At 40.2% G+C, this 60,948-nt stretch overlaps 2 protein-coding genes across 2 annotated transcripts; one reads left to right on the forward strand and one right to left on the reverse strand.

Moving 5' to 3' along the window:
- Positions 1–26,750: 26,750 nt before the first annotated feature.
- On the forward strand, positions 26,751–47,065 carry PGK1 (phosphoglycerate kinase 1). The gene is made up of 11 exons (XM_045995625.1): positions 26,751–26,929; positions 32,578–32,628; positions 36,108–36,263; positions 36,370–36,514; positions 39,934–40,037; positions 40,608–40,727; positions 43,935–44,049; positions 44,286–44,465; positions 45,656–45,833; positions 46,108–46,206; positions 46,582–47,065. The coding sequence occupies exons 1-11, from the start codon at positions 26,865–26,867 to the stop codon at positions 46,620–46,622; spliced, it is 1,254 nt and encodes a 417-aa protein (XP_045851581.1). The 5' UTR covers positions 26,751–26,864; the 3' UTR covers positions 46,623–47,065.
- A 2,849-nt stretch (positions 47,066–49,914) lies between these two features.
- TAF9B (TATA-box binding protein associated factor 9b) lies at positions 49,915–60,151 on the reverse strand. The gene is made up of 7 exons (XM_045996278.1): positions 58,816–60,151; positions 58,100–58,181; positions 57,660–57,796; positions 57,446–57,580; positions 56,177–56,252; positions 52,926–53,036; positions 49,915–52,071 (listed from the first exon to the last, which is right to left on the reverse strand). The coding sequence occupies exons 1-7, from the start codon at positions 58,864–58,866 to the stop codon at positions 51,911–51,913; spliced, it is 753 nt and encodes a 250-aa protein (XP_045852234.1). The 5' UTR covers positions 58,867–60,151; the 3' UTR covers positions 49,915–51,910.
- Between the last annotated feature and the right edge of the window lie 797 nt (positions 60,152–60,948).

Here is a 60,948-nt window from a genome sequence, read left to right on the forward strand (position 1 = left end):
GGGCCAGAACTAAGATGAGGCAAGTGATGTGTCCATGGTACAGAATATAAGGAGGCACCCACTCTGTTTCTGACCCTGCACTTGCACAGCTCTGAGCACCAACTTGGCCCTATCCTACTCTAACCCTAGGAATCAGATACCATGTGCCTTTTTAACATAACATAATGCATTAGAGAGTCATCATGCTGTTGCACTTAACAATGGTCGTTTATCCCCTTATATTGCTGTGTATTATTCTATTGTACCCCATTTTTAAAAATGTCTGTCAATTGACAGACATTTAGGTTATTTCCACTTTTTGGCTATTATGAGTAAAACTGCTAGGAACATTCATGTGAACGTCTTTGTGTGGATATATGTTCTCATTTATCTTGAGTATATACTTAGGAATGGGATTGTTGGGTCATATGGTGAGTGTATGCTTTAACTTTATGAGAAATGGCTGAAGTGGTTTCCAGAGAGGCTTTACCATTTGGTATTCTTACTAGCAATATATGAGAGTTTCAATACTCTGTATCCTCACCAACTCTTGGTATTGTCAGTTTTTGAAATACCCATGTAATAGGTGTGTTCATCACTTGGATTTAAGAATGGCTAACATTTTGTTATGTTAATCACCCATTTGAAGTATTTTAAATGATCATGTCATTCCATCCTTAAAAACTTTACTATGGATTTCTAAAATATAAGAATATTTCCTTACATAACCACAATATCATTATTACACCTAACAAAGAATTAACAAAAATTCCATAATATCATCTAAAACCCAGTCATATTCAAATTTCCCCAATTGTCACTAAATTTCTCTAAAGCATTCAGCATGAAAACATGAGCTAGGATATAAAATGTTACAGTCTGGATGTAGAAAGGGTAAGTATTGTTTCTTGAACGTGTGTGTGTGTGTGTGTGTGTGTGTGTGTGTGTGTGTACTAGATCACAAAATAACTATTTTTACTGTGGGATATGGTCCAAAAAGTTGAAAAGCTTTGATGTCAAAGGCAGACGTTTCAATAAAGTCAGAAACAAAGGCAGATGTTCGATAGCATTGCTTCTTGTATTTTTCTGAAGGTCTCGGTCAATGAGACAAAGAAAGAAAAACGTATAAATATTGTAAAGGAAGAGACAAACTGTCATTGTTGGCAGATAATATAATTTTCTTCTAAAAATGTGAGACTATATATAGCCAAAAAGTTTTGTCTCATTGTTTTTTAAAGCCATCACAAAAATTTAATTCACATATATTCAATCATCCACATCCATATCCAAATCTTCTTCCATGTGTAATTTCCAGTTATTCACAGATTGGTGAGTGGTCAGAGTTGTGTGGTTCTGATCAATCCCACAGGAAAATGAGAGACAGTATCTGTTAAGTTTAGGTACAATGCACTAGCATTGTTTATTTCTTGTTGTGTATTTTGTTTGTTTGTTTTCCTGGCATACTTCCCCTTCCTTTTATTTTTTTTTAAACTTTCAATTGAAGTATACATACAGAACACTGCAAACATCATAAATCTTATGAAAATTCATGAACTGAATACACTCAAGTAATAAGCAGCCTATCAGCTAACAGAGTATTGATTGTTAGCATTCCCAAAGCTCCCCGGTGTCCTTTTTGGTCACTACTTACCAGCGCCCCCAGATAATTAAAATAAATTTAACAATGGACTTAAAGTGATACCTATTATTATGCTAAGTGAGACAATCAGAGAAAGACAATTATCATATGGTTTTACTCATATGTGGAATATAATGAATAGCGCAGAGGATCAAAGGGACAGGGGAGGAAAACTGAATGGGAAGAAATCAGAGAGGGAGACAAACCACAAGAGACCCTGGACTCTGGGAAAGAAACTGAGGGTTGTGGAAAGGCAGGTGGGTGGATTCATGGGATAACTGGATGATGGGCATTGAGGAGGACACATGATGTAATGAGCACTGGGTGTTATACACAGCTAACAAACCACTGAACACTACATCAAAAACTAATGATGGGGGCACCTGGGTGGCTCAGTGGGTTAAGCCTCTGCCTTCGGCTCAGGTCATGATCCCAGCGTCCTGGGATCAAGCCCCACATCAGGCTCTCTGCTCAGCAGGAAGCCTGCTTCCTCCCTCTCTCTCTGCCTGCTTCTCTGCCTACTTGTGGTCTCTATCTGTCAAAAAAATAAATAAAAATAAATAAAAAAAATCACTCTGACCATTTTCACAATAAAGAAAACTTGCATTTGTATTATTTCTCCACTGAACTGGGAATCAAGGGAAATAGTTAAAAAAAAACAAAAAAACTAATGATGTACTATATGTTGGCTGATTAAATTTAAATAAAAAATTAAAGTGTTACCTATAAGTTGAATTAATGTAAACAAAATCATACTCTAACCACACCTGCTACAAAACAAATAATCTCTTGTAATGCAAGTAATCACTTGTTATTTGTTATCATCTGAACTTTTGATATATATTTGGTTTTGTTAAAGCAGAGCACATTGTAAAATGTATTCCACAGACAAACTGGTATTACTTTTGAATTATTTGATAGCTTAAATGATCTATGACACTTCACCATCAATGGTGAAAGTAACTAAATTATCTATGTATATACAATGTATTGTACTTTATGTTTAATGATAACATGGCTAATAGTTACAGAAATGTGGTTGAGTTCATAGTATGATCAATCATTATTCTAGTACTATGTATATGTGAACATTATTCTTTAGTTTGTAACCATAAGAGTAGAATCTGCTGGAATTTGTGGGTTTGTCTCTTTATCTTATGACTAGGCAAATGTTTTTGCTCAAACTTGCCTTACTTCAAACTTTTCTTAAAACATTTCTCTTGCCCTCTCTTCTTTCACTTGCCTTAATTCCAGTCTTTGATCATGAGCTATTTGGGTACCCTACTGTCATTGGACATTAGGCATGTCCTAGGGTTGACCTCATGTGCAACTGTCAAAAAATGTTAATTATTTGCAGTGAAAAATGCAACTGCCACGGTGAATACATACCAGAAAGCTGCGGTTCTCAAAATATATTGTACATTAGATTCACCTGAGGTGCTTAATAAAATTTTATAGTCCCTCTTTCATTTGTATTATATTTTTGCATCATATGGAATTTCATCTGCTATATGATTTAGTAACTCTCAGTGTGGCTCAGACATCTGTGTGGTAAGCCACATGGAACTAGACTGGGTTTTTGTCATGGTCCCTCCATTTCTCTGTTTACCCTGACATTTCCCAGACTCTTATGTTTCATCCTCTCTCCCCAAACCCTGTTATTGAAGGCGCATCCAAACCTGCCCTCTTCTGATGGTGTTCATTGCACTATTCCTTTGAGCTTTCTTTTCAGAATGAAAATCTAATAATTTCTTGTTCCCATTTCTCAGGACCCTAGATGACTGGTTAATTCATAAGAAGACATTACTGGGGGCGCCTGGGTGGCTCAGTGGGTTAAAGCCTCTGCCTTCGGCTCAGGTCATGATCCCAGAGTCCTGGGATTGAGCCCCACGTTGGTCTTTCTGCTCAGCAGGGAGCCTGCTTCCCTTCCTCTCTCTCTGCCTGCCTCTCTGCCTACTTGTGATCTCTGTCTGTCAAATAAAAAATAAAATCTTAAAAAAAAATAGAAGACATTACTGGATGGTGGGCAGCACTCTCGGGTCCCCTCCCTCCTCTGGAGCTTTGTACTTTCACTTTGCTATTGCTAAATAAAACTTGCTTTGCTGCAAAAAACAAACAAACAAACAAACCATAAACAAAAACAAATAAAGACATTACTGGGTGGTAATCAACTAATATAACTCTCCAACTCCCTATTTAGCGAAAGATTTCCATACCCAAGCCTTAACAAATTAATTGCCTTAAACAGTAATGTTTATGTATATGCAGTTTCAATGCATGTGGGAAATCAGAGCAAGGGCACCGCTTAGCTCACCCTGAAGCCTTTTGAAATTCTCTTTATATAGCTGTCTTTATATATGACTCAGTGGCTAAATGATTCCATAAAAATTCCTTGTGTTCTGTGATCTCACTGTTGATGATCCTCTCTGTCATTTTCCTATGTGGCCTAAAGTGACTATTCATGAAACTATATGTGATGATCAGAAGAAAACCAAGAAGAGGTCTCACTGTCATAGAGAAGGCTGAATGCATGAACTTCTCTGTGATTTCTATTGTGGTTTCATGGTATCTGGATTCTCCAGCCATTTTCCTGCCCCCAGTCATGCCAGTTTTCTTGATTTCCTTCTCCACGTATTCACTGGTGGCACGCTGGTATTCAGTGAGTATGCAGGTAATAGAATTTAGTGATAACTTTGGTCTTTGAGTCAATAAAATCTTGGGCTTTCCTGGTAAGAGTTTATGGGTGATCTTGCTCCTCCCACCCCCATTTTTTTTTCTTTTAAAGTTGTACTTACTTGTTTGGATTAGCTTATACATTCACATGGTTCAAAAATAAAAAAAAATAACAAGGTTTACATTTAGAATTCCCACACCCACTTCTGTCCCCATCTACCCTATCCTTTCTATCTTCATAAACACTTATTAATTTCTTATGTATCTTCTCAGTGTTTCTTTATGCAGATACACACAAAAATAAATACAGAGGTTCCTCATTTTATTGTGCTTCACTTTATTGCATTTTGCAAATATTTTATTTATTTTTGGTTTTTTTTGAATTGATGGTTTTTGGCAACCCTGTGTAAAGGAAGTCTATTGGTACCATTTTCGCAAGAGTATTTGCTCACTTTATGTCTCTGTGTCATAGTTTGATATAATTGCAATATTTCAAACTTTTTTATTATTAACTTATTTGTTATGGTGATCTGTGACCAGTGAAATTTGATGTTACTCTGGTAATTGTTTTAGGGTGCCACAAATCACACCCATACAAGATAACAAACGTAATCAATGTGTGTGTGTGTGTGTGTTTTGACTGCTCTCTCTACTGGCTGTTCCTCCATTTCTGTCCTTCTCCTCGAGCCTCCTTATTCTGTGAGACATAACAACACTGAAATTGGGCCAACTAATAACTGCACAACGGCCTCCAAGTGTTCAAGTGAAAGTAATATTCATACATTTCTCTCTTTAAATCAAAAGCTAGAAATGATTAAGCTTAGTGAGGAAGGCATGTTAACAGGTGAGATAGGTCAAAATCTAGGCCAACAGTTATCAGAGTTGTGAATGCAAAGGAAATGTTTATGAAGGAAATTAAAAGTGCTACTCCAGTGAATACATGAATGATAAAAAAGCAAAGCAGCATTATTGCTGATATGGAGAAAGTTGTAGAAGTCTGAATACAAGACCAAACCAGCCACAGCATTCCCTTAAACGAAAGTTTAATCCAGAGCAAGGCCCCAATTCTCTTTAATTCTATGAAGACTGAGAGAGGTGAGGAAGCTGCAGAAGAAAAGTTCAAAGCTAGCAGACATTGGTTCATGAAGTTTAAGTAAAAATGCCATCTCCATAAAATAAAAATGCAAGGTGAAGCAGCAAGTGCTGATGTAGAAGCTGCAGCAAGTTCTTCAGAGGATCTAGGTTAATGCAGGCAGCTACGCTAAATAACACATTTTCTTTTTTTTTTTTTTTAAATTTTATTTATTTATTTGACAGACAGAGATCGCAAGTTGGCAGAGAGGCAGGCAGAGAGAGAGGAGGAAGCAGGCTCCCTGCGGAGCAGAGAGCCCGATGTGGGGCTTGATCCCAGGACCCTGGGATCATGACCTGAGCCGAAGGCAGAGGCTTTAACCCACTGAGCCACCCAGGTGCCCCTAAATAACACATTTTCAATGAAGGTAAAGCATCCTTCTATTAGAAGGTGCCATCTAGAACTTTCATAGCTAGAGAGAAGTCAATGTGTGGCTTCAAAACTTCAAAAGTCAGGGGCGCCTGGGTGGCTCAGTGGGTTAAGGCCGCTGCCTTTGGCTCGGGTTGTGATCCCAGGTTCCTGGGATCGAGCCCCACGTTGGGCTCTCTGCTTGGTGGGGAGCCTGCTTCTCTTCCTCTCTCTCTCTGCCTGCCTCTGCCTACTTGTGATCTCTGTCTGTCAAATAAATAAATAAAATCTTAAAAAAAAAACTTCAAAAGTCAGACTGACTCTCTTGTTAGGGGATAATGCAGCTGATGACTTTAAATTGAAGCCAATACTCATTCGCTATCTCAAAAATTATAGGGCCCATAAGAATTATGCTAAATATACTCTGCTTGTACTCTATAAAGGTAACATCAAAAGCTGAAGTGACAGCACATCTGTTTACAACATGGTTTCCCAAGTATTTTAAGCCCACTGTTGAGACCTACTGCTCAGAAATAAAAGATTCCTTTCAGAATATGACTGCTAATTGACAGTGCACCCAAGAACTCTGATTAACACAAGATTAATATTGTTTTCATGTCTGCTAATATATCATCCCATGAATCAAGGAGTAATTTTACATTTTGTCTTCTTTTTTAAAAAAAATTTATTTTTTTATTTGAGAGAGAGAAAAGAGAGAGAGAGAGCATGAGTGGGGGTAGGGAGAAGGGCAGAGGGAGGAGAGGGAGAAGCAGGATCCCTGAAGATCAGGGAGCTGGCACTGGGTTGGGTTCCAGGACCCTGGGATCATGATCTGAGCAGAAGACAGATGTTTAACTGACTGAGTCACCCAGGTACCCTGACTTTTAAGTCTTCTTATTTAAGAAATACATTTCATAAGGCTATAGTTGCCATACATAGTGATTCCTCTGATGAATCTGGGCAAAGTAAACTAAAAGTCACTGGAAAGGATTCACCGTTCTAAATGTCATTAAGAGCAATTATGATTCATGGGAAAAGGTCAAAACATCAACATTAACATGAGCTTGGAAGAAGTTGATTTCAACTCTCATGGATTACTTTGAGGGGTTCAAGACTTCAGCTGCCATAACTGGATGTGGTTAAAATAACAAGAGGACAAGAATCAGAAGTGGATCCTAAAGATAGGACTGAATTGTTGCAATGTCATGATACAGCTTGAATGGGGGGCACCTGGGTGTCAAAGTAGGTTAAGAGTCCCACTCTTGGTTTCAACTCAGGTCATGATCTTAGGGTTGTAAGATTGAGCCCTGATAGGGCTCTGCATTCAGCGAAGAGTCTGCTTAAGTTTCTTTCTTCCTCTCCTTCTGTCCACCCCACCCTCCTGCTCTCTCTCTTTCTCTAAAATAAATAAATAAATCTTTATAAAAAACCTTGAATATATGAGGAGTTGCTTTTTATGGATGGGCAAAGAAAGTACTTTCTTGATATGAAATCTACTCCTGGTGGAGATGCTGTGAAGACTGTTGAAACAACAAAAAGATTCAGAATATTATATAAACTTATTTGATAAAGTATTGACAGGATGTGAGAGGATTGAAGGAAGTTCTGCTGTGGGTAAAATGCTATCAGTCAGCCTTGCCCTCTGCAGAGCAATTATTTGTGAAAGGAAGAGTCAACTGATGCACAAAACTACATTGCTATCTTATTTTAAGAAATTGCCACAGCTACCAAAACCTTCAGCAACTACCACCCTGATCAGTCAGCTACCATCAACACTGAAGCAAGACCCTCCACCAGCCAAAGGAATACAACTTGCTGAAAGCTCAGATGCTGGTTAATATTTTTTAGCAGTAAAGTATTTTAAAATTATGTACATTGCTTTTCTTTTCTTTTCTATTTTTTAAAAAATTTATTTTGTTTTTTCAGTATTCCAAGGTTCATTGTTTTTTTTTTTTTAATATTTTATTTATTTGACAGAGAGAAATCACAACTAGGCAGAGAGGCAGGCAGAGAGAGAGGAGGAAGCAGGCTCCCCGCGGAGCAGAGAGCCCGATGCGGGGCTCGATCCCAGGACCCTAGGATCATGACCTGAGCCGAAGGCAGAGGCTTTAACCCACTGAGCCACCCAGGCGCCCCCCAAGGTTCATTGTTTATGCACCACACCCAGTGCTCCATGCAGTACGTGGCCTCCACAATACCCACCACCAGGCTCACCCAATCCCACATGCCCCCTCCCCTCCAAAACCCTCAGTTTGTTTTTCAGAGTCCACAGTTTCTCATTGCTTTTTAAGGCATAATGCTGTTGCACACTTACTAGACTCAGTATAGTGTAAACATAACTTTTATATGCACTTGGAAAATAAAAAATTCATCTGACTCACTTTATTACAATATTTGCTTTATTGCAGTGTTCTGAAACTAAACCTGTAATCTCTCCAAAGTATGCTTGTATTTGTTCTAATTTCTTCCCTTTCTTACAGTAAAGGTAACATATTACTATATGCAATTCTGCATCTTGCTTTCTTAACCTAAATGCATCCTGGAAACTATATCAGTGCTTACAGAACTCTCTCATTCTTTCTTACAACTTATGTAGTATAATATTCACTTATATCAATGTGTCATAGTTTATCTAGTCCCCTATTGATAGACACTTGGGATTTTTTTTCTCGTCTTTTGTTCCACTTAGACTTTAACCTATCATCTGGTGTATGAAGGCATTGAACTTTGTCTTTTGTTAATATAGCTACCTAGTTGTCTCAACATCATTCATTAAAAATAATGTTTTTAATTGAGGAAATAATCTAGAGGAGAGGAAAAAATTTCTACTAAATTCTTAACACTAATCTCTTTATATTCACTGGTTTTTTTTTTATGCCTCCAATAAAGTACCTCTCCTTGACTAATGTTTTTTATGACACAATTTGTCCAATAAGTTATCTCTATTTTCAATTATTTTCACTATTCTGACAAGATTACTGCGAAATCTTTGGATGTCCCAATTTCATTCCATTCTGAAGCAGAATATCAATGTACCTAATTAAAATTTAAATCCCTATCAAAAGATTTTGCCTGGAAGTTGAGATATCTCTAAGGCTAATTATACAATTTCAAAATTAAAATGTACACCACAAAGGTTTCTCAGTCTCCAATCTTTCTTGACTATTTTTTTTACAAGCATATGTGTTACATCTTGGTGTCATAGGTTGGTATATTAATTTTTATTGCTGTGTAACAAATTTAAGAGCTTCAAGCAATACACATTTATTATATCACAGCACATCTTGGCTGTGTAATCTGCTCACAGTCTCACTAAGCTACAATCTAGGTGTTGGCCAGGGTTACAGTCTCATCAGAGTTTCAACTATGGGAAGATTCACTTTTCTTAGCGTGTTGGCAGGCTTCATCTCCATGAAGAGTTCATCTTCATGTCCATATATATATATGGACAGATGGTTTATGAGGATTCTTTGTATTATTTATGCAACTTTTCTCTAAATTTGAAAGTATTTTCAGGAGAAAGTTAAAAACATTTCAGTATGTATGATTAATTCTCTTCAGAAAATAACTGATACAATTATCATACCTAAAGTTTTTTTAAATTCAAATACTTTGAGACCATCAAATATCCAGTGTTCAAATTTTCTGTGTTGTCCCATAAATGTGTGTGTGTGTGTGTGTGTGTGTGTGTGTGTCTGTGTGTGTTTGCAATTGGTTTGTTTGAACTATAATTCTAATAGGAACAATACTTGTTTGATATGTCTGTTTCTGTTAACCTATGGATTATTTCATCTTCTACATTTTCTTCAGACTATTTTGCTGATTGTATCCCAGATCATAATTCAATACATAGATATCCTGGGATGCCTGGGTGGCTCAGTAGGTTAAGCATCTCTCTTCAACTCAGGTCATGATCTCAGGGTCTTGGGATGGAGTCCCCATCAGGCTTCCTGCTCAGCACGGAGCCTACTTCTCCCTCTGCCCCTGGCTTCTGCTTTCTCTCTGACAAAGAAACAAACAAAAAACAAAAAAAAAAATACAAAACAAAAAACCCCCAATACATAGATATCCTAATAACTATATCATCCAATAATATAACTAAATGCCCTTTAATATAATATCCATTGTTGAATACTCAAAATAGAAGCTAGATGTTTAAAAGTCATTTTTTCTAGTACAAGAGGTAGGAGTTTGGACCTGTGGGACCTTCAAATTGCTACCAACTGCCTAATTTTTATAAGTACATGAGAATATAAGCATAGACAAGACATGGGTAGAAGTCTAGGCAGTGGCCACGGTGGCTGAAATCTGTCTTTAATATTCCTCAGAATTGCTATGTTTATCTCTTCATGGGCTAAAGAATGTGTTGTAGGATATCATCAGGTCTAGACCTCAGCAAAATTAGGACACAGGCAAAGTATATGTAGTTGTTTTATTTTATTTTTTAAAAAGATTTTATTTATTTATTTGACAGAGACACAGCGAGAGAGAGAGCAGAAGCATGGGGAGTGGGAGAAGCAGGCATCCTGCTGAGCAGGGAGCCTGATGCGAGGCTTGATCCCAGGACTCTGGGATCATGACCTGAGCCGAAGACAGATGCTTAATGACTGAGTCAACCAGGCGCCCCTATGTAATTGTTTTAATATATGTTGATTCCTCTATATTTCTCCCTTCAAGAGGTGAAACCCAATTCTTCAGTCCCCAAATGTGGGCTGGACTAGTGGTTACTTCTAATGAATAGAATATGGCTGAAATGATGGTGTGTGACTTCTGAAACTAGGTCATAAAAGGCATGATGGCTTCTTCCTCTTTCTCTCTTTTAGAATTAATTCTGGGGGAAGTTATTTGCCTTGTCAAAAGGATACTCAAACAGCACTATGAAGAGGCCATGTGGTGAGAAACAAGGTGCCCATGTTGGCAGGGGTTTCCTGCCAACAACCATGTGAGTGCATCATCTTGAAAGCAGATCCTCCAGTTCCAGTCAAGCCTTCAGATAACTACAATGTCATGAGTGACCCAGAATGAGAACCACCCAGCTTTGTTCTTGAATTCAAGACCCACAGAAACTGAGATATTTTTTGTTGTTGTTTTTAGGTGCTGAATTTTGGGACAAATAACATTAGATAAGTAATATACTTTATAATCTTTAAAAATATTTATTTATTTATTTATTTGAGAGAGAGAGAGAGAGACAGACAGACAGACAGACAGACAGACAGACACAGAAAGAGAGCAAGGGCAGGGGCAGAGGCAGAGAATCCAAGCAGACTCCCCATTGAGCATGGATCCTGATGCAGGGCTTGATTTTATGATCCATGAGATCATGACCTGAGCCAAAATCAAAAGTTGGATGCTTAATCTACTAAGCCCCCAAGTGCTGCTGTATTTTTTTTTAAGTAGGTTCCATGCCCAGCATGGAGCCTAACAAGGGGCTTGAACTCATGACCCTGAAATTGAGACATGAGATGAGACATCAGTAGTTGGCTGCTTAACCAACTAAGTCACCCAGGATCCCCTATACTTTGCAACTTTTACTTGTGTATGAAAGATGTAGTAATAATTTGAGGCTTTTTTTTTTCCGAAAGTATTATTTTATTGAGGAATTACTGAGTGATGTACATAGTGACTGAAGGTGTATTTTCATGATTCTACCTAAACAGGACTTAGGAAAAGCCGTCTATTACATAACTCAACAGCAACATATATGTCACTGCAATCACTGCAAACTTGTATTTTTTTTTTGTTGTTGTTGTTGCTAGATTGTTTTTTTTTTGAGGCTTTTGATAATGTTGTCTTCCTCCAGAAAGTGTTTATATTTGTTTCTTCCTGGTGGACTACTAAGATAGAGGTATTAGAAATTCCAATTCACTTTATTCAGTCATGGATTGAGGTAATAAGAATCTGGGCTTCATGTGAGAGCTGATCTATTTCCTATTCACGCTTATTCTTAAGGTGTTGCCTTTCAAGGTCACAATCCAAAGCCTGATGTTTTGTGAAAGCCCCCTTTCCTTGGTAGGCCCTGAATTCTAATTTTTCCTCTTTATTCCCCTGAATCTAACCAACATTATGCTAGGTCCCTCTTCTGCCTCTTCTGGAATTGGTAGATGTTCTTATGGGGAAAATAGCCCCAAATATAGACTTAACTTGTCTGGGCCTTATTTTTCTCTTGAATTTTGGCTTCATAATCTTCATTACACTTCATTAACCTTGATAGTTTTCTAATACCTTGAATGGATGCTTTTAGAATTTGTCCAGATTTTCTGTTTCTTGATGGGAGGATTAGTTCCAATTACCGAGTCCAAGATAATCCCAGTAGTGGGGGTGAACCCCCCCAAGAATGAACTTTTAAAAATGTAAACTTGATCATACCACTCTTGCTTAAATCCCTTCAACAATGTAGAAGGATATTTTCAGCTGCAAACAACAGTATACTCAGTGAAATGTGGCTTAAAGCATAGCATTTGTTAATCTCAATGATAAGAAATTGAGTAATAGTAATGCAAGCAGGCTGGGTCTGAGGATGCAGAGTGGGTACCACAGGACCAGCTAGAGGGTCCTTGGATTTGCTCAGGATAGAAATTAGATGGGAGCCAGAAGGAAGTGAGAGCAGAGTTTATTGAAGACAGAGAGAGCAGATACAGACGAAGCATTTGGGAGACTTAGAAAGGAAAGAAGCATCATTCTTTCTTTGGGGTCTGGGGGTTTTTACTGGGAATGATGGTCTGGTGTACATGTCCTTTCAGGCATCCAGGAACTGGTTGAACAAGGATTAGTGCTCAGGTGTCCTCTGTAAGTCACTTATAACCTGGAGCAAGGGGTCTTGGTGTCAAGGTGTTTAGAGTAGGTAGTCTTGGGGAATGTTCATGAAGACCTTGCTTGTTCACTCCTTAGGTGTTACCTATTGTGCTGAAAGATTCCAAAGAAGTCATTAACTCTTTGTCCTTTACAAGGAGGACATACATCAAGGCATGTGTAAGGCAGAGGTGGTTTCTAACAAGAATAAAAGCAGGAAAAGGAGCAAAGAAAAGAAATAAGTGTTTTTTTTTTTTTTTTTTTTTTTAATGGGATCCCTTCAGTCTCCCTGTCTCATTAGGGCAGAGCCATGGTTGGTTAATTCAGTAGGTCACTGATGTCATCAAGGACCCAGGCTCAGTAACAAAACACCTCAAAATTTAGTACCTTAAAACAACAAGTAGTTAATTGAATTGAAATTAATAGTTAATTAACTATTAACAAATAGTTAATTGAATTTAAAAAACAACAAATATTTATTATTTCACAATTTCTGTGTGTCATGAATTTGGAAACAGCTAACTTTATTCTGGTTCAAAGCCTCTCATGAGATTGTAGTAAGGATGTTGGCCAGAACTTCAGGTATCTGAAGGCTTATGTGGCCTTGCAGGATCCATTTCTAAGATGGCTCATTCACATGGCTACTGGAAGGAAGCCTTAGTTTTTTGCTGGCTGTTGATAAGAGCTTCAGTCTGTAACCACATGGGCCTCTTCATCAGGCTGTTTGAATGTCCTCATGACATGGCAGCTGGTTTCCCCAGACTGAATGATCTAAGAAAGAGTAAGGAAAAACCCACAATGTCTTTTTTTCCATTATTTATTTTTTTCTAGTTTTATTTTATTTAGTTAATTTATTTCTTAAAAGATTTTATTTATTTATTTATTTATTTTCAGTGTAACAGAGTTCATTGTTTATGCACCACACCCAGTGCTCCATGCAATACATGCCCTCTGTAATAGCCATCACCTGGCTTCCCCAACCTCCCACCCCCCCAAGACCTAGTCTTGGAAATCACGTGTAGTCATTTCTATCACATTCTGTTTGTAACTGGGGTGAAGGAGTACAAGAACACCTGGCTCTGGGGGTCCCAAATACACCAGATTTGGCCACTCATCACTGACAAAATCCAAAGGCAGAGAGAGGAGTGATGGTGAGACAAGAAAGGAATTTATTTCAGTGAAGTCAATGCTGGGAAGACAGTGGACTAACATCTCAAAGACTGTCTCCCAAATGCTGAACATATTTCTGGGTTTATATAAGGATATGTGGGACAAAGGTCTTATACCATACACAAAGATAAACTTAAAATGGATGAAAGGCCTAAATGTGAGACAGGAATCCATCAAAATCCTAGAGGAGAACACAGGCAGTAACCTCTTTGACCTTGGCTGCAGCAACTTTTTACAAGACACGTCTCCAAAGGCAAGGGAAACAAAAGCAGAAATGAGCTATTGGGACTTCATCAAGAAAAAAAGCTTCTGCACAGCAAAGGATACAGTCAAGAAAACTAAAAGGCAACCTATGGAATGAAAGAAGATATTTGCAAATGACATATCAGATAAAGGGCTGGTATCCAAGATCTATAAAGAATTTCTCAAACTCAATACCCATAAAAACAAATAATCCAGTTAAGAAACGGGCAGAAGATATGAACAGACACTTCTCCAAGGAAGACATACAAATGGCCAACAGACACATGAAAATGCTGCATGTCACTTGCCATCAGGGAAATAAAAATCAAAACCACAATGAGATATCTTACACAAGCTAGAATCACTAAAATTAACAAGAGAGGGAAAAACAAATGTTGGCAGAGATGTGGAGAAAGGGGAACCCTCTAACACTGTCGGTGGGAGTGCAAGCTGGTACAGCTACTCTGGAAAACAGTATGGAGGTTCCTAAAGAAGTTAAAAATAGACCTATCCTGTGACCCAACAATTACATTTCTGAGTATTTACCCCAAAGATATAGATGTATGAAAAGAAGGGGCACATGCACCCCAATGTTCACAGCAGCGATGTCCCCAATAGGCAAACTATGGAAGGAGCCCAGATGTCCTTTAACAGATGAATGGCTAAAGAAGATGTGGTTCATATATACAATGGAATATTCATCAGCCATCAGAAAGGATGAATACCCACCATTTGCACTGACATGGATGGAACTAGAGGGTATTATGCTAAGTGAAGTAAGCCAGTCAGAGAAAGACAGTCACATGGTTTCACTTATGTATGGAATATAAGAAATACCAGAGGATCATAAGGACAGGGAGGAAAAGTTGAATGGGAGGAAATCAGAGAGGGAGACAATCGATGAGAGACTCTTGACTCCAGGAAACAAACTGAAGGTTGCAGAAAGGTTGGTGGGTGGGGTGATGGAGTAACTGGGCGATAGGCATTAAGGAGGGCATGTGGTGAGATGAGCACTGGGTATTATACACAACTAATAAATCATTGAACGTTACATCAAAAGAAAAGAGATAAGCTGGAAAGAACGCGATCAATTAGGAAGCATAGAGTGATGCTAAACTCTTAAACTCTTAAACTACCAACAGTGTGGTAGTTTAAGTCCTCTTTCATGTTCATCAAAAGTGAGCAAGTCTAGACCACATTCAAGAATAGGAAACTGGACTCTGCTTTATTGAAAGGATGAGTATCTAATAATTTGTGGACACATTTTAAAAGTACCATGAATCGCAAACATAATATTCTCATGGGACAGCATCCCAAGCAAGAAGTTGGGAGCGGGGGCAAAAGGCTACCTTGCGGAGGGAGTCAAGATGTCGGGGAAGTAGGAGGAGGTACCGTTTCAACCTGTACCCTAAAGTGAGCTGATTACCTACCAAAGAACTCCGATCACCCATGAAATCAGCCTGAGATCAGAATTATATACGTCTGGATCTCTACAGGAGCAGAAGACACCAGTGGCAGGTAAAGCAGAGTGGGAACATCGGACTGATATCGGAAGATAAACAAAAAGGGGGAGGGAGCCACCAGAGGCGACCGATTGGAAAGTAATACCCCAATACGAGAGTGCCCTGTGTCTGGAGACCAGCATTAACTTGGAGTCTGGTTGAAAGCACTCAAAGGAAAAAAAAAAAAAAAAAAAAGAAAAGAGGGGCGCCTGGGTGGCTCAGTGGGTTAAGCCACCGCCTTCGGCTCAGGTCATGATCTCAGGGTCCTGGGATCGAGTCCCACATCGGGCTCTCTGCTCGGCAGGGAGCCTGCTTCCTCCTCTCTCTCTGCCTGCCTTTCTGCCTGCTTGTGATCTCTCTCTGTCAAATGAGTAAATAAAATCTTAAAAAAAAAAAAAGCAAAGGATCACGGGGGATATTATGGGAATCAGGGCGGTTAGGGAAAGGGGCTTAAGTCCCCAGACCCAGGACAGCCTCCCCTGGTGCTGAGCCAGAGAGAGTGCGGTGGAGAAACCAGGTCTTCGTCCCTGAGCCACCAGCGCACCTGAGCCGCCAGCGCGCCAGAGAACGCGTGGGGTCCGGCTCCCCTGAGGGGCTAGGAGCCTGGCCAGACCGCATTCCGGAAACGCTCGAGTCCCACACCCTCCCCTGGGAGAAGTGCGCACAGGTGCTAGCCTGGAGCTCTGGCATCCTGAAAAACCAGGCATTCGCAGCCTGGGCCAGCGGGAAAATCTCAGTGTGTGATCACTGCTTGGAACCTCTCTGGTGGTCTGGAGCTGCCCAGACAGCCGCCGCGCCGTGGTTTTCCATACAAGGAAGAGATCCTGCATCCCCAGGAACTGTGACTCAGAACCTACTCTGCCAGCAGCTCTGCAGAGCATTCTGAGGCTTCTCTCTGAGAGGGAGGTCTGGTGCAGTTTGCTCTCCTCTAAACCTCCAAAAACCATCAAAAGCTGTCAAGACGAGAGAAAACAGATGAAAGAACATAAAAACCTCCAGGGAACAAAAGCCTGAAAAAAAAACCAAAACGGTTTCCTCAGAGCCCACCCCCTTGAGGGGGGTAGGAGGACCTAACTCAGGGAACATCATTGTCTGAAAACCCACGTGCAGGCCCCTCCCCCAGAAAACCAACCAGGAAGGAAGACAAAAAAAAAAAAAAAAAAGAAGAAGACGACAAGAGAACAACCACCACTACTTCATAAATAAAACTTTTATTTTTAACTCCTTACCACTATTCTGGTTCTTTTTTTTTATACATATAGATAATTTCTTAACCTATTTACCATCACAGTGAGATGTCCAGTACATCAAATTCCTTAATAACCTTCTAACCTGAACATTTTGTTACATACACCCGTGTTGTTCTTTTGCTTTTCTATTTTTTTAATCTGAATTTAGTTTAGTCTAGTTTATTCTTTTTTAATTTTTATTTTCTAATATACATATAGAGTTAAACTTCAAGGTAATCCCCTTTCCCCAATCAATGCTACCCTATAGGTAAAACAATTTTTAATCCCCCTTTATCTTAGGAAAGTTGAGTCCCTTAACAAAAACATCAAGATACATCCAGGAAGAATCAAAATAACCTTCCTCGCCCACACTGAGAATTTAGAACCACTCTCCCATCATTTCCTTCTGCCAGTGTTTCTGTGTATTTGTGTTTGTCCTGATAGTATATAAATCTTATACTTGGGGTTCTTTCTGATGAGGTTCTTCCTTTTTTTTTTTTTTTTCTTTTATATATATATATTTTCTCATGTCATATACTTTTATCAGTCTTTTTGTTTGTCTGTTTTTGCTTGTATACTTCATAAATCTTACCTTGGGTCCCATTTGGGCTGAGCCTTCTCTTTTATCTTCCCTTTTTTCCTCTCTCTCTCTCTCTCTCTCTCCTTTCTTTTTTCTTTTCTTTTTTTTCTCTTTCTTCTCTATTTCTTTTTCTTTTCTTTTTTCTCTCATTTGGGTGGGGAATCCTGATTGCACAGAAGCGTTCCAGGGTGCACCTTGACTGCACCACAATCGATAAGTCCAGCTGCATCTGTTCAGTCATCTCTTACCAAAATGACTAGGAGGAGGAATGCCCAACAGAAGAAAAATACAGAGGATGGGCCTTCTGCAACAGCTAGGTTGGAGAAAGCCATGGATGACCAAACAGAATTGATTAGGGCAGAACTGAAAGCCACCAGGGATGATGTCCAAAATGCTCTCAATGAGTTCCAATCTAATCTAAATTCTCTAAAAGCTAGGGTAACTGAGACAGAAGATAGAATTAGTGACCTGGAGGACAAACAGATAGAAAGGATCAGGAGGAAGCCTGGAACAAACAGCTCAGAAGCCACGAACACAGCATCAGGGAAATAAATGATGCCATGAAACATTCCAACGTCAGAATTATTGGAATCCCTGAAGGGGAGGAAAAAGAAAGAAGTCTAGAAGATATAGTGGAAGAAGTTGTCTATGAAAATTTTCCCAATCTCACGAATGGAAACAACGTTCATGTACTAGAGGCAGAGATGTTACCCCCCAAGATTTTAGACTCTTGAAAGTCCTCACGACACATGATAGTTAGAATGAAGAATTATGCTTCTAGATAGACCCTCTTAAAAGCAGCTAGGACAAAGAAGCTCCTTACATACAGAGGAAAGCCCATTAGAATAACGTCAGACCTTTCCACAGAGACCTGGCAAGCCAGGAAGGGCTGACAAAATACTAAATTTAGTATTTAGAGTACTAAATGAGAAGAACATGCAGCCAAGAATACTCTATCCAGCAAGACTGACATTTGAAATGGATGGAGAGATAAAGAGTTTCCATGACCGGCAAGGCTTAAAAGACTATGCAACCACCAAGCCAACACTGCAGGAAATATTAAGGGGGGGTCCTATAAATGAGAAAAAATCCTAAGAATATCATTGAACAGAAATATAGAGACAATTCACAGACAGAAAGACTTCAAAGGTAACACGATGTCAATCAAAACCTATCTATCAATAATCACTCTCAATGTGAACGGCCTAAACCTGCCCATAAAATGACACAGGGTTGCAGATTGGATAAAACGACAGGACCCATCCATATGTTGTCTACAAGAGACCCATTTGGCCTAAGGATACACCCAGACTGAAAGTGAAGGGATGGAGAAGCATCTTTCATGCCAATGGGCCTCAAAAGAAGGCCACGGTAGCAATTCTCATATCAGATAAATTAAATTTTAAACTAAAGACTGTAGGCAAAGATAGAGAAGGACACTACATAATTCGTAAAGGGACTATCCACCAAGATGATCTAACAATTGTAAATATCTACACCCCCAATATGGGAGCAGCCAATTACATAAGAAAACTATTAATCAAGATAAAGAGTCATATTGATATGAATACATTGATAGTAGGAGATCTTAATATGCCTCTCTCAGAAATAGACAGATCATCGAAGCAGAAAATTAATCAAGACGTAAGAGCATTGAATGTACATTGGACCAGATGGACCTCATAGACATATACAGAACATTCCACCCTAAAACAACAGAATACTCATTCTTCTCAAGTGCACATGGAACCTTCTCCAGAATAGACCACATACTCGGTCACAAAGCAGGACTCAACTGATACCAAAAGACTGACATTATTCCCTGCATATTCTCAGATCACAATGCTTTGAAACTGGAGCTCAATCACAAGGAAAAGTTCAGAAGGAACTCAAACACCTGGAAGCTAAAGACCACCTTGCTTAAGAATGCTTGGATCAACCAGGGGATCAAAGGTGAACTTAAACAATTCATGGAAACCAATGAGAATGAAGACACTACGGTCCAAAACCTATGGGACACAGCAAAGGCGGTTCTAAGAGGGAAATACATAGCCATCCAAGCCTCCCTCAAAAAAATTGAAAAATCCAGATTACACCAGCTGTCTCTACACCTTAAAGAACTGGAGAATCAACAACAAATCAAACCAACTCCACATGCAAGAAGGGAAATCATCAAGATTAGAGCAGAGATCAATGAGGTAGACACCAGAGATACAGTAGAACGTATCAATGAAACTAGAAGCTGGTTTTTTGAAAGAATCAATAAGATCGATCAACCATTGGCCACACTAATCCAAAAGAAAAGAGAGAAAGCCCAAATTAATAAAATTATGAATGAAAAGGGAGAGATCACAACTAACACCAAGGAAATAGAAACAATCATCAGAAATTATTACCAACAGTTATATGCCAATAAGCTAAGCAACCTAGATGAAATGGATGCATTCCTGGAAAACTATAAACTCCCAAAATTGAACCAGGAAGAAATTGACAACCTGAATAGACCAATATCTAGTAACGAGATTGAAGCAGTGATCAAAAACCTCCCAAAAAACAAGAGCCCAGGACCTGACGGATTCCCTGGGGAATTCTACCAAACTTTCAAAGAAGAAATAACACCAATTCTCCTGAAGCTGTTCCAAAAAATTGAAGCAGAAGGAAAACTTCCAGACTCTTTTTATGAAGCCAGCATTATGCTGATCCCCAAAGCAAGCAAAGACCCTACCAAAAAGGAGAATTTCAGACCAATATCATTGATGAATATGGATGCTAAGATTCTCAACAAGATCCTAACAAACAGGATCCAGCAGCACATTAAAAAGATTATCCACCATGACCAGGTGGGATTAATCCCTGATTTGCAAGGATGGTTCAATATTCGCAAATCAATCAATGTGACAGAACAAATCAATAAGAGAAGAGAGAAGAACCACATGGTCCTCTCAATGGATGCAGAAAAAGCATTTGACAAAATCCAGCATCCGTTCCTGATTAAAACGCTTCAAAGTATAGGGATAGAGGGAACATTCCTGAACTTCATAAAATCTATCTATGAAAGACCCACAGCAAATATCATCCTCAATGGGAAAAAGCTTGCAGCCTTTCCGTTGTGATCAGGAACACAACAAGGATGCCCATTCTCACCACTCTTGTTCAACATAGTATTAGAAGTCCTAGAAACAGCAATCAGACAACAAAGAGAAATAAAATGTATCCAAATTGGCAAGGAAGAAGTCAAACTCTCTCTCTTCGCAGATGACAGGGTTCTTTATATGGAAACCCCAAAGACTCCACCCCCAAACTACTAGAACTCATACAGCGATTCAGTAACGTGGCAGAATACAAAGTCAATGTACAGAAATCAGTGGCTTTCTTATACACTAACAATGAAAATAGAGAAAGGGTAATTAGAGAATCGATCCCATTTACTATAGCACAAAGAACCATAAGATACCTGGGAATAAACCTAACCAAGGAGGTAAAGGATTTGTACTTGAGGAACTACAGAACACTCATGAAAGAAATTGAAGAAGATACAAAAAGATGGAAGACCATTCCATGCTCTTGGATTGGAAGAATAAACATTGTTAAAATGTCTATACTGCCTAGAGCAATCTATACTTTTAATGCCATTCTGATCAAAATTCCACCGACATTTTTCAAAGAGCTGGAGCAAATAATCCTAAAATTTGTATGGAATCAGAAGAGACCTCGAATTGCTAAGGAAATGTTGAAAAACAAAAACAAAACTGGTGGCATCACGTTACCCGATTTCAAGCTTTACTACAAAGCTGTGATCACCAGGACAGCGTGGTAGTGGCATAAAAACAGACACATAGACCAGTGGAACAGAGTGGAGAGCCCAGATATGGACCCTCAACTCTATGGTCAAATAATCTTTGATAAGACAGTAAAAAATATACAATGGAAAAAAGACAGTCTCTTCAATAAATGGTGCTGGGAAAACTGGACAGCGATATGTAGAAGAATGAAACTCGACCATTCTCTTACACTGTACACAAAGATAAACTCAAAATGGATAAGAGACCTCAACATGAGACAGGAATCTCTCAGAATCCTAGAGGAGAACATAGGCAGTAACTTCTTCGATATCAGCCACAGCAACTTCTTTCAAGATATGTCTCCAAAGGCCAAGGAAACAAAAGCAAAAATGAACTTTTGGGACTTCATCAAGATCAAAAGCTTCTGCACAGCAAAGGAAACAGTCAACAAAACAAAGAGGCAACCCACGGAATGGGAGAAGATATTTGCAAATGACAGTACAGACAAAAGGTTGATATCCAGGATCTATAAAGAACTCCTCAAACTCAACACACACAAAACAGATAATCATATCAAAAAATGGGCAGAAGATATGAACAGACACTTCTCCAATGAAGACATACAAATGGCTATCAGACACATGAAAAAATGTTTATCATCACTAGCCATCAGGGAGTTTCAAATTAAAACCACATTGTGATACCACCTGACACCAGTTAGAATGGCCAAAATTAGCAGGGCAGGAAACAACATGTGTTGGAGAGGTTGTGGAGAAAGGGGAACCCTCTTACACTGTTGGTGGGAATGCAAGTTGGTGCAGCCACTTTAGAGAACAGTGTGGAGATTCCTCAAGAAATTAAAAATAGAGCTTCCCTAGGACCCTGCAATTGCACTGCTGGGTATTTACCCCAAAGATACACGTGTAGTGAAAAGAAGGGCCATCTGTACCCCAATGTTTATAGCAGCAATGGCCACGTTTGCCAAACTGTGGAAAGAAGCAAGATGTCCTTCAACGGACGAATGCATAAGGAAAATGTGGTCCATATACACGATGGAGTATGATGCCTCCATCGTAAAGGATGAATACCCAACTTTTGTAGCAACATGGACGGGACTGGAAGAGATTATGCTGAGCGAAAGAAGTCAAGCAGAGAGAGTCAAGTATCATATGGTTTCACTTATTTGTGGAGCATGAGAAGTAACATGGAAGACATAGGGAGATGGAGAGGAGAAGGGAGTTGAGGGAAATTGGAAGGGGAGATGAACCATGAGAGACTATGGACTCTGAAAAACAACCTGAAGGTATTGAAGGGGCGGGGGTGGGAGGTTGGGGGAGCCAGGTGGTGGGTATTATGGACGGCACGTATTGCATGGAGCACTGAGTGTGGTGCATAAACAATGAATTCTGTTACGCTAAAAAGAAATAATAAAAAAGAGATATTTACCATACCTTTGTACTCCTTTCCCTGCTTGGAGGCATCTGTCCTTGCTTTTCTGATAAAAACAAAAGAAAAGAAAATAAAAACTCTGTGCAGGATTCAGCTGCTGTGGCTCTCCCTTGCAGAGGCAGCCCTGCACAGCTGCTTAGATTGGTGTCTGAGAACTTTATTTCAGTGCATGACGACATATAAGGCCCAAAGGATCTCGTTCCTGTTTACCTTGTCTTTGATTTTATTTTTTTTTTCAAATTTTTATTTGAATTCTTGTTTGGTGGGGTGCCTGGGTGGCTCAGTGGGTTTAGCTTCTGCCTTTGGCTCAGGTCATGGTCTCAGGGTGCTGGGATTGAGCCTGGCATCAGGGTCTCTGCTCAGCAGGAAGCTTGCTTCCCTGCCTACCCCCCAACACCTGCCTCTCTGCCTACTTGTGATTGTTCTCCTCTCTGTCAAATAAATAAATACAATCTTTAAAAAAAATCTAGTTAGTTAACATGTAGTGTAATATGGTTTCAGGAGTAGAATTCAGTGATTGATCATTTACATATAATACCCAGTGCTCATCACAATAAGTACCTCATTACTACCCATCACCCATTTAGCCCATCCTTTGCCCACCTCCCCTTAATCAATGATCAGTTTGATTTCCATAGTTAAGAGTCTCTTGTGGTGTCCTTCCCTCTCTTTTCTTCCTTTATGTTCATCTGTTTTGTTTCTTAACTTCCACATATGAGGGGAATATTATGGTATTTGTCATTCTCTGACAGACTTATTTCACTTAGCACAATATACTCTAACTCCATCTGTTTCTAGTAAGAAGTTGCTAAGGCTGATGTCACAGAGGTTAATGCCTGTGTTCTACTCTAGAATTTTGACAGTTTCCTGTCTCACATTTAGGTCATTCATCAATTTTGAATGTATTTTTGTGTATGGTATAAGAGAGAGGTCCAGTTTCATTCTTTTGCATGCAGTTTTCCAGTTTTCCCAACACCATTTGCCAAAGAGACTACCTTTTTTCCATTGGGTCATCTTTCCTACTTTATCAAAGATTAGTTGACCATATATTTGTGGGTCCATTTCTGTGTTTTCTATTCTGTTCTATTTCATCTATGTGTCTGTTTTTGTGCCAGCACCATACTGTCTTGATCTCTACAGCTTTGTTATATAGCTTGAAGTCTGGAATTGTGATGCCACCAGCTTTGCTTTGCTTTTTCGAGATTGCTTTGGCTCTTTGGTGTCTTTTGTGGATCCACACAAACTTTAGTATTGTTTGTTCTAGCTCTGACAAAAATGCTGGTGTTATTTTGATAGTTATTTCATTAAATGTGTAGATTGTTTTGGGTAGTATAGTTCTTGGGGTCTAGTTGGTGACACCTCATTTTATCTGGACCTTAAGTTCCATGTGTGGAAAACGTTTATGTTTCTGACTCAAATTACTTCCTTCTGTTATCTGAAACTGGGTTTGCCCCTTGGTGGGTGTGGAGCCAAAAAACACAACGAAGCCAAATAATACGAAAAATAAGAGTTTTACTTTCTGCAAGTAAAGGAGAACACAAGGGATATTTCCCAAAGCAGTAACAAATGGCTCAAACAGCAAAACTGGGAAAGTTTTAAGCTGAGGGTTCACACAAATTTGTGAAGGGTCTTGTGCAATGGGGAATTCAGCATGGAATTTGGGGCAAAAGTCATCTTAAGGTGACAGAGCCCCGGTCAAAGTTATGAGGCCAGTGAGGGTCAATATCATCAGTTCTTTGGCTTTTCTTGGTTGGTATCTGAATGCTCAAAAGGATTTAGATCCTGTGAAGATAATTCAAGAACATATGTCCCACATATGAGTGAAACCATATGATAATTGTCTTTCTCTGCTTGACTTACTTCACTTAGCATAATCCCCTCCAGTTCCATCCATGTTGATGCAAATGATGGGTATTCATCCTTTCTGATGGTTGAGTAATATTCCACTGTATGTATGTACCACATCTACTCTATCCACTCATCTGTTGAAGGGCATCTTGGCTCCTTCTACAATTTGGCTATTGTGGACATCAATGCTATGAACACTGGGGTGCATGTGCCCCTTCTTTTCACTACATCTGTATCTTTCGGGTAAATACCTAGTGGTGCAATTGCTGGGTTGTAGGGTAGCTCCATTCACTCACATGTGGAACATATGCAATAGCACAGAGGACCATAGTGGAAGGGAGGGAAATCTGAAGGGGAGGAAATCAGAGAGGGAGAGGAACCACGAGTGTGGACCCCGAGAAACAAACTGAGGATTTCAGAGGGGAGGGGTTTGGGGGGGTAACAGGGTGATGGGTATTAAGGAGGGCATGTGTTGTGATGAGCACTGGATGTTATACATAACTAATGAATGAACACTACATCAAAAACCAATGAGGTACTATATAGTGGCTAACTGAACATAATAAAAAAACAAAACCTTTCCAGCCTATAAAAAAAAAGAATGTATGTCAAGGTCAATCTTTACTGATTCTTTTTGAATCAGCATTGAGAGTTTTACCATTATATTACTGTCCTGTATATGATTAGGTTATCTCTTGGCCTGGGAGCAGCTGTTTTGTTCCTACGTTCTTTCACAAGATGGCCAAGCGCCTCAAATGACTTTTCTTTGCAAGAAAGCTATTGAAACAAGGAAACTGAAGGACTCCATAAAAATTTGCTTTTGTTCCTTCTTCTGCTTTTCTTAGTCCTAGGCCCTGCACCTCCACCCGACTTTAGACATGCCTTGTAATGTAAATAGAGTATGTGTTCCTTGCTAGAGACAGAGTTAATGATTTCTCTAGAATAGGTAACATCTAAGGACCAGGTGAGAGTGAACAGAAGAGGCTATCCTATCCATATTACAAACTACTGGCCCTAGAAATCTTGACGCTAAGACTCCCTTGCTCTAAGGAATAACACCTGGTCTTTGTTCTAACCCGTTCCTGGATGCCTGAGGGGACACATACACCAGGCAGTCACCCTCAATTAAACCCCCCAGGCCCCAAAGACAAGACTTGCTTTTTTCCTTTTCAAGACCTCCGGATGCTTCGCCTGTACCTGCTGTCTTTGATAACTCTGCTTTAACTTCCTGCAGCCTCGCGTTTGATGTCTACCCTCAGCACAACCAATGACCCTCTTGGTTGGGCGTGAGGGACTCCCTCTGGTTCCTAGGACTGTAGGCATGCCTATATCTGGTTTTTCTTTTCCAGGGAACCCCTAACGCTGTTTACAATTCCAGCCAACTCTGCAAACATGTGGGGCATGGAGTCCCCGTTTCCTGGTAATGGTGTCTGTATTACAGTATAATATGTACGGACTCTTCATCTGCCCTGCCTACGTTTGAATCCACCACTTACAAGGTCTAAATCCCTAAGCAACCCACTAAAGCTCTTCCTGCATCATTAACTTAATCTGCAAAGTGAGGAAGGCAACACTTACCTCCGAGTTTTGTGACCATTATTAGTTTATATATGAAAAATGCTATCTGCTTGTCATTAGCGTTGTGTCAAAACCAGAACAATTACATAACACTTTTTTAAAAAAAAAATATTTTATTTATTTATTTGACAGAGAGAGAGGTCACAAGTAGGCAGAGAGGCAGGCAGAGAGAGGGAGACAGGCTCCACACCGAGCAGAGAGCCCGATGCGGGGCTGGATCCCAGGACCCTGAGATCATGACCTGAGCCGAAGGCAGAGGCTTAAACCACTGAGCCACCCAGGCGCCCCCATAACACTTTTTATTATAAGAGAGGGGGACCTAGGCCTTTCCCGGATTCTGAGAGGTCTCAGTTATCAGCAGCCTTACTTAGAATTCCATTTTGGGGAGCCAGGAAACCCAATCAGTTTTCCAGAGAGAAGCGCCTTTTGCATCAATCCTGGCAGGGCTGCCAAGAAATCCCTGGGGTTGGGTGGCCGCGCTTTTCTTCTGGTCATTGTGACTGTGCTTCACGCTGCAGTGGCCTCGGGCACCCGGGCGGAAGCCCAGGACCTCTCTGGCTCTCCTCCTCTGCCCCGAGGCGCCACCCCGAGCCCGACCCCGCCTCCTGCTCCCACCCACGAGTTACGAAGGTCTGGGGCTGCTCGCTGCGTGCTGGACGTGACAAATGAAAATCGCACGTCCCACCAGTGTTCTCGCAGACAGACAGCGCCTCGGAGGCAATGGCAGAGTGCAGGCGCATCGTGGCCGCGTCCAATAGCAAAGGCCGGGCGCTGCGCGAGGGAGAAGGGGAGGAGCGGTAGGCGGGGCGGTGTGGCTGGCGGGGGAAGCTTTCGGCATTCCGCACGGAACTGGACCGCGAGTCGGCCGTCTTCTTCTCCGCTGTTTCGGCTCTCAGCCTCGTGGCCCTTGTATTGCCAGGATGTCGCTTTCTAACAAACTGACTCTGGACAAGCTGGACGTGAAGGGGAAGCGGATCGTCATGAGGTAATTCTACACGTCTGCTCGTGCTTCCTTCAAGGGCTTGGCCGCAGTCTCTTTGGCCGGAGCCAACTTGCTTCCGCTCCTGCCCAAAGTTGCTTTTAGTCGTCGGCTCGGCCCGGTGGGTTCTGAGCCTGCAGAGTGAGGCTTTCCACCATCGTGGCCGAGGCTTTGCCCAATTTTACGGTTTCTGACCTCCTTGTCTCGCTCGGAAGGGGAGCCGTTTCTGCCCTTTGCTGGTGGATCCACCGAGGAAGGGCTCAGTTCTGGCTCAAATGACCCGTTTTGCCCTATTTCCTATTCCTGAAATGCAGTTCTGTCGCCTCCAGCTCCCACCAGGCGAGGTGGGGCCTAATGCCTAGCCTTCAAATCCTTAGGCCCCGAAGAAGGGACCTTGAAAGGTCATTTGGTTAGTTTCCCTTCCCCCACCATTCTAGATCATCCTAGAGAGATGAGAAAAGGCACAGATTTCGAAGGCCCCTCCACAAAAGGGAGGTTTTCCCTAAAAGATGTTGATTTCGATGTTCAGGAGTAGGACCCCCTAAAACATGGAGGGTGGGAGGGTGAGGAGGGGTGGGGCACACTGAAGGATACTCTGCAGAGCTTATGTAACAGGCCTGTGCACGGCACCGTTGGACTACAGGGCATGGGGTTTACATCAGAATTGTGACACATACTGGGTAGTGGTAGAGCAGGGCGTGGGTGCTTTACCGTGCTGTTCTTCAACCTCATCTTACAGAAGGCAAGAGAAGCAGGATAGTGGAGGTGAGGATGGGCTACCCATGCATTTTGAGGTCTTTTACTCTGCACGTGTGGATCCTGGTCGCTTACCATGGGACTTGCCCCTTACATGCCAAAATTAGCAGTGTGGAGTATGGAGCTTTTACATTTATCATTTTGGTAACGTGTGGTACATTTGCAAGCTAGGAGCAAAGTGCCGGACAGTTGGGTATGTAACTGATGGGTCGACTGTTGATAAACCTTATAGGATCCAAGGGTGGCGTGTTTTCTGGGTGGCAGGGCTTGATTGATAGCCTTGTGCAGCCCTGTCCTTTTTGGGAAGTGGTTGATAGATGGACAGGCATGTGAATGGTGTGATCCAGCCCCTTTGCCAATTTGGGCTGGTTCAAGTGAGGGCATCTTTTGGATATTAACCGACACAAAAGGTTGTAGGGAATCTCCCTTCACCCTAGGCTTAAAGGAGGGCACTCTGAATTTCAGAACTGTGGGCACTGTAAAAGTTAATGCAGCTCTACACTTTTCTCTGATTTTATCACGTACACTTTAGTTTTGCATGTTGCTGCCTCTACCTTATTGTGGAAGTAGAAGAACTCAGTAGCTTATGGCCTTGAGAAACACTTAGTGTCTACATTTTCCCAAATGACCTAGGTATTTGCAATCTGGACATAGTAGTAATCAAAGCCATCCCAGTACTAGAAAAGGGCCCTTTCTACCCCTCAGGTGATCTTAAGAGAGGGGATAGATTCTGTGAAAAACAGGCCAGGTGGACATTGCCATGTGACTGGATTTTAGGTTTTTAAATTATTTCCTCCCATCTTTACTGGGCTCAGTGCTGACCTGTCCAGATACACCCGCTGAAAGACCAGAGGTGGGGCATCATGCTGGTCACCTTCCTGCAATTGCAGTCTTGAGCTTTATCTTCTCAGGGGAACTGGTTTGAGGGATTAACTGGCTGGCTGGGAGTGGTACTTGAGGTGGTGCTTATCTTTTCTCTCTTTCTATTTAATGTGAAATACCTTGCTGTCCAAGGGCTCAAAGTTTCATTTAACACAGATTAACCTTGAGACTTGAAATGATTGGCCAGTCCTCTTTTGCTGATGGAAAATTACCTGTTCAGGGTCACCAGACTAGCGAATTGGTGGCAGAGCTAGGACTAGAATTTGGGTCTCTTTGACTTCCAGCCAGAACTTCTAAATACTCAACATTGTAAATAAGGGCAATCTAAAAAAGACTTTTTGTCTGCTGAAGGTTGCAATCAATATTTTCCCCCTGAAATCTGGATAAATTATGTTTATTTTGTTTGGGGACAGGGAGTTACTTTTCCCCCTGATTATTAATGTATCTCTTCTGAACAGAGTCACATTTTATAGGATTTTTTTTGGAAGAGCCTAGGCAGCTATACCTTGTCAGCTCAAATTTCTTTTTGTTTCAGTGCCTTTATGTGGTGGTTGCTGGCAATGTTTCAGAAATGGGGTCTCCTGAGTAATGGTTGCTTCACTTGCCTCCTTTTTGTCCTGCAAAAGAGAACTCTGATGTCTGATGTCTCTGATGTTAGTGTTAGCCAAGCTTTGAGTTGCCAAGGGAAACAGACTGATCTGTTAAGGGAACTTTAGATAGTCAGAAACCTTTGACTGTTACCAGGTTCCACCTCCATTTTTTTTTTTTTTTTTTTGGATTCCAGTTGACTTTACCGCCTTTTGAGTATAACTTCCGGCTTATTTTTGCAATGTCATTTCCTTCTTCCCAGCATGGATTGCCAGTCTTAACTCCTTTGGTGACTGGTGAAGCACTTCCTTTTTTGCTTGCTTCCTCTACCAGTCTTTTGTTTTAAACCTAACTGCTTTTCTCTAACCTGTTCTAACTTGTTAAGCAGCAGCTCTTGATGCAGTGGAAAAAGAAATGGAGAAGAAAAACTGAGCAGAGAAGTCCCTAAGACACCCATAATACCCCCAATCTTCCAGTTGGGGGCAGTGACCCAAGGGTGGGCATGGTACTTTTGAGAGCTTTTAATAGGAGTGGGCCTGGACCCCTGAGATTTCAGGCGACAGAGACTTGATATTCTAACTAAATCACCGTTTTTAACATTTTATTTTAAGATAATTAAAGATTCACAGGAGGTTGCAAAGTTAGTACAGAGAAGTTTGTTCACCCAGTTTCCCCCAAAGGATACATCTTACAAAATTAAGGAGGTTGCAGAGATAGTACAGGGAAGTCTTTGTTCCTCAGTTTCCCCCAGTGGATACATCTTACAAAATTAGAGTATAATATCAGAAGTAGGAAGTTGACATTGGGACAAAGTGTATAATTCTGTGCTGTTTTATCACATGTATAGATCGGTGTAATTTCTACCACAAGTTACAAAACTTTTCTTTTCCTTTGAGCATCACCAAGACCTTCCTCTTTATGCCTCTGCAGAGTCATTCCCCTGCCCTCAACTCCCTTCATTCCAACCCCTGGTAACTACTGATCTGTTTCCTGCCCCTAAAGTTTTATCATTGCAAAAATGTTACATAAGTGGTATCACAGTATATAACCTTTTGGGATTGGCTTTTTTTTCCCACTCAGTTTAATGCCCTCTAGATTTATGCAAGTTGTCGCTTCTCTATATTGCTGAGTAGTACTTCATGATATGAATGTTGCACAGTTTGTTTAGCCAGTCACCCAGTGATGGACATCTGGTTTGTTTCCAGTTTGGGGCTATTAACAAATAAAGCTGTTGTGCACATTGAATATTCATGGACAGGTCTTGATATGGACAAACACTATCATTTCTTTTGGATTAACACCTAGGAGTGAAATCACTGGATCTGAATTCCCGGACTGGTTTCCAAAGCAGGCACACTATTTTAGATGAGTGAACAGTTTTTCTGCATCTTTACCAGCATTCGGTGTTGCCATTATTTTTTATTTCAGCCATTCTGATAGCTGTGTAGTGAAATCTGAGTTCATGCCTGAAGCTAAGGCTCACCAGTGTTTCAGGGAAGTGGAAAAGGAAGGGGTACAGATTTTATATAGAATATAAGAAGTAGAATGTGTAGGCAAGGGCAGTTTCTGTGGCAGAATCCTCCGGAAGGAGATGCTAAAAGCAGAGCTGTTATTGAGAGTCTAGGAGGTGATGAAGGGAGGTAAAGTATAGGCAAAGAGAAGTCCAGTTCTCATTAGTAAGGTATATTACATCAGCTTGTGTAGATGACACAGATTCTTAACTTTTCTGCACATAGAATTTTCTCCCTGAAGGGATTGGGAGTAGGGAATACTGAAAAGGGTGGCTTGTGCTCAGCCTGTCACCATTAGCCCTTTTGAACATGGGCCTTTCTGGGAGGCTGCAAGAGGAAAAATGACACAAGTAAAGGGATACTCTGTCCTCTTCAGAATGTACTTGAAGACTGGCAGGGGCCTTGTTTGGGATATTTAGAGAAGATGCTTAGAATCGGAGTCAGGTAGCCTGAAACTGAGTAGAGTGTTAATTCTTCAGAGGCACACTGCTTTTATTTTTGAAGACTTAATTAAAATGTTTGAATATAGACTTATTCCCTCAGCCCACCTTTAGAAAGGCGTCTCTTCAGTGAGGTAGGTTGGAGTAGGGATATAGGAAATTGGTGGTCGTCTTTATAGGTCTAAGGATGTTGTAACTGTTCCCTAGGCCTCGAGCATGGCAGCAGTCTTCTCCACTAGGTCATATCTTCCCTTAGTCCCCTTAGCATGTGTGACTGTGCTAGCCTGTTTTTGTAATGGTGGATTGTGTTTTCAAAGGCAGATTGATGCCTTTTAAAACACAAAATACATTTTGGAGAAGCATTAACACATACAATAGCTGCCATTTGTATGGCACTTACTGTGTACCAGGTACTCTTTAAACTCATTTAAATTAAGATCATTTAATTCTCACAGTAACACCATGAGGTAGATACTATCATCCCCATTCTGCAGATGAGAAAGAAAGCATTTAAACAGGATCTCGGCAGGCAGCTCTTAGTCCTAACAACTAGCTATCACACATTGTTTTCAGTTAGATTGAAATAGGCTGGGCTTCCAAGGAGTTCAGAAGGGGGAAGGAACTTATTGGTTCTAAAAAAATGGTAAAAGTCAGGTGAGAAAGGAGAGACTGCAGTAAATTACTTGCTTGTGCCATCCTGATCACTTCTCTGCTAAATTGCTTGTTTGTCAGGTAGGCAGGATCACATGTTCTGCCCTCTCCTCTCAGGTTTGTGAAAGAAGCGATCTTATGTTTTTATTGCCTGTGTTTTGCTTGAAGAGTACTCTGTGACCTTGGTCTTGGACACTGTTTTTTTTTTTTTCCTGGTCATGAGGACCCAGGCTTTCTCCAGAAAGAATGATAATCTGTTGATATGTTTTATTTTCCAGTCATTTTTTTTCTTTTGAGTGATATTAGTTAGCTTCATTAGGACCCAGAAATAATATCAAAGGAATCACAATCAAGATAATGTTCCTTTATTACCCCTTATCCATTCAGCCTCCATTATTATTAGATACTCTCATACTAGGTCCACATGAAAATCTTTTTAGGTGGAACGGGTTTTCCCATGTTTCTAGGGCTAGTTCCTGGGAAGTCAGGTTAATTTTTTTATTTAAAAAAATTTTTCTTTAGAAGTATGAGATACATACCTAAAGGGTACGGATCATGAGCTCAAAGAAATACCACAGAATGAACACATTTGTGTAATCACCCAGGTCAAGAACTACAAGACAACCCAAAGAAGCACCTTCTAGTGTCCTATCCCAGTCCTCCTCTCTCCCTCCTCCCACTGGCCTCCCCATGGCTAACCACTGTGACTTATAATACCACTGATGATTATTAAGGTGTTTTTTGAACTCCCATCATATTTAACTGGTTCACTAAAAAATGCTTCTCCTAATCTTTGAAGGGATCTGAAACTTTGCTTCCTTTTTAGAGTGGACTTCAACGTTCCTATGAAGAACAACCAGATAACAAACAACCAGAGGTAAGGTCTCTGCTAAAACTTGAGTTTGGTTTAAGATGTGTGTGCCTGGGGCGCCTGGGTGGCTCAGTGGGTTAAAGCCTCTGCCTTCGGCTCAGGTCATGATCCCAGGGTCCTGGGATTGAGCCCCACATCGGGCTCTCTGCTCCACGGGGAGCCTGCTTCCTCCTCTCTCTCTGCCTGCCTCTCTGCCTACTTGTGCTGTCTGTCAAATAAATAAATAAAATCTTCAAAAAAAAAAAAAAAGATGTGTGTGCCTGTGGGTACGTGGGATGAAATGGTTTTCCTTTCTTAGTGTAGAACTGTGTGGTAGCTTAAGCCATATAGTCTTGGCTTTCCACAAACCCACTATGTGGTCTGCTTTCTTATGAGAATGCAGAAATTGAAAAAAGTCATTTTAAGTGATTTGTTTTCTCTCCCTATTTTTTGAAAATTTGAAGAATTTGGGGTTACTGATACTTGCTTCCTTTGCAAAATGAAGAACTGTGCAAGAGGATTTTTTAATATTAGTAATTTTAGGCTTATATGTATTTTTACAAGCCTTTCCATTCAATATGGCTCAGATAAAATCAGTTTTTGGGAATTTTGATACAAGGGAAAGATTTCGGAAGTAGTATTTTCAGTCAGTTTAGGCTGTTCTAAATATCTTGACTCCAAAATCAGAAGCAGAAATTTTAAGTGATAGTATACTCTTGCTTTTGACTAGATTGTAAAGAAGGTTTACTTTTAAATTCCAGATGAGGGGTTTGAGCTGGAAGGGTGTGCTTTCCAATGATCTAGAGCAGTGTTGTCTAATAGAAATAGAATATAAGCACATATAATTCAGAATTTTCTAGTGCCACATTAAAGAGGTAAAGAGAAGTGGGTGAACTTAATTATAAGTAATATGTTTTATTTAATTCAGTAAAGTCCAAAATAATCATTCAGTAGTTATTCAGTAAAAAATTAAAGGGACATAAAACTTTTTTGGTATTAAGTCTTCAAGATCCAGCATGTGACTTCACAAAGCACATTGCCATCTGGACTAGTCATTATTCCTAGTATTTAAGAGGCACACATAGCTAATGGCTGCCTTATTGTATGGTGTAGGTCTAGACCCAGAACATTTTCAGATATTGGCCCCAGGGTAGAGACTGGCATTTTACCAAGTACATTCCTGCTGTAGCATAGTGGAAGGTCTGTGTTTTGTACAAGGCATCTCTTTTTTCATTATTTTCTGCAGCACACAGAAGAAATTGGAAATATGCCTATCAAGGTGTTTTATGAATTAAAAGCAGAGAAGCAGATCTGACTACATTTTTTCCATTTTCAGAAATCTGTGGAGTTAACAAAAGGAAGCATTAGAAATAATAGAACTTGCTGATAAGGGATATCCCTGAAGAATAATTTCGTTTCTTTGGGCAAACTTTGTGCCTAATGAAGGTTTCTTCTTTATTTGGTGTTAGTGAGTTTTTATATATGTCAAATAGCACAAGATATTTTAGAAACCTAACTTGGTTTTTTATTGTTCCATTGTCTGCTGAAATGTCACCTTATCAGAGACTTCCCTGGCCACCCTATCTAAAATCCCCTTTGCCACTATTCCTCAGTCATTCTTGTCTCTCTACCTTTTTTTCATAGCTCTTAACTACCACCTGATGACAGACACACACATGCCTGTATTTATGTGTATATACACATATATATGTTTTTTTTAAAGATTTTATTTATTTATTTGACAGAGAGAGAGATCACAAGTAAGCAGAGAGACAGGCAGGGGGGTGGGGGGGAAGCAGGCTCCCTGCTGAGCAGAGAGCCCGATGCGGGGCTGGATCCCAGGATCCTGAGATCACGACCTGAGCCAAAGGCAGAGGCTTAAAACACTGAGCCACCCAGGCACCCCTATATATGTTTGTTTTTTATTGTTTCTGTCTCTCCAGTAGAATTACACTTCCATGAGAGCAGAGACTGTTTTCATTTACTGTTGTATACTCAGAATCTGGAAAGGTACCTGGCATTAAGAAGCATTCAATAAGTATTTGTTGAATAAATGAATGATTTCTTTATTATCAATTTCACTTTCTTAAAGACTGGCAAAAATGGGGATGCCTGGGTGGCTCAGTGGGTTAAGCCACTGCCTTTGGTTCAGGTCGTGATCCCAGGATCCTGGGATCGAGTTCTGCATTGGGCTGAGCAGGGAGCCTGCTTCTCTTTCTGCCTCTGCCTGCCACTCTGCCTGCTTGTGCTCTCTCTCTCTGACAAATAAATAAGTAAAATCTTCAAAAAAAAAAAAAGGGCACCTGGGTGGCTCAGTCAGTTAAGTGGCTGCCTCAGCTCCGGTCACGATCCCAAAGTCCTGGGATTGAGCCCCACATCGGGCTCCCTGCTCAGTGGAGGGCCACCTTCTCCCTCTCCCTTTGCCTGTTGCTCTGCCTACTTGTGCTTTCCCTCTCTCTGTCAAATAAATAAAATCTTTTAAAAAATCTTCAAAAAAAAAAGACTGGCAAAAATGGAAAGTTAGTATCAAGGTTATAACAAAAGTTTGATATGTTCAAAGGAAGTTTAATAATTTTTTAATTAAACTATAATGTAGATAATATGACATTATTTAAACCATGTTCTATATAATGTATTTTTTCCGACCAGGAAATGTGCCTTAGGATCTATAATGGGTGCAAAAAAGTTACTACACATTTTTAAGTTTTTCCTGTATTTCCTTTAATGGTGTCAGGATTGGGGAATTTTAGATTTCTTCCTCAATCACATAAGAGGGATGTTTTAGGGGTCCCCAAGACACCTTTATAACTTAGTGATTCACAGAACAGGATGTAGCATAGAGTTCTCACTGCCAAAGTTTATTACAGGGCACATGACAAGATCGCAAGGGGAAAAGACACATAAAATCTGGAGAAATCTATGCATGGGCTTCCAGTGCTTGCCCTTCAGCAGTGGAAACTGCAGAAGTTGCATGCATTGTTTTTGCCCAGAGAAGCTATTAGAGATTTAGCTTCCAAGATTTTTACTGGGAGCTGGTCAATGGGTAGGTACCCTCTGCATTGGAACCAACAAAATTCTAGACTATTAGAAGAAAGCAGGTGTTCAGTATAAATCACTTCGTACAGTCTTGGAGCAGTTTCCATTAGAACAGCGCATGTCAGATTTGAGGGATGACTTTGAAAGCGGGGTTCCCAGACACTGGCCAAGGGCCAACCTTGCAAGCAAGTCCTTCTAAAGATAGTGGCTTCAGTCCTGCTCTGGTAGATCTTCTCTGCATAAGCGGCAAAACGTGATGAGATTGAATAATCCTTGGTGGAGGGTTGGCATCATAATTGACTTCTTCCTCTGAACCTGAACCTGAGGACCATCACTGAGTTCCCAACAGTAAATCTGAGGGAATTTAGAGAAGAAAAGGGGCTTTATAGTTCATGAGGCCATAAATTAAACCATTCCCACTAATTCCTAGGAGTAACCTTGATCTATCCCCTGTCTCTTTTTCGTTGCAGAATCAAGGCTGCCATCCCAAGCATCAAATTCTGCTTGGACAATGGAGCTAAGTCAGTTGTTCTTATGAGCCATCTGGGCCGGCCGGATGGTGTCCCCATGCCTGAGAAGTACTCTTTGGAGCCAGTGGCTATAGAACTTAAATCTCTGCTGGGCAAGTAAGTGCCAGACTCTCGAGCTGGTGGACTCTATGAGAGGAGATGTTGTGAAGCATGTACTGGTTCTTCAGACTTTTCAGTTGTCTCCATCTCCTGCTCTCCCCAGGGATGTTTTGTTCTTAAAGGACTGTGTGGGCCAAGAAGTGGAGAAAGCTTGTGCTAACCCAGCTGCTGGGTCTGTCATCCTGCTGGAGAACCTTCGCTTTCATGTGGAGGAAGAAGGGAAGGGAAAAGATGCTTCTGGGAATAAGGTAGGGCCTGTGACTTCAGACATTATTAGGGGTGAGGGGGACTGAGTCCATGAGAGATTGAAGAATAGAGGTAGTTTATGTTTATTTTTTCCTTAGATACCTTTTTATAGCATATATATATATATATATATATATATATATATATATATATATATGGGGCACCTGGGTGGCTCAGTGGGTTAAAGCCTCGCTTTTGGCTCAGGTCATGATCCCAGGGTCCTAGGATCGAGCCCTGCAACTGGCTCTCTGCTCAGCGGGGAGCCTGCTTCCCTTCCTCTCTCTCTGGCTGCCTCTCTGCCTACCTGTGATCTCTGTCTGTCAAATAAATAAAATCTTTAAAAAAAATATATGATAAGGTTTATGTTTATTCATATAAAGGTTAGTTTATTCATATATGTGAATATTCATATATGAATAAATTAAAATAACCTTTTATTCATATATTAAAGGTTATTTTAATATATATGAAAATCTTTACTATAAATGAATATGAATATATGGATATATATGAATATTCAAGCTATACATTTATATAAATTTATTTATATTGATATCTATCTCTCTATAGATGTATGACTTGATAAATAATCAGAGTACACACACATCTGCTGTGTAACCACCACCTAGGTCAAGGAATAGAATATTGGCTAGCATCCCAGAACCCCTTCTCATGCTCAGATGTTTTGTAATACCTTTGAAAAATACGTGAATACCATTTGGGTATAAGAGTATTCAGTGGATGTGCTTTTGCAGTTGTTACTTTGTTCCCCACTTGGCCAATGATACATGAGGATTTTTTTTTCCTGACTGTGTGATAATCCTAGTTGAAGGGTAGGCTGTGATTTCCCAAGTGCTGAGAGCAGATGTTCATAGGCACTTGGGGCTGGGTGTCCATGCTATACCAGGGGTTCTTCCTGCAGAGCCAGTTTTAGATTTTTTTTCCGTCAAGGCTGGAACAGTTTTTCTAAGCAACAGACCATGGTGTGTTATGGAAAGGACAGTAATATTCTTATTTAAAAGGGGGATTAACTTAATAGTTGAGCTTGGCACTCTTAATTAAAACCATACATTGAAATTTAGTGTGATAGAATTGGGATTTTCTTATAAAAGAATTAAGTGAGCAGAAAAAGTACTTTGTACTAAGTCAAGTGGAAAGGGACTCTGGGAAAATTGTAGTTGGGCAAATGATGGTCATGATGATACTGCCTTGGATTTGAGATATTTTTTTTTATGAAGTATAAAACATTTTTTTGAATTCCCTTTAAAATAAGGAAGTGCACGTGTATTTTATAAAGAAATTTAAGTCTCTGAAAGGCAGTAATTTTACTGAAGTTAGAGGCAGTAGTGGTGTTGCTGGACTTTATATATAGCTCAGTCCATTAGATCAGTAAACTTCTATAAAGGGTCAGACAGTAAATACTTTAGGCTTTGTAGGCAGTATAGTCAACAACTGTATACGGTCTCTGTTGGAACTGTTCAACTATGCTGTTGTCATGCCAAAGTGACCATAGAAAAAACCCACCCAAAACAAAAATTAAAAGAGCAACCATAGATAATCCACAAAGTAGATTACTATGACCTGACAGCTAGAATTCAAATATTAAATGATAAACCTGGCTCTTTGAGGATGATGTAGGATTTGCCTATGGGTAAAAGAGAAGCTGAAGTCATCCTTTAAAACTTTCTACCCTTAGGTGTTTTGTGTCTTAGGGAATAAGATTCTTTGAAGCTAGTATCTCAGCCTCCTGTTGTGCTTCTGGTGTTTCTTAAGGTCATTGGAGTACCTGCTTACAAGCAGTTTCTTTTCTTAGCACCTTAGGCCCTGGTCTTGCCTTACCCTGCCTTTGGCATAATCTTGGTACAGTGGTAGGAGTCAGGTGCTGATCTCAGATTTGGTGCCTGTTTAGAGTGAAACTCCTTGCACAGACTCTAGGACTTAGAAATGGTAGCAAATTGAGACAAAACCACCTATTCAGGAAGCAATGAACTAACAGTTCTAGTTTGTGACTTTTTAAGTTAACTTTATATTTAGTGTCCAGTGGCTTTTGATGCTTGGAATTTCATGAACCAGTAATAAGTTCAAAATAGATTTAAAAAAAGGCAAGGACATAAAATACTTCCTTTTTCCAGTGTGCCCACATTGGTCTTTTAGGAATATTTTCTTTCTTCTAATTACTGGCAGAACAAAACTGAGAAGTGGGTTCTGGTTATTAATGTCTGTAGTGCCTGTTTCGTGAAGAGCTTCAGTTTGCCCCATTTTTGTTCCGACAATTCTTCAAGGGATTATCATGCCTTTTTAATAGATGGGAAGATTTCAGGGACAGAGGTCTATTTGCTGAAGGGTTACACAGTGAATTAGTGTTGGAGTTGGGCCTAGAACCCAGGTGTTCTGCCATTTGGGCAGTATTTTCATAACACGGATCATCTTTTTAGTTACCAGTGGCAGATGCTATTCCATTCTAGAAAGATTATGTAGATTCTACAGTCTTTAGTTTTAGCATTAGTTCCCCTGCATTCTTCAGGTCATTAGAAGAAAAACCCCTGTTCTTAGTGGCAACCTCCTTCACCTTGAAATGTAGGAGGATGGGAGTGGGCAGTGACTAAAAGGAATATTAGTTCTGTCCTGTATATTTTTCAGTGATGTGTTCCCCTGTGCATCTTTGCTTGGTTTCTTTCTGGAGGTTTTTTGTTCATCCTGCCATCCTGCTTTCTGTCCCCTTTTGGGGGGCGGGGGGGGGGGATCCTGGAGAATGAGCTGACATTTCAAAGCCATAATGTTTTACTACTACTTTTTGTTTCTCTTTCTTTTTGGAGAAGTGTATTTCTTGTTTTCTTAGATGCCTAACTTCTAGGGAAAGTTATATAGAATATATAGAATAACTTCTTTTAATATATATATAAAATGTTTCTGAGGTCCTTTTCTGTTGCCATGTTTCCACGTGCCCTCTCCGTTCCAGCCTCATGAAGAATGTGTGTGAGGGCCACTTTCCCTTTGGAAAAAGGCCTTGGTAGCTATAAGCTTGAGTCAAGTATAATCCTAACTTTTGCAAGGCCAATATGTTGAAATGAGGCTATGAGGCAAGCTAAGGAAAGGAAAAGATAATCTTAGGACTTGGGGAGAGGTCAGTGGGATGTGATTAGCTTTGTGTGATTAGAGGTTAAGCCATGGTTAAGGAATCTTCTTCTCAATTTGAGTCAGGATGAAGGAGAGCAGAACTTAGAAGGGACCAAAAGACCTAGAATATCTGGAAGAAGAAATAGATCCTGTTGCTAGTTGTCAAAATTGCTGTCCCACTGACTCTGGGTCTTTAGAGATACTCAAGAGGACTCTTGGTATGAAATGCCTTTACAGTTGTCTGCCTTGGAGCCATCAACATTTTTTGTGTTGGTTTTTCTTTCTTTCTTTTTTTTTCCTGCAGGTTAAAGCTGAGCCAGCCAAAGTAGAAGCCTTCCGAGCTTCCCTTTCCAAGCTAGGAGATGTCTATGTCAATGATGCTTTTGGCACTGCTCACCGAGCTCACAGGTATTAAGAGTCTTTTTTGATGTTGAGCTAGGAGGAGTATTCCTCTGTTTACTCAAGCAGCCCAAGCTCTCAGAACATCATACTTTGAGCTTCTGTCTCTAATTGGAGCTGCCAGTTAAGATGCGGTTCCTGTTGAATATTCTTGGTCCTTGTGGAGAATCGTGGAGCTTTTTGTTGAGATTCAGGAAGAGGTTGCTCTTAGGAAATTTCAGGCAGAGCCCTCCCTTTGTTAATATTTAGGGTCAGAATCTTATGCTGTCTCTAGGAAGCAAAGTGAGGAGTCGTCTTTGGTCATTAGCTAACTGGCTGGCTGTTGATTATGGTGAAGACGGTCAGTTGGGTTTCTTCAATCCTACTCGTTTGTTGCTTTTTACTTGTTCCTCTTGGCCATGCCCTGTTAGTCAAAAACCTCATTTTGTACCTCCATGTTTTTGTTGGAATTTAGGGATGAAAATCGTGGTCTCCTGGAATCTCAGAAGTGAAAGTATTTCAGCGATAATGAGATGGACTCTAGAATTTGGAGAATTGTTAAGGATTGACCAAAATTTCAGTGTCTCTGGTCTTTTCTAGCTCCATGGTGGGAGTCAGTCTGCCACAGAAGGCTGGAGGTTTCTTAATGAAGAAGGAGCTGAACTACTTTGCCAAGGCCTTGGAATGCCCAGAGAGACCCTTCCTGGCCATCCTGGGCGGGTATGAAGAACTCTTCAAGATCATGCTTTAAATAGCATTTTTGTCTGGTAGTAGGCCATGACTTGCATGGCTTATTATGGTCAGAAAGCATAATCAGATGGGGTAAATAAGGAGAGTTTAATAAAGAGACTATGTACAAATGTGTGGGTAAGGTTCAGGGACACCCAGAAAGTACAGCTTAGTAGTCTGGGGCTAGCAACAGCTGGCTGTCACCTTCCCTAGACCTGAAGGGACAAAAGGAAGGGATGGTTACCAGAATCCAGGGCTCTCTGAGAGAAACTATAGTCTTGTTCGGGGAACATAGGGATAGGCAGGGAGGCATCTGGCAAGGAGGGAGCCAGGGAAAGAAATACTCTGATCTCCCTTCAGTCTTCTATTGATGTTCCCTCTCCCTCGCCCCCTCCCAGTTGCCTGCAACCCAACTGGAAGCCCGAGGGCAAGTGATGTGCTTTCATGCAGGTCAGCCTCCTGGGACAAAGCAGGGCCAAGAAGGATAGCAAGTGGTTTTGGAGGGAAGAAAGGGAAAGATTCACCATAGGTGCTCATCTAACAATTTCTGAAGCACTTGAGCCTTTCATGTACATACAGTCTGGCAAGAATAACAATGAACATCTCCTCATATGTATGTATTTATCATTTAGAACTCATTTCTCCAGATTATATACCTTTTTACAGTTTTTCCTGTGGGGAAAGGTACCATGTGGATAATGATATTCCAGTGACTTGGTTAGAATAGAAATTTCAGAATTGCAGGTTAAGAGTCTAGGAAGAGAAATTTTAGAGTGAGGCGGGGACCTAGTACTGCTTGAATAAGAGGACTTGCTATCACTTGGCATGGATATCTAGGTAGCACCCTCTTTATGGCTGAATGCTACTGACACTTCTATAAGCATGTTTATTTTTCCCCATGGGATTGAACACACTCAGCATTTCCCTATGAAATCTTACTCTGTAGTTGGATGTCAATTTCAGGTAGCATAGTTCTTCAGGATTCATGAGCCAAGTATCAGGGTCCTAAAAATAATTCAGGTGGGTATAGGTTGTTTTCTGCATTCTAGAAGCATTGCCCCTCCTGTGTACTGTGTTACAAAGGTCAGACTCTCATCCTCCTCTCTGGAGATAAGGATTCGAACTGCTTTTGCTTTCCATCCTTCTGTAGATCTGGAATATGTGAGTACCACCTAGTGGTTACCATCAGATTTAAGGCTTAGCTGGAAATTACTGGGGGAAGTTGATGTGGAGGGGTTTTTTTTGGGGGGGGGAGGGTTGTGTTCTTGATTTTGCCAGCTTTCTTCCAGTGTAGTCTTAGACCAGTAACAGTTTTGGGGAAAATTTTACATTCTGTTAAAGAAATCATTACTGTGGAAACACTGAAGCATGTACAGAAGTTGAGAGAACAGTATAATAAGCCCCCAGACACCTAGTACACTGCTTCAACAATCACATTTTTATCAGGAGTGCTTTTAAGCAAGTCTTAGACATAATTTCACTTAGTAGTACTGTATGTATCTCATAACTGATAAAGAGATTTCTTTTTAAATTAAATAACCACCATGTTATACTTAACACATTTTAACAGCTTTGTTCGTCATCTAATATCTAGTCTGTATTCAGAAGTTCTTTGTCATCTCAGAAATGTCATTTTATAATTGGCTTCATGGAATAAGGATCCATATGAAGTTCATGTGTTGTATTTGGTTGTTAGGCATTTTCTGTTCTGTAATAGTCCCTTTTTCTTACTATTTTCTTTCCATTGATTTAATGAAGAAGCAGGGCATGTGAGGTGTAGAGTATCCATCCCATATTTTTTTAAAATATTTTTTTAAAGATTTTATTTATTTGACAGAGAGAGAGAGATCACAAGTAGGCAGAGAGGCAGGCAGAGAGAAGGGGAAGCAGGCTCCCCGCTGAGCAGAGAGCCCGATGCGGGGCTCGATCCCAGGATCCTGGGATCATGCCCGGAGCGGAAGGCAGAGGCTTTAACACCCTGAGCCGCCCGGGCGCCCCATCCCACATTTTTTTAAGATTGATTTATTTTAGAGCATGCGAGTGCATGCACAAGCAGGAGGGGTAGAGGGAGAGAATTTGAAGCAGACTCTGTGCTGAGCACAGAGCCTGACATTGGGCTCCATCTCATGACCCTGAGATCATGACTGGAGCTGAAACCAAGTGTCGGATACTTAACTGACTATGCCACCCAGGTGCCCTGGCCTGGGACAGATTTGAGTAGGTTCAGGGATCCCATAATTAACAGTCTTGCTCAGGTATAACTAGCTGTCTTGACTCTGGTTTTTGTGGGGAGAAGGGGCAAAGTAGAGATGTATTTGGGTCTCATGGTTTCTATAGACAGTAGTAGATGTTCTCAGTACTTTTTGGTCTAGAACCACACCTTTAAGGGGTTTTCTTAGAAACAGATTGGACTTTTGGGTTGAGGAAACATAGGGCAACGTTAGCTAGTAATTTTTTTGTTTCTTCCAGGTATTTATTTAAAATCCAGTTAGCTAACATACAGTGTAATAACCGGTTTTAGGTGTAGGATTTGGTGATTCATCACTTACATGCACAGCCAGTTCTCATGATAACAAGTGCCCCCCTCCTTACCCATTACCCATTTAACCCATCCCCATACCCACCAACCTTCAGTCTGAGTCTGTTTTATGGTTTGCCTCTCTTTTTTTTACCCCTTATGTTCATCTGTTTTGTTTTTTGAATTCCACATACAAGTGAAATCATATGGTATCCGTCTTTCTCTGACTGACTCGACTTCACTTAGCATAATAACTTTCCAGCTCCATCCATATCGTTGAGCAGTGGCAAGGTTTCTTTCTTTTTATGACTGAGTAATGCTGTGTGTGTGTGTACCACAGGTTCTTTATCCATTCATCAGTTGATAGACATTTGGGCCTTTTCATAACTTGGTTATTGTTGACAATGCTGTTAAACATTGGGGCATGTGTATCCCTTTGAATCAGTATTTTTGTGTATTTTGGGTAAATACCTGGTAGTACAGTTGCTGGATCATAGAGTAGTTATATTTTTTAACTTCTACAGGAGCTTCCATACTGTTTTCCAGAGTAGTTAGCCAGTACTTTTGTCACTTGTGGGACATTTCTCTGTGCCTTGATGTAAAAACTCAGACACTATATAATATCATTTCCTTAGTCCACCATTTATTCTTTCGGTGATGATTCTTGCTTTCTCTTCTAGAGCTAAAGTTGCAGACAAGATCCAGCTGATCAGTAATATGCTGGACAAAGTCAATGAGATGATTATTGGTGGTGGAATGGCTTTCACCTTCTTGAAGGTGCTCAACAACATGGAGGTAGGATACCAGTGCCAAGTAGATATGAAGTGGTTCTCCATCAGAAGTAGCAGGTTACATAAATTTAAAAAGAAAACCAGCTTCTGACATGAGCCCTCGAAACTCCTTTTTTTTTTTGGAAAGTTGCCTTTTGTCTTGGAATTGTTCCTTTACACTGCATTGTTACTCTGTCTGCTTTGTGAGGTAATCATGTTCTTAGTATAGAGGCTGATCTTTATTTTGGCTCCTGTGTATAGATTGGCACTTCTCTGTTTGATGAAGAGGGAGCCAAGATAGTCAAAGACCTGATGTCCAAAGCTGAGAAGAATGGTGTCAAAATTACCTTGCCTGTTGACTTTGTCACTGCTGAAAAGTTTGATGAGAATGCCAAGACTGGCCAAGCCACTGTGGCCTCTGGTATACCTGCTGGCTGGATGGTGAGTGGTGGTAGGAGTGAACAAAAGCATTTTAATTTCTTTCTTTCTTTTCTTTCCTCCTCCCTTCTTTCCTTCCTTCCATTCATTGGTTCAACCAGCCAGCATTTTAAAAGAATTTCTACCGGAGATCCGCTCCAAATGTAATAGCGAGGCCCTCCTCAGGAGAGAATCCATGGGGGGGAAAGCATGATTGCTGCTGTCTTCATCGGTAATAAGGGGGCAAAACTATGTTTTGTTTCTTCATTTATTTAATATTTGTTGTTAAGACTTAACTATGTGCCGGGCTTGGTGCTAAATACTTTCATGATTTGGGCTGTTCAGGATTATGTTGTTACCTAAAAACCTGTATAAGAACTCTTACATAAAAACATTAAGGGTAGCAGAAGTGTACTGATTATAAACAGGAAAAAATGTATGTGTATATTAAAGACTAAATATTTCGTTTTAGTGTTCGCCACATATTATCATTGTAATAGCTGTATAAAGCTGTATCATGTTGACATACTAGTTTGCTTACTTAATTTTCCTCTTGTTAAGCATGTGGGTATTAATTCTCAAAGTGTTTCTCAAAGTGTGGTTCTAAGAACAATAGCATCAGATGGAAGTTTCTGGGCCCTATCCCAGACTTAATGTATGAGAAACTCTGGGGGTTGGGCCCAGAATTTTTTTTGCTAGAACAAGCCCTCTTGGTGATTCCAGTGCATGCCAAAGTTTGAGAACCACTGAATCTAGATCATTTTCTCAACCTTGGCATTGTTGGCATCTCAGGTAGTTTTTACTGTGGGGTGTTGTCTTGCACATCACAAGGTGTTGAGCGGCATCCCTGACTTCACCTCCTAGATGTCAGTAGAACCATCCCCCTCCCAAGTTGGGACAACCAAAATATCCCAGATACTGCTACAGGACCCCTGGGGAGGGATAGAAATGACCCCTGTTGAAAACTACTGATCTAGTTCTTCACAGTTACAGTGTGGTTAAGAATGTTTTTATCAAATAACCTGGTTTTCCCTTCCATTTGATCTTCCGTAAAGGACACGAGCAGGTTTATACTTCTTAAGACTGAAAGGTGTCTTTGGTTCTACAAGAAGCTGATGTTCAGCCTTGAGTTCAGCTCTTGGTGAAGGTGGTGTTTGTTACTTTCAGAGCAACTTTCTTGGTAGGTCATCTTCTTCTTTAACTCTGCCCCTTAGGGCTTGGACTGTGGTCCTGAGAGCAGCAAGAAGTACGCTGAGGCAGTTGCTCGGGCTAAGCAGATCGTGTGGAATGGACCTGTGGGCGTATTTGAATGGGATGCTTTTGCCCAAGGAACTAAAGCTCTCATGGATGAAGTGGTGAAAGCCACTTCCAGGGGCTGCATCACCATCATAGGTAAAGGGTCCTTTAAAAAGTTAATGCCAGGGTAGTCTGGTAGAATTCTGATCAGAGGAAAGTTGAAGGGAAATAATGAACTTTTACTAGGTTTCTTGGTGCTGGTTGAGTCTTGAGAGCTGAATCAGTGTACATTTCATGGAGAACCCTCTTAATGAGAGGGAATTGGGGGTTCATCATCTACCTTTTGGGCTTAAGAGCGTATCGCCTTACAGTTTGGTGCCAGTCCTTTTTATTTCTTTTCTCTCCTTTTAACTTGGCTTTCATTCAACAGGTGGCGGAGACACTGCTACTTGCTGTGCCAAATGGAACACAGAGGATAAAGTCAGCCATGTGAGCACTGGGGGTGGTGCCAGTTTAGAGCTCCTGGAAGGTGAGATTCTTCCCTATTTGACTTGCTGGGGGGACGGCTGGGGGTTACGCAGTGACAGGTGTGTAGAATAGAGTGGAGATAGTATGTGGTATTGTTACTGGTGTTCATTACTACCTGGGCAGTACAAATGGAGGAACTTCAAGTAACTCCTGGCATCCATTTTGGGTGGGGAGGGGCAGAGAGGAAGACTTACTCCAGAGGGGTGACACTCTAGTAGACCTGGGACCCAGAATGTGAAAGTTACCCAACTCTTGGTCATGTGTCCTAAGGAAGAGCAGACATGTTACTGGGACATGTTATTGGGAAGATAGGCGTATCTGGCTTAGTGGGTCTTGTAGTAATGCTGTCTGTGTATGTGTGCTTTTTCAAAAACAGGTAAAGTCCTTCCTGGGGTGGATGCTCTCAGCAGTGTTTAGTACTTTCCTGCCTTTTGGTTCCTGTGCCCAGCCCCTAAGTCATCTTAGCCCTTACCGCATCTCTGCTTGGCATTAGCTAAAATCTTTCCCCATGTCATGATTCAGCTAGTGGCCAAGAGATGCAGCACCAGGAACCCTTATGCAGTTGCACAGCATCTCAGCTCCTCTTTACTGCACCCTGGATTTGCCTACATTCTTCAAGATCCCCTTTGAATTTCCTAGCAACTAAACCATTGTGCATTCTAGAGTGCATATATTTATATTTTGCCTGTTAAAAGAAAATGAGCTGTGTTAGCTTCTCTTTTTGAAGTAGCTTATTCTGACTAGCTTTGTCATTGTTTAGCTTCTCAGCATGGAAATAAGATGAAATTCCAATTGTAGGTAGGTAGGGAGGCAAAGTTGGTGAACTATGAAATAAATAAAAGTATCCATTGAAACTGGGATTTTATTTTCCTGTCATACTTTGTTAGGGTGAGGACAGACTCTTACAGAAGGGATCGAATCAGCTACATTCTGAATGCAGAAATGGGGCAGCGTTGGTTGGGGAGATAGGGGAGATTAGATAAATGTCTACTCTTTTATTGAGGGCATACTTTATGACAGAGAATGTGACAGGTGCTTTAAGTTTTATTTTTCTCTGTTACACATGACCGTAGTTGAAAATAAAACAGTTAAAGCTTACAACAACAAAATAGAGGCTTCAGCCTCTTCCTCACATTTTTCCCATTCCCCAGAGATTTTTACCTCTTGGGTTTTTTGGGGCATTTACCTCCATGTTTCTAAGTCACATACTTACACTTTCAATTTCTTGGTTTTTATAAAACGCTATATATCAGTTTCCTACATGGAAAGATTGAGATCTCTTCCGGCCTCTGTTCCACATATACTTCCCCTTCTTCATTTTTCCCAGTATAGTTTTGTTAAAGATTAGATGAGTAATCTGCATTGTGATTATAAATACTATTCACAGCTGAGCTATGTTGTATGCTATGATTCCATTATGTACCTTTTAAAATTTTCTTTGGAGTTAGTAAGTTTTGAAAGTTTTTTTTTTCCTATGTACTTACACCGATTTGTTCCCAGTGTGTTCAGACTTCTGAGATAAATCTGTTCATCTTTATTGGAGATAATCCCTTCCTGGAGTCCTCATGCTTTACTCCAGTTTGCCCTGACTGCCTTCCAGGTTTGCTGTAGAGCTCTTCTGGGATTTCTGTAGAGCTCTTCTGGGATTTCCTCTTTTGGAAGAAACTGCTTTGGGGTAACCCTGTAGGGGATTCCTTTCACCTCCTGTGAAGTGATTCTGATGTCCTTCTGATTCATTTATTGTCCTTGTAACTCTCCCTTCTTTTCTCTTCCCTGCCATTTTAATGGAGTTTTGGGAGTGAGCAGAGTTAAACATGGGATTTCAAAAGGCCACGTTTAATCAGAATTTCTCTGCTAGACATTTTACATACTAGATGTGTATTTCACCTTTATGAAGAGAAATAAATTCTTGGAGGATCACAGAGCTACTAAGGCCACAGCAAGGGTTTCAAGTAGTCCAAGTGTATCTGATTCCAGGCTGCTTTTTCATTGTCCCTCACTCCCACAAAAATGATCCTTCTAGCCTAGGATTATTTGGATTATTTGATTAACTCCGGAAAGAAGAGCAGAAGAAATTTCTGGTGGTTGCTTTAAACAAAACCACTCTGAAGGCTTGAATTTTTTAAAAAAATTCATTTGGGTTTTAATTAATACTATCCCCATAATTATAAATAGTTTTAAAATGTACCATGTTTCTGCATGCCCCTAATGGTACACTGTACCCTGGTATGAGAAGCAGGAATTCTAGTCTGTTCTTTTTAGAGGAGGCCCAGAGGTGCTACACATAGATCCAGCAAATTAATGTCACAGCCTGGCTAGAACTCTAGCATACTAATGATCAACTTTCTTCCCCTACTGATTAGCTTTCCCCCAGTATTTTATTGTTTCATATGTACAGAGGGATTAAAAGAATTGTATAAATACCATAAACCTGCCAAGTCATCCACCCATCTCTGATTGTACCTTTTAAGTACTTTCTCCTAGACTCTGCTTCTAGGATCATTCCCCATTTATTGGGGTTATTAATTGAGAAAACAAATGGGGAAACACAACATTTGAGTACCTGTGATATGCTTAGGACATAATGGGGGAAATCTAAGAAAGCATTTATGTCCTGAAGGAATTTACAACCTTTACAACCTAGTTGACAAAGATAACCTATAACAACTTGTGAGTACATGAACTAGAATAGTACAAGGATGTGCTTCCTGATTTAATACAGAATTAAGAATTATTGATAAAATACTGCAGAGACTTAGGCAGGCATAGGTGTAGCAAATTCAGTTTTAACCTCCAGATAATAGATGTGTATGACTGTATAGAGAAATTACAGTCTTTGTGTCATGACTAATTCAGTCTCTTAAGCTCAGTCTTTCCTATTTCCTTGTTTTCCTTTTTATGTCCAAAATTTCCCTCTGGCACATGATACAAATGTCAGAAAGGGGCATAAAATGAGAAGAGACCTTTCTCCTACCTCAGTCCCCTAGCTACCAGTTTCCCTCTTTAGAAACAGCCACTGTAAGACTGGTTTCCCTCAGTCTAGGGCTCCATAATGCATATAAAAAACATTTCCATGTATGTATATAAATATGAATTAAAATATATATGGCAGTATATTACACACTGCTTTATACCTGCTGTTCTGATTAGTGTTGTCTTTCTTAACTCTTGAGTACTTCCCTTCACTCTGGACTCCTTAGGATCAGTGTCCATTATGTTTTCTCTTTTCCCAACATACTGGCTGTATTCCTATATTCATAATCAGATAAAAGACACTTGTTTCCTACTTGTAAAAGAACGAACTTGGGACCACAGTGTCCTCCCCACATTTACCATCAGGACCTCTTTAAAAAAATTCCACCTGGAAGCTGGAGGACAAGAATGGCTTTGGGTCATCCTAGAAGCTATTTTAGGTAGACATAATTAGGGGAGTTCTGCAAGATAAAGCAGTCTTTGTTTGAGGACTGGCTGACCTAGCAAGTGCCTCAGTTACATGTACAGATTTCCTACCAAAGACAGCATGTAATGTTTTTTTTTTTTAAGATTTTTTATTTTATTTATTTGACAGAGATCACAAGTAGGCAGAGGCAGGCAGAGAGAGAGGAGGAAGCAGGCTCCCCACTGAGCAGAGAGCCCTGATACGGGGCTTGATCCCAGGACCCTGGGATCACGACCTGAGCCGAAGGCAGAGGCTTTAACCCACTGAGCCACCCACGTGCCCCACATGTAATGTTTTTAACAGACTTAACCCATACTCATTTTACTTTGTTTTACTGTGAGTCACATGTAGCTTCCAAATAAAGGCAGGCAATTCCCTGATTCATGATTTAAGTCACCCATTAAATCTTAATTGCTTTTTGGACCTCAGAATTACTGGGTCTTATTCATTTTCCTTGAATCCCTTAAAAATGAAAGATAAATGGTAAGTTCAACTTTTTATTAATAATCTTGGAACAAACACATTAACAATTTCTTAGAGTTACAAACCATTTTACAGTTCTGAAGGAATTTTCACATATACCAATTAAACCCTCACAACATCCCTGTGAGGTAGGCAAGGTCGGTGTTACTTTCCTACTACTGAGAACGAGGCTCAGAGGTGAAGTATGGTCACATAGTTGGTAAATGATGGAGCCAGGAGTAGAACCTAGGCTTTTTGATATGCTGCTTCCCTGAGAACATTCAAGTAATGATACCCTATGCTATATAATGAACATTTTTCTCCTATGATGATCAGATCTGTTTTTATAAGTTTGATGGTACCTTTTTACTACTATCCAAAAAACAAACTGTGATGATACATGTGTTTTCTGTCACTGGACTCTTTCAATGTGTCAAGCATCATTCCAGCATGAAATGTTCTTGTGTTTTAAGTTTTGAGGATCCTTGGCTATAAGTTCTAAATTACGATATGATATGAAAATTTTTTTTAGAAAATTCTGCAAAAGTAATTCCTATATTGAATGTCAAACTTACTTAAAAACAAGAAGCCTGTTTATATTTTTGAAAGCTTTGCAGTCTTTCCCACTAAGATGTTTATATGTGTATACATGGAAAATAGGGAAAGGTATTTAGCAACATTATGGGAAACCTATGCATAGTACACCTAAGTGCAGGTCACATTATATTGACTTGTTTTTGTTGTTGGCCTTCTAGAAGAAGGAAAACCATTACAGGCCTTCCAGATCTGCTCCCATCTCATACATGATATCCTCAGCAACAAGCTAGAAAAATGAATTATACCAGTAGAACGGTTCAAGCAGTAGTGATCGTAGCATATGTGTATGTGGTAGAAAGGAAGAAAAAAACTTGCTCTTCAGTGTTTTTTGCCTAGGTCCAGTGTAATTATACTTATCAAGGCAGATTTTAAGCTATAGCATCATCATTGCTAAATTTAGAAATGTTAACTTTAAAACATGAAATAGATAGAATTACGGACTTGGAATATAAGATAGACTGTAACTGACCCCAGACTACGTGTTAAAGGCAGTAAAGCTCAGCATAAAAGGCAATGGATAAAATTCAACTCCTCGTATAAAGAGAAAAACAGCAAAGGCATGTAAAACAGGTTTTAAAAATAGGAAAATGACATTGAACTGTATAACTCTATTATCTGGAATTAACACTTTTAAAACTCGGGTTTTAGCCTTCTGAGAGTCTTGGGAGAAACTTAAGCCTCTGGGGAAGAGGTGGTACAGAAAACGAATGGGATCTAGAAATGGGGTTGAAGACATGGGAAGTTAGGGAATACCAAGAAACATACACTCCAAATGAATACAGAACCCCTTTAAAATCCATCCTTTCCAAAAAATACTTCCTAAATTTAGAGGTTTGGTCAAAAAAGTTGGTGAAAACAAAAATTGTGACTATTTTACCCTATAAGAGAAAGTAGTATTTAAATGTGTATTAGAAATTATGCTGTTAAAAGACTAGTCCACTGATCAGGCTATAGAAACTGAAAACAATCATAACATTAATCAAAATATTAAGAAACAATTTTTTTACTTGAATCCTAATGAGAAAACATCGGTATGGTTACCTAAGATATCTAATAATTTTTAAAAATTAACAGTTTAAGCTAATGGGAAAAATACATCTACATTTAAGTTTTCTAAGATAAAACTTGAGAAGATAGAGAATATTCTAGTTCAGTACAGTGGGCTCCAAACCAACTACACTTCTGAAATACATCTTGATTGTACTCCCTACATAGTATCATTATCATCATCATCTTCATGTTTTCTCTTCAATGGGTTTGATTCATTGGGCATGTTCTGTGATGAAACCATGTTGGTAATAAGAATATTTTTGGGCCCAATTATTGAAGGATTAATCAGAACATTCTGAACTGCAGTTGTTGCAGGAACTGTAAACAGGAGAAAATACTCTCAAACTGAATCACCCAAAAATCAGAAACATGGTAAATAGTATTCAACAAGGCTAACTATGATTCTAATAAACAATTTTAATAGCATGAATTGCAACCACATCATAGAAACTTGGGAATTTATGCCGCATTAAGAGTTGAATAAAGTTTTTTAGTACTTTAAAGTACTTAAAATAGTATCTAGACACATTAAAGTTTTTTTTTAACTACCTAAAATTTTAGTTAGTACTTAGCCATGGGAAGCAGTGTATGGGACTCACCATGGAACATACTAAAGGCACATGTTCAGGGTTAGGAATTGGCATTTCCCTTACATGCCAATATTTTATGCAAGTAGTTTACTGTGTACAGTTAGGTGTTAGAAGATGTAAAATGAAATACATGCTATAACAGTTCTACTTACATATTATTCCAACTTTACTCCTTCCATGAAGTGAGTAAAGGTGTAATTTTTATCTGGTGTACACTATATTATTTTCTTGAGCTTTAACCTGAAGTGCTTTTCCCTGCAGATGCCTTAGATTTGTGGACCCCAGCTTATTTTAATTCAGTGTTCTTAGAGAATCTGATGGTCATACTGAATATGGTTCCCCTCCCAAAACATTACATATATGTAAAATTTCATACAATTTTAGTAGTGGGCTCATTGACCCTTTCGAAGAACCCTGATATGGAACATGTTTGCCATCTTCTGGGATGCAATTAAAACAACTCTTGCTGTAGGAATACAAACTGTTCTATAATCACAAGTTACTCTTAAAATTTAAAATGAAAAAAAAAAGCTTACAAAAGAACCACTTTTAAATCCCCCCATGCCATGCCCATCATGTTACCTGATTTGACAGGTGTGGACTGAGAGGGTGGAATCTGCACTGTATATCTTTGGCTTGGCACTGACACTGGAGGTGCAGCTTTATTTGGGACAGACACTGTTTGCGGGGTTGCTGTGGTTGTAATTAACAGACCATGTTAGTTAACATGACTTTATATTCTGCACTCCTTAGCTTATTAGAAACTACCTTCAAAGTACAGGGAACTGATGAAAGGTGAGAAAAAAAATCATCCACAATAAGCAAAGTACAAGCTCAATAAATTAGATGCTAAAACTTTAGGATAGTATAGTGGTAAAGAATGTAGGCTCTGGGGCCTACCTACTGGAGTTTGAATCTGGGCTTTATCACCTACTAGCTGGATGTCTTTGGGCAAGTTATTTAATCTTTCAGTACTTAAGTTTTCTCACCTGTCAAATGGGATAACAGTACCTGTTATTTGGATTGTTGTGAAAATTAAAATAATTTCTGTAAAGCTCTTCAAACAGCATCTGACACTGAATTTTAGCTGTATGAAGTTGTGAAATTAAGTGTCTAAGCTAGCAGAATAAAGACCTTAGTTTGATACTCATTACGTTACATGGCAATCTCTGTCTTTTATGAGAATTAGAAGATGTCTACTAGGCTTGTGAAGCTAAATCAACATATATCTAACAAAAGCCTATCAAATATACCCATTTTTGGTACCCATGTGGGTACAAAGTATTTTTTTCAGCAAAAAGGGATGTTGGAGATAATTTAGTCCACTCCCCCATCTTAATTCTACCCATTATTCCAGGTACAACTCAGATACCACCCCATTTTATATAATTCTGTTGATTCGCTCAGAAGTCATTGCCTGCCTCTGAAATTCCCTTGTCATATAAGCCTTTATCAGTATCTTACCCTGTTCACTAAATTACAAGCCTTGGCTGACATTTTTTTATCCATATGAGCGTATGGTTTTTGTGCCCTACTCCTAATAGGCACACAACAAATTTTTGCTTAATGAATGAATTCTGCAAGATTCAGAGACATACACAGACATCATAGCTCTCTTAAAAAATGCATTTATGAGAAGAAGGTAAAGAATAAATTATGAAATAATGAAAAAAAAATCACAAGTATGAAAATAATTTACTTTTTAATATTTACCTATATCTATATGAAAGTATGAAATATATAATATATTTATCTTCAAATTGACTTTGACAAATAAGATTTTCCTTTGGATTCCTGTAGTCAGTTAAATGCTTGAATGTACCAATGGTTAATTCTAATACTTTATTTAAATAGTTTTTAATACTAATTAAAATCATCTTAAGCATTTGGAGAAATATCTCAACCTTAAATAATAAAAATAAAAATGCAAAAAAAAATGCATTTATGGAAACATGTTCCCAGTTCTTCCCTTTGGGGATACAAGCTTTCCATACATCCCTTTCCCCACATTCCTTTCCCCTGGAACAAGCTGTCTGCCCAGGGAAGAGCTGCGGGAAAAAAAGAACAACTATCCTCCCTAGGGACAAAGAGAAAGCCTAAATGGGGGAAGAAAGCTCACAGGTATCCAGGAATCTGGCTTTAGTGCTTTCTCTCCCCAACTCAGGAGGTGAGGCCTTACTCTAACATATCTTCATTCCTAGGCAAGTTTTCTGACGTATTAAAGGTAGGTTCAAAGAATTAGGTCAAGGTTAGTGAAACAATACTCTGTTATTTTGTCAAGGGAATTCACAATAGGTAGGTGTTTTCTTGGCCATTACCACAGGATTTGTTAACATTTAAGTAAGTATGGACTTTCATCTTTAAAAATTGAACACAATAGATGCTCAGATCTCGAATGCTTTATAAAATTCATTTTTTTAAGTTTAAAACTTGTATCTTTAATGCTAGATTTCAGCAGCTCCCTCATTATAGATTAAAAAAAAATCTCTAAAACTTGTACAGTAAATGTCTAACTGGGATAAAAATCACAACTGATAACTAAAATTGGTTTACTTGTCAACATGTGTAATGGTTTACCACAGCCTAGAGTTTTTTTTAAAAACTGGTATTTGCTGAAGTATGAATCTGCAGATAAACAGTATATGACCAAAAGGTCACACAAATTATATATGCAAATTTCTGTCCACAAAGATAACATGCAGGTTAATTAGAAGTGTACAACTAATACTATACCAGGTTGGTTTTAGAATGTTGACATGAGAATATGAAGAGATTTTCTACACACTGCAAAAAATCAAATTGTAGGACTTGAATTGTAAGCCAAAAGAGCCAAAAAAAAAAAAAAAAAAAAACCCACCTAAAACAAAGCAAAACAGGTCAAAGAGAAGGATTCTTTCTGAAAATACTTTGATTATGAAAGAAATCTGGCAGGAATACAGGACCAAAAAAGTCAGGAAATCTAAATCCATTTTGTTTTCCTTATTCCCTAAACAATAACATTAAAAAAAAACCCCATAATGGTTTCTAAATCCGTTTTTTTTTTTAAGGTACTTTTCATGACTTAAGGCAAGAACAGTACCATGCGTTATTGCCCGTCAAGCGTACAGAGCCATCTCTTGAGTTCATCAATGTATCAAAGGGCAAATCCGTTTTTTTTTTTAAGGTACTTTATATGACTTAAGGCAAGAACAGTACCATGGGCATAATGGTTTCTAAATACCATTCTCCATTAAAAGGAACCAGGGCTCTTAGGAGAAGTGGCCGGTAGGGCTGGAGTAAAGAAAATTAAGGGGAGCTTAGAGCATCTTGTGCTAGGAAACAAGAAATACTCAAAAGAATGATGGAGGCCTGTCACAAAGGGCACAGGAGACAGCTTGAAGGGGCAATACAGTTGACAATCTTTTGGAAAAATTAGTATTAAAAACAATGATTTTTTTCTTTTTAAACTTCTTTTGGTTGCATTCTCTTGCCAGCTTACTCAAATTAATTTCTCATAATAAGCAGGCTATTGCCATGAGTGTTTGGAAACTTGATTTGTATAGAAGGCAGAAAAAAACACAGCTTAAACAGTTTTTGGTATCTAGTTTATACCAACAACAATGCTGGGTAATGTCTAATTCTGTACTCATTTGGGATAAGATACTCCTTGTGGCTTTCTCATTTTGAAATCTGATAAAAATACATATTTATATTTTTACTAGAAGACGAGTAAATGTATCAATGTCAACACACATTTGGGGATTTCTGACTCAGCTTTTGACTTGGATTATAGTTCAAAATCAAGGCCGGAGGCACTTCACCAGACAGAAAAGGCATTTCATTCTCTCACTTACCTACAGTAGGAGTGGAAGGTCTGCTACTAACAGCACCAACACTTAACCGTGGTACTAGTCTTCCCTGGTTAGGTCCCTAGGGGATTTAAAAAACTACCTTTAATGTTCAGATTTGACCCCTAAACTTAACAGGAATGAAGTTAAGACTGTTGATGTGAGTTTAATGGATAACCCTTGGCAAGAATGTCCTGTTTTTGTTCCATTAGTGTTCTAAATCCAACATTTAAACTAGGGTCTTCACAAACATATATATTTCTACATAATGAGCACACACAAAATTTTTTATAGTATTTAGGTTTAGGGTAGAGTCTTACTTGGGGATGACAGCTAATATCCTTTATGATTTTTAATCTTAACTAGTCAATATCTTAACCTAAAAAGAAAGATAGTCTCTTACGACAGAATGTCAGACAACAAAGGCAGCTAGCTGAACGTGGGGAAAACTTTTTCATTGGTGGGAGAGCCTTAGGTCATGTTTCAGAAAGCGAGTCCAATTCCTCATGGTATCCATTTACTCTGTTACCAGGTGCCACAAACAACTGATGCAATGTAAATACTGGGAGTTATGAGGCCTGGGAATCAGTCCCAGATTTGCCACTAATTCCATGGATGAATTGAGGATTAGTCCCGGGTGTGAAAATTAATTGTTGAGTTAGATGAACACTAAAGTTCCTTTTCGCTCTAAAAATCTTGTACCTTGTATTTTAACAAAGTAGCTAATTGCAGATATGGTATTTTCAAGGCTATACATGTAAAAAATTCTAGTAATCTTTAACCTACTAATCCATCTACAGGACTATGCATTTTACAAATTCCTCTAACACATCTCACCTTTAAAAAAAACTAAGCTGGGGGCGCCTGGGTGGCTCAGTGGGTTAAAGCCTCTGCCTTCGGCTCGGATCATGATCCCGGAGTCCTGAGATCGAGCCCCACATCGGGCTCTCTGCTCAGGCTTCCTCCTTTCTCTCTCTCTGCCTGCCTCTCAGCCTACTTGTGATCTCTGTCTGTCAAATAAATAAATAAAATCTTTAAAAAAAAAAAAAAACTAAGCTGGGGGCACCTGGGTAGCTCAGTGGGTTAAAGCCTCTGCCTTCGGCTCAGGTCATGATTCCAGGGTCTTGGGATCGAGCCCCACATCGGGCTCTCTGCTCAGCAGGGAGCCTGCTTCCTCCTCTCTCTCCCTGCCTGCCTCTCTGACTAGCTGCAATCTCTGTCTAGCAAATAAATAAATAAAATTAAAAAAAAACTAAGCTGACCAAAAATTCTTACCTTTTTAATTAAGGACTTCAGCCTGTAGTTTGGAGCTGTTAAGCAGTATCTGTCAGGTGGCAGTCTGGGTCCTGCATATGGCTTAATCAGTGGTAAAGGGGTTTGATTTTTCTGCCTTGCAATATCGAGTAAAAACTAAAAAAAAAAAAGGTCCTTATTAGAACTACAATTTAAGAAATTTTATGTAAAATGAACTTCAAATAAGTTTGCTCACATCTCTCGGAGGAGGAGAAGTAAAAGATTGATCAGCCCGACACTGGATTGCCAGTCTCACATCATCTGCATCAACATTAGGTTTCTTAGCATGGCTTGAATAAATTTTTGCGTCATCCAGAATTGTAGTCACATATCCTTTAAGAACAAAACATTATGAAGCATGAAACAGCTTAATATTTAAGGTCACTTTTCTTAACGGGAGGTTCTACTGACTTCTAGAAAGTTTATGAATTTTGCTTCTAGTATCTAATTGTCCTCTCTACATGGCCAATTTTAAATAGCATGGTATAAACACTACTGTCCCCTTAGCTTGAGCTCTCTTACTGCTTTAGGCTGCATTCTGTGATACTGTTCAAGCAATTTAGTTGAAAATGTTCTTAAGATAAAACAGTGTTTTCAAATTCACAAGTTAGGCAAATTATTGTTTTGTTAACTTACGGAAAGCAAATTCCAACATTTGATTTATAACCCTTGGTTCATACTCCGTAATTCCCATATCCTTCAGGATTTGTGCCATCACCTGTGGATTCGAATAAAAACGCCAGATGCATAATCTAGGTACTGGAAATCAAGACTGGACCAAAGGTAGTATTTATGATAAAAGTTCCCTCTTCTCTGGGCTCCAGACTTTTACTCATATACTTTTCCTTTCCAGTGTCAGGATCACACCAAAAGCCACCGTAACTAACCTCTGCTGAAAACTTTTTTTTTTTTTGGCGAGGGTGGGGCGGGGGCAGAGAGAACAAAAAGGCCCGGGTTGGCTTTCCCCGAGAAAAGAGAGGGGAGGCTACAGCTGGTTGTCACTTTCGGATGCGGCGATGGGGGAAGCTCGCAGCAGAACACTGGACGCGAGAGTCAGGGCTCACAGACCTGGCAAGACGACAAAGCGTCTGGGGCCCAAGGCCCAGGAGACAAAGCTGGGTGGCTGGACTTTGCACTCCGGCGGGCCTTAAGCCACCCCCTAAGCGGGTCTGCTGGGGTTGCGGGAGAAGTGCCCCGGGGTCCAGGACACCCCCGAATCCCACTCTGCCTGGTCGCCCGGATTGGGCTGAAGAGGGCACGCGAGCCCGTCCTGAGGCCCTAAGCCAGGGCCTGCCTTCCGAGACGCTAGCCGCGCCTGGCTTCCTGCCCCGCCTCTCATCCTTCGCACTTACCAAGGCATCTCTCGGAGCGTTCTTAGGAGGCGCCATCTTGCCGGACTCCATGTTATCCTGCCCCTCGTCATCCGGGGAGAGAGGGTTTCTCGCCGGCTCCTCGCTCAGGCTCCACCCCTGCGGGGTGTGGAAGGCGGGGTTACAGCGCGGGGCCGGCGGGCTGCTACTTTTAAGCTGCCACTCAACCCGGTGGAGTTTGAGGGTAGCAGGGCTATCGGTGGAGCGCAGGCTCAGGAGGTTTGGAATAGACAGGTGAGTCGTCCCTGAGGAACCCTCGGCCCACACTTGGAAGAGTCAAGAAGCTCATTTTTCTAGAGCAGTTCTCCGGGAAAATGTACCAAATGGGTCACCCTTGTCTTTTCTGGGACCCCTCCTCACACCTTCGCTGCTGCTACTCTGGCCCCTTCCATTTCCCTGCAATGCCCACAGGGGCTCCCTCCACCTGCCCCTGTGATGCATTTTTAGCTCAAGTATATCTCCAGTATTACATGGGCTATACTTATCTACGAAATTATTTGTGGTTGATCTCACATTTAAGTTTAACTTGGCGTTCTGTATTTTTCTTCAATAATCTGGCATCTCTACTGTATAGTCTGCTCTCCACACAGCAGGCCTTTGGTCAGCTCTCATTATACTCGAAGCCCTGCTATTGTCTCCCATTTCATACTGATGAAAAGCTTAAAGCCTTCGTGGGCCTGCAAGATTCTCTGCTAGAGCCTCTCCAGCCTTGTCCCTTGGCCCTGAGTAGTTTCCTCTCTGTCCCTGCTGAGGCCCTCCAAGGGCTGTCACTTTGCCTCACAGATGCCCTCCTCTCCCCAGTCTCCACACAATAACCTGAGTCACTTAAACAAAACAAAAAACAAACGTACATCAGTTAAGCATCTCTGGCTTAAAGTGTCCCTTAACGTACTCTTTCTTATTCCTCCACAATCCACCAATGCCCTAGTGTTCTCCATCCCAGGAAGAGGCACTCTGAGCTACCCAGACCAGAAACAGCAGTTATCCATGTTATGCAGCCCCCCCTCCCTGCAATCCACACTCAGTCTGTAGCAGGTCTAATCAGGGCCACCTCTCAAAGTCACGCCATGTCAGTCTGTGCCTCCACATCCTCATTCAGTGCTACCGCGCGAACAGTCCAAACCAACAGCGGTACTCAAGCAAGACTATAGAAATAGGTCCTACCTACATTCTTCACACATACCCTGTGTGTGTCGGGTCATACCCTATATTCTTCACACAACCAAAGGGATCTCTTAGTCGTAAATCACATAATTATATTCCCGTCTTTAAAACCTTCTAATGGGGGCGCCTGGGTGGCTCAGTGGGTTAAAGCCTCTGCCTTCGGCTCAGGTCATGATCCCAGGGTCCTGGGATGAGCCCCGCATGGGACGCTCTGCTCTGTGGACAGCCTGCTTCCTCCTTCCTCTCTCTCTTTGCCTGCCTCTCTGCCTGCTTGTGATCTCTGTCTGTCAAATAAATAAATAAAATATTAAAAAAAATAAAACCTTCTAATGGCTTCCTTCACAAAACAGATTTGTACTGATTTCAGGGGGTTAGCAGACCCTTCAGTTTTGGGCACCAGCTTACCTCATCAGGCTCATCTGAATCAGTCATCCACCAGGCAGCCATCTTGAATTTTGGGGAGCAGCCCCAAGAACCACGTGTTCTTTAACATATTGTTTCCATTGGAACCCTGAACCTTCCTGCAAACACCTTTTTCAGCTCACTTTGAGCAATTACTGTGTAAGACTAATAATGATTTTCTCCCTTTGGACTAGGTAGTACATGCACAAGGTACAAAGTTCTAAAAAATACATTTAGAAAATAATAAGAAGAAACCCCCTCTGGCTTATTCCACCCACTAATTTATCTTTCACAGAAGGCACCACAGTTTACCAGTATCTTGTGTATGTAACTTACAAATATCACCTTTTTTATATTTTGTTCCCCCATCCAAATGGTACTATACAGTTGGGGTGACCAACCTTTAGAGCGCCAACAAATATATAGATATTTATCAAATCTATATATCTATATCAAATATATATATATATAGAGAGAGAGAGAACGACACCGCTATACTAGATGAAAAGACCTATAATATGTCATAAGTAATTGTGCAGAAGTGTTATT

This window comes from Meles meles, chromosome X (assembly GCF_922984935.1).
Source record: "Meles meles chromosome X, mMelMel3.1 paternal haplotype, whole genome shotgun sequence".
In the NCBI taxonomy this organism is placed as follows: Eukaryota; Metazoa; Chordata; class Mammalia; order Carnivora; family Mustelidae; genus Meles; species Meles meles.

What these genes read in the sequence shown, in the direction of transcription:
- PGK1 (XM_045995625.1), top strand. Translation starts at nt 26,865, where the DNA reads ATGTCGCTTTCTAACAAACTGACTCTGGACAAGCTGGACGTGAAGGGG. An exon ending in GTATACCTGCTGGCTGGATG is followed by an intron (nt 44,466 to 45,655) that starts GTGAGTGGTGGT and finishes TCTGCCCCTTAG; the next exon opens with GGCTTGGACTGTGGTCCTGA. An exon ending in GGGCTGCATCACCATCATAG is followed by an intron (nt 45,834 to 46,107) that starts GTAAAGGGTCCT and finishes TTCATTCAACAG; the next exon opens with GTGGCGGAGACACTGCTACT.
- TAF9B (XM_045996278.1), bottom strand. Translation starts at nt 58,866, where the DNA reads ATGGAGTCCGGCAAGATGGCGCCTCCTAAGAACGCTCCGAGAGATGCC. An exon ending in AATGTTGGAATTTGCTTTCC is followed by an intron (nt 57,797 to 58,099) that starts GTAAGTTAACAA and finishes TTGTTCTTAAAG; the next exon opens with GATATGTGACTACAATTCTG. An exon ending in CTTCTCCTCCTCCGAGAGAT is followed by an intron (nt 57,581 to 57,659) that starts GTGAGCAAACTT and finishes TTTTTTTTTTAG; the next exon opens with TTTTTACTCGATATTGCAAG.